We start from the raw sequence: 70,963 nt of genomic DNA, 5'->3' as shown, positions 1-70,963 counted from the left end.
TATCTGTTGGCCATTTGTACGTCTTACTTGGAGAAATGTCTAGTAAAGTCCTTAGCCCCTTATAATTGGGGTTTCTTTTCATTGTTGAGGTGTAGGAGTTCCTTATATAGTTTGGAGATTAATCCAGGACTGTGCCCTCTAAGCTGGGACTTGTTTGTGACTTTGCCAACAAGGCTTAACCCTATAGCTGCGCCCTACACCCGTGTTTTAATGTCAGACCACAAAACATATGTATTTGGGGGTGCCGCAGGATTTGAGCAATCAGGCAATGCGGGCCATGAGACGAAGAGGTCGAAAAATCGCTGCTCTGGACCATCCACACAGCGCTTGGTGGAAATGACGCAGATGGACCGTCGGACGCCGCTGTCGACATGACAGCGTTGAGGAAGGTGCCCATTGGTTCCTTCCAGTTTCCATTTCTTAGACAATGAGAACTCATGATGAAAACACCCCAAGAAGGCCTTCACGAGGGACACTGACCACATTTTTGAAAGTCTCAATGTAATGGTTTAGATGTCACTGGCCCGTCCGTGTCTTCTTCAGATCTCTGCTGCACTGAAATCAGCACTGGGGGGTCCCACAGCCACTCACGGATGGCCGGAGATCGATGAAGCGAAGACCAGCCTGCCCAACATGGCCCTCGCTGCAGCAGCTCAGGAGCAGGGGGCTGCGTTTGGTTGGGTGACAGGAAGTTCAATACCATTGTTGTTGATGATAATTCTTCAGGATGAAGAATCGTCCGAAAGTGTGCCGCTTCACACGGCCAGCAGGAGCTGCTACAGAAGTCTACTCAAAGGCAGAAGGTACAAAAAAAGAGAGGTGATGTTGAACAACAAAGCCAGATGCTAACAGTAACCACCATGCCGTTGTGAAATAGCTGTGCGTGTTGATTTTCGGAGCATCTGTAAATATGACCCATGAAGACAGCACCCCTAGCTCCTGCCTCTGCAGGGCTCGCTGCTCTGACCAGCGGGCAGGCCCTGGGTGTAGCCGTTGTGTGCAGGGAAGACAAGACAACTTTCGGGGAAGGGGATGCTATCTATCGCGGAGAATCAGCCAGGCCGTAGGTTGGCATTGCCAAGTCCTCTCTTTCTCCTTCTTCCCTCCCCGCCTCCATCATGCCCATACATACAACCAACATACGTCCCCTCTCCACATGAACCCTCTGCCCGCCATTTGGTCCCCAAACCCATTCGACCACTTCCACGTCAGCCTCCCCGTCAGCCCTGTGACTTGGTCTTTTTCTTCTGCCAGGAAATCCAATGCCATTTCATTTCCAAACGTTTCCTAGAACTGAATCACAGTGTGCATCAATGCGCTGAGGCTCTGCAGGTCTGCGCACCCCCAAACCACCGCACCCCCACCCCAAAAGGTGGATGTCCCTAACCATTCTTTGGGAAACGCCACCGTATTTACTCACACCCCTCTCAGGCGGTCCTTCCCGGGAGTCTGCCACACGTGTGCCCCCAGAACCTCATTCGGCCCCCGCCCGTCTAGGCGGTTCCACCACAGAACCGGGCCTGCCCTCTGGCCCTGCCCGCCTGCGCTGTCTTCTCCGCGTTTCCCTGGGAGTGCAGGACGGCTGGTACCCCACTGAGCACCCTGTCTAACTAGGCACTCAGCGCGGCCCCTCCTCCGACACTTTCCACTTAGCACATCTGTCAGCTGCTGGAGGAAATCGAGCAACACGACCACATGGTGAGGTGGAAATAGGATATTCTTTTTAGAATTGCTCTTCTTGCCCTGGCCGGTTTGGCTCAGTGGATAGAGCGTCAGCCTGCGGACAGAGGAGTCCCAGGTTCGAGTCCGGTCAAGGGCATGTACCTTGGTTGCCAGAACATCCCCAGTGGGGGGTGTGCGGGAGGCAGCTGATCAATGTTTCTCTCTCATTGATGTTTCTAACTCTCTATCCCTCTTCCTTCCTCTCTGTAAAAAATCAATAAAATATGTTAAAAAAAGAAAAGAATTGCTCTTCTTTTTAAACATTGCTATTTTAGAGCCTGGCCGGTATGGCTCAGTGGTTGAGTGACAACAGATGAACCAGGGGGTCACGGTTTGATTCCGGGTCCCTGGTTGCCGGCTTGATCCCCAGTAGCGGGTGTGTAGGAGGCAGCCCACCAATGGTTCTCTCTCATCATTGATGTTTCTATCTCTCTCTCCTTCTCCCTTCCTCTCTGAAATCAATAAAAAAATATTTTTAAAAAATTGCTATTTTAGAAAATAGGTTTTATAGCAATTACCAGGTATCTTTTGTAAAAAAAAAAAAAAAAGAAAAGAAAGAAAAAGAAAAGTGGGAAACCTGGGAATAAACTAGACGCTGCTGGAGGGAAGGCCTTCTTGTGCCCGAGCGCCTTGGGGAGGTTGTCTGGCTCTATAACGGCTCCGCTCCCTTCCTCGCCTGGGACCATGTACCACGCTCCACAACGCAGACCCACAGCAGGGAGGGGACTCCGTAACCCTCTCTGAGGGGTGGAGCCCCTTTGAGTGCATTGGTAAACCCATTCCCGTACGCCATGGTTTTGCTTCAGCCAGGTGGCTCAGTGGGTTGGAGCATCGTCCCGTACACCAAAACATCACGGGTTTGATTCCCTGTCAGGGCACATCCCTAGGTTGCGGGTTCAATCCCTGGTCAGGGCCTGTGGGAGAGGCAACTGATCTATGTTTCTCTTTCTCTCTTTCACTCTCTCCCTTCCTCTCTCTCTGAAATCAATAAACATATCCTTAGGTGAGGACAAAAAAATTCATGGTTCTTTGATTTCTTGAACAATCAGCAATGTTGGTCTGGTTCCCTGTTTATTTAGTGAGTTAGATAAAATCTTTGAGATTTTAGATGTAATACTGTTATGTCTCTACTAGAGGCCCAGTGCACGAAATTCGTGCATGGTGTGTGTGTGTGTGTGCGTGTGTGTGTGTGTGTGTGTGTGTGTGGGTGTCCCTCAGCCCGGCCTGCTCCCTCTCACAATCTGGGAACCCTCGGGTAGGGTCCCTAGGCCTGGCCAGCGATCAGGGCCTATCAGGGCTCTCCTACCCCCGGCTGCCTGCATCTGGCCCCGCCCCCGCCGCTGCCACTGCTTGCCATCTGTGCAGCACTGCCCCCCCTCCCCGGCCAACGGTCACCTCTCTTTGCAGGTGACAGACCTGGGGTGCGATCACTTGGCTGGCCTAAGCCTCCCTCTGCGGGGCGATCAATGGCCAGCCCCACACACCCACCACAGTGTCGCTGACCAGTGGCCTGGGCCTCCCTCTTTGGGGCAATCACAGAACCCCCCTCCCCTCTGCCCCCATTGACTCCCCACCTGCCAGTGGCATGGTCCCTCCCTCTACAGGGCAATTGTGGGGCGATGGCGGCGCCCCCGATCAATCGCATCACACCCACCCTGGCTGGCCTGGCACCAGTGCGTGTCAGTCATTCGGTCGATTTGCATATTACGCTTTTATTATTATATACGGGAGTCACGATCTCATTATTCTCTTTTAAATGTTCTCTGCGTATGGAAATTTGAAATCTGAGTTTAATATTTTAAAAGACCTTTACTAGCATGGGTGTCTTCCCATCTTAAGCTGCGACAAAATGAAAACACAGCTGCTAATATCTCTTGATGCCGCTGTAATTATTACTGTGATTAAGCACACACACAACTCTGACCTACTGAGAAACAAACAAAAAATGCATGATTATTATCATAGCTTATTGTGCTTTTCTGAGGAATATAGTGGGTGAGGGGATGGCACCCACCCATCTTCGTTGGCATTTTTTGTCAACTCAGAGGCGCCATGTGAAATGGCTGTTAACAGGAGACTGCTGGGGGCCAGCCTCGGGGCGGGGGGCAGGGTGAGGTTTAATTCACACCCCTCACTTCCCCGCACACCTATAGGCCACCTCCTATCCCCCCCGCACACCCGGTCCCATCCCTCCCTTTACGGAAGCCGCCTCCCCACGGCCGGCCTCCCTCTGCCTGGAGAAGCACGAATAAGAGCGAGCGGGGGCTTTCCCGATGCACCGACCAGGTCTGGTTCCTGCCACGTCACCAGTGAGGCGGCCTGGGCAGCTCACGCACATCTCACTCCAGGTGACACAGAGGTAATGCCCTTCAGAGGAGTGAGCTGGTCGGTGCTGCCCCCATGGTGCCCAGCTCAGCCCGTGTGCACCCTCCCCTCACTCCCTTAACGTGACACCTTCAGTTCATCTTGTACGTCCAGTAAGCCTGCTCCTGCATCTGCCAGCCTGTCCGGAGAGTCTGTGAGCACTGACTTCAAAAACCCCCAATGGGCCCTGACCGGTTTGGCTCAGTGGATACAGCGTCAGCCTGTGGACTGAAGGGTCCCGGGTTCGATTCCAGTCAAGGGCATGTACCTTGGTTGCGGGCACATCCCCAGTAAGGGGTGTGCAGGAGGCGGCTGATCGATGTTTCTCTCTCATCGATGTTTCTAACTCTCTATCCCTCTCCCTTCCTCTCTGTATACATATATATCTACACTAATAAAAGAGAAACATGGTAATTGGCGTACGACCGCTACCCTTCCCATTGGCTAATCAGTGAGTATATGCAAAGTAACTGTCAGCCAAGATGGCGGCCGGCAGCCAGGCAGCTGATGAACAGGGAGGCTTGCTTCCTTCAGTGACAGCGGACTCCAACGTTCCCCGCCGGCCTCTGAGCTTCAGTTGGAAACATTGTAACATTTACAGAAGATAAACAAAAGCCCAGAAACCTCCTGTCAGTCAGCCGGGATCTCAGAGCTGGAGTCGCAACATTGTTTCGAATACAGAAAACAAAGGCCAGAAACCTGCTTTCAGCCGAGCCTCAGAGAGAAAGCCGGCTCTCAGCTCCAGTGACAGGCATAGAAGGTAAATGAATGCCAGAATAAAAAAAAAAGAAAAAAAGGAGAGGTTTGGAGCTCCAGTCGCCCGCCAGCCTGAAAACAGCCCTCAGCCCCTCACCCAGACTGGCCAGGCACCCCAGTGGGGACCCCCACCCTGAAGGGGGTGTGACCAGCTGCAAACAGCCATCATCCCCTCATCCAGGCTGGCCAGGCACCCCAGTGGGGACCCCCACCCTGAAGCAACAAGATGGCGGCTAATTTGCGTACTGAAGGCAGGCGGCAGCAGGCAAGGCTGTCTGCGGTCTGGGACCCGGATCTGTGACCCTGCCGGGCAGGATCAGCAGAGCCGAGAGGCCTCCCGGCACCGGGATCAGCGTGACAGGGGGCAGCGCCCAAACGCCTTGATTGCCCTGCGGCTCTGTGTGTGATGGGGGCAGCACCCCAACCCCCCCCCCCCCCCCCACGGGCCCTGCTCTGTGTGTGACAGGGTAGAGCCATAACCTCCCCATCGGCCCTGCCCTGAGTGTGACAGTGGGCGGTGCCCCAACTCCCCTATTGGCCCTGCTCTGTGTGTGACAGGGGGGAGCTTCCCAAAACCCTGATTGACCCTGCTGTGTGTGTGACAGGGTACGGAGCCCCAACCCCCCTGATGGTCCCTGCTCTGTGTGTGACAGGGGGCAGCGCCCCAACCCCCTGATTGGCCCTGCTCTGTGCGTGGCAGGGGGTGGCGCCACAACCTCCCCATCGACCCTGCCTTGAGTGTGACAGGGGGCGGTGCCCCAACCCCCCAATCAGCCCTACCCTGAGCGTGACTAGGGGTGGCATCGCAACCTCCCGATCCGCCCTGCTCTGTGCATGACAGGGGGCGGCGCCCCAACTCCCCAATCGGCCCTGCTCTGAGCCTGACCAGGGGCTACACCTAGGGATTGGGCCTGCCCTCTGCCACCCGGGAGCAGGCCTAAGCCAGCAGGTCATTATCTCCTGAGGGGTCCCAGACTGCGAGAGGGCACAGGCCGGGCTGAGGGACCCCCCCCCCCCCCCCGTGCACAAATTTTTGTGCACCAGGCCTCTAGTATATATATATATATATAACCGCCCCCCCCCCCCCCCCCCCCCGCGCCATGGGTTACAGAAAGGCCCCACAGGAAAGCCTCACGCAGGAGTCCCACGTGTTGAGTCAAACGGGCTGCCTGGCAGGGAGCACATGACGGCGATGGGGCCAGGTGGCCAGGCCGCCCACCCCGGCGGAGGGTTGCACAGCCCCAGGTTTCTCTTGGGGTCAGAGGTTGGACTGGTGGCACCTGACCCCCCAATGCCCGGCCAGTCGCGTGCTTGTCCATGACGTGAAGGAGGAGCAGTTCAGGGTTCCCCCCTGGAGCCCAGCTCCTTGGCGCCTCGGGCGGCTCCCGCTCAGGTGGACCCTCCAGGATGAGGAACACGAGTGCCTGTGACGCCCTGTCCTGCCTCCCAGCCTCTGGGGCGCTGGTCTCCCGTCCCCGCAGGCCCCCCCGGGAATCCCCACTGTTGTAGCTGCAGCAACACGACCACATTTCTAACTCACTGGCTGTTCCATCGCATCTCCTCTTGAGGAGACCCTGCCCGTGGTGTGTGCTCAGCTAGTTCTTCCCGTGAGCGCTCAGCAAGAGCGTGTATTTGAGGCGCAGGCACAGGGTCAGGCTCGCGGGAAGCACTCAGGAAGTATCTGGTGGCAGGAAAACGGCATCTTGCCCCTGTGTTAGGCCCACGCAGCCACCCTCCTTCAAACACCCAGGGTGAAGCCAAGCGCCTCCTGAGCCCTGGGCTCTGCGTCCTCTGTCGAGTCCCCCCGAGAGCTGCCCTCATGCACGTGGTGCTCTCTGCCCCGGGTTTCCTCTCTGTGCTGCCCACCAGCCCCTGCCTGCCAGGCCTTAGGTAGCGGAACAGGAGCTCCCTCAGCATCGGGCTCTGCTGCTGAGCTGAGCTGAGTGGGGAGCAGGAGAGCATCCTCCTCACCCCAGCCTGAAGCCCACACTGGCCAGTTGCTCCCGCCTCTCCCTCTGCCTCCCCCTCCCGCCTCTCCCTCTCTCCCTCCCGCCTCCCCCTCCCGCCTCTCCCTCTCCCCCTCCCGCCTCTCCATCTGTCCCACCTCTGTGCCCAGGAAATAGGGTGGCAGACAGAGCACAGGCAACAGGGAGTCAGGGACGACCAGCCAGGATGGCGCTGCAGGTGAGCCCAGCGGGCTGTGTTCTGTGAGGCGAACACACGGAGAACATCGTTTGAACGACATCTCAGCACTTCTGGCTTTGGGGGCCCATCCCCAACACCCCTCGGATCAGACGGAGAGGAGCAGAAGCACGTAATTGCCGCTGCTGTTTTTAGTATGAAAATAAACTACACGGAGGAACGAAAGGCTGCTTTAAAGGCCTTTGTACTTGGAGTTTTTCATTTTTTGTGTCTTTGAAGAACTGCAGGCCACTTGCTCAGCAACGTGCAGACTAGACTCACTGACGAAAGGACGAAAGGTTCCTTTACTGAAGGGGGCGGGCGGGGGGCGCGAGCCAAGGCTTCCCTTGAGGACGGTGCCTGTGCATCCTTGGACTTGCTGACCTGCTCCCCTGAGTCCTCACCCCGAGACCCCGCGGGGAAAGGCAGAGCTAACGCGGCCACAGCAGCTGGCAGCCTCCCACTGGCGAGAGGGCCGCGTGCACGTCTGATCGCTCTCCAGCGCTCCTGCGGCTTCGGTTCTCTGGAAACACAGTGGGGCCCTGATTGCCAGCCCTTTTAGGAAGGAAAAGCTTTTATCAAAAGAGTTTAACACACAGGTGAGTGCAAAATTAATCCCTCGCTGAGCAACAGCAGCCGAATCCAGGGACCTGCAGGGCCACACCCCAGCGCAGGCTCCGGGCCGCTCGCAACCCCGGGTCACACGTGGGAGCGACATGCAGTGGTGATTTTCACATTTTATCTTCGTTTTGTACATTTTCTTGTCTCAAATTAAAAAAGAATTAATTTCCTGCCTGATTAGTTCCTCTACTTTTTCATGTAAAATGGGGAAGGTTCTCGCATAAGTCATTCAGACTCATGAGTTCCCATCGAGACCTGGGTGTGGCCTTCCCTCCGTTAGGGACCCAGTACAGGGGCAGGGAGCAAAGGTCTGTCCCGGGGGTTGCAGACTTTCTCCCTCCTCCTGGGCCTTCCCCAGGCCTTCCCGGTTCACCCCTGAGCAGGGAGCCATGCGTGGGGTGGGCAGGAGTGGGAGCCACCCAAGAGCTGGGCTTGAGCTGGGTCATGAGCCTCACTTTTCTCAGCTGAAGGGAAGACAACACTTTCTGGCTTGAGATACGGGGGATGGATGAAAAGCCTCCGACATGTTATGGAGAATGAATGTCAGCTGCTGGCATCACGCACGATGCAGACACTCCCCCGTGTCACCCGCCTCCCTGCCCGAGGTCACCAGCTCCCACTGTTTCCCAGCACACTGGACATTAATTTAGCATTTAATGCACCCCTGGGGACCCCTAGAATGCAGCGTAATCTGAGGGATTTTACCCCTGGCTACTCAGTTTCTGATCAATAGATGTCTCTTTGGCATCATCTTTTTCAAGGTCAGAGGCATGAACAGACTCACTATCCTTAACCATCGACTGATGATCTGAATTCAGTAAACGGTAGACTTTGCTGTCCTGGGCCACAAAGGAGGACAACGTACCTTTTAGGAAGCGACGGGGAGAGGGTCTAGGCTGTAGAGCTGGGAGGGATGTTTTAAAAACACACATTCCCCCCAGATGTAGAAATGGAAGCCACGGAGCGAGGTGCCTTCACTCACATCTCTGGCTGCTGGCCGCCTCCTGGCTCTGAGTTGGGCCAGAGCCAGGGCTGACCACATGCATCGCTCCGTCCACTGCAGGAGGCTCCTTCCCCCAGGGAGCTGCTGGAAGAGAGGTCCCAGGTGTGACCGGGAGGTCACGGAGAAGGCGGCTCTAGCCCATCTCTGACCCCATCTTCCTTACATGCTCCCAAGTGCCCCCGCCGCCCCCCGACATCCTCCACTTCCTTGAGAATCGGAGGTTCACGTCTCTAATTTGAGAAAACAAAAAACTCATTGGCCGGCTGTTTGTTTCTACCTCCTTCATCGCTGCCGCCTGGATCATTCTTTCGCCAAATGGCCCTGCAGGTGTGGGGACTCGGGCAGGGAGAAGGCTTGTCCTGTGGCCACGATGGTTTCGCTGCTTTACTTTGACCTTATTCCTGGGCTGCCAGGTCTGAACTGCACTCTTTGTCTCCCACGAACCCCGCGGAGAAAGCAAGGCGGGTTCTCAGGGCAGGTGAGCTGTGCGTGCGTTTCCCCGACTCTGCTCGCATCGGGCTGTCCCGCACCGCAGGTCTGACATTTAGCTCAAGAAACAGAAGTCCCTGTAGTCCACGAAAATACTGATTGAGTGAAAGAAACCGATTATGCTGTTTCTGTCTCTGTGACCTTATTTCTGTGTGACGTCTGGGTTTAATCAGAAAACAAGGCGACCAGATCTGACAAGTTGTTCTCTCGCGTGTTCCGACAGCAGCGACTGGAAATCGGGGTAATTCTGTGGAGCGCGGATCTGTAATCCCATCAAACAAATGGGGCACAATATGCAGTTGGGTTATTTAGTAAATCACCACCATTAAACGTAATTTTGTGCATCCACTCGATTAGTCTGAGGATGAACACTTAACAGTAGATAAAGAAATGATAACTGGCCCTGGTCGGCGTGGCTCAGTGGTTAGAGCATCAGCCGGCACACCAATGGGTCTCTGGCTTGATTCCCAGGCAGGGGGATGTACCTAGGCTGCAGGTTTGATCCCGGGCCCAGGCCAAGATGGGTGCAGGAGGCAACCAATCGATGTCTCTTCCACATCGATGTCTCTCGCCCTCTCTCTCTCTCTCCCTACCTCCCTTTCACTCTCTCTAAAAATAAATGGGGAAAATATACTCGGGTGAGGATTAACAACAACAAAAAAGGAAATGATAACATGACCAAGTTTATAAGAAATGATTGGAAAAAAGTTAAAACTCCAACCATTTCATGCTCTGCCTGAGTAATTTCCTTGCACTGAGGACGTGCACATCCAGCATGAGCTATAAGCCCCTCTGTCCAAGTGTTGATGCCTCATGTTCTGAAGAAGCACCGTTTGGGGACCTCCGGACCGGCTCCGAGCTCCAGTGTCCAGCAGGCTCCGGATCGAATGCCGCGTGGCCTCGTTCTCACTGCTTTTCATTTGCCAACCAGAGAGGTCATGTTAGAACTTTCTGTCAACACCAACTCAAGGCTTCAAGTGGAAGAACCACTCAGAGTGGACATCCCGGTCCACATTCTGCTCAGTGGTACCTCCCAGGGCTGCTCAGTGTCTCCATGGAAACACTCCCTCCTGCAGAGGAGGCGAGAGGGGAGCCCTGGGGTCTGCGTTGTCTGAGGCTCATTACAGGTACATGGTATCTTTGAAATTGGATCCCATCCTGAGGAATTATGTAAAAACTTCTTATAAAAATTTTCAATTATTTATCACCAGAAAAACATCCCCTACAGGTGGAGCTGGGCTCAGCAGGCTGTGCACTTAGCCTAGACCTGTTCATCTGTGGGTGGTGGGGGGAGAGGCATGTGCTCAGATATGTCAGCCTCCTCATCTAGGACTAGACCCCATGACAAATACCACGTCAGGGACAAAGAACACTTTTTAAAAACTTCATTGTAGAGAGTATTACAGATGTTTCCCCTTTCCCCCCAATTGCCCCCCTCTACCCAGTTCCTGCCCCACCCCAGGCCTTTACCATCCTATAGCTTGTGCCTATAGGTAATACGTATCTATATATATAAAGAGCCAGGGTCCATAACATCAAAAACGATCGAAGGCTTGACTGACTGGAAGTCAAAGTCAGTCCTGCACTCAATGCTGGGTTGCTGTGGCGACCCAACACTGACTGCCGCTGCTGCGGGCACGGCAACCCAGCACTGACTGCTGAGGGGGATGCAGATCAGGCCCGGAGAGAGGCCTGGAGAGAGAAGCAGGGTCTGATCCGTAGCCTCTGTGGCAGCTGTTGATCAGCCCTTGCCTCTCTCTTTCTCTCTCCCAGCCTCCTCGGGGGCTGCTAATCAGCCCTGCCTCTCTGATCAGGCCTGGAGATAGGCACAGAGACGCTGACTGGCATAGAAACCAACCAATCAGAACCAAATCTGGGTGAACTGCGAGGAGACAATGGCTGCCTAGGAGGTGGAGCTTTTGACACTGACTGGCATAGAAACCGACCAATCAGAACATAATCTGGGTGAACTGCGAAGGCAGAACCTAAGGTGGGGGCTGAGGAGGGGTTTTAAGGGCAATAGCTGTTTGGTGTAAGGTGTAAGAAAGTGGTTCAATTTTTTTAATGACCAGTTTGGTAGTATAGTTCATATGGCTGGCTATCAGTCCAGATATAGGGATTATGTATTTTTGTCTGCCAAGAGCATCTCCTCCTGCTGAAAAAGGTTTTCTCCCTCCACCCACCCCCATTTAAGCAATCTTATCCTATATAATGTATCTATACTACTAAAAGGGTAATATGCTAATTAGACCGGGTCAACCGGCCATCTTCCGGATGTTCAATGTCCTTCCAGACAAAGCCATGGTGGTGAGGGCCAAGGAAGAGGCAATTAGGGGCGATCAGGCTGGCAGGGGAAGGAAGTTGGGGGCAATCAGGCAGTCAGGCAGAAGCAGTTAGGGGCGATCAGGCAGGCAAGCAGGTGAGCGGTTAAGAGCCAGCGGTACCAGATTTTGAGAGGGATGTCCCACAGGGATTGGGCCTAAACTAGAAGTCAGACATCCCCTAATGGGTCCCTGATTGGAGAGGGTACAGTCTGGGCTGAGGGATGCCCCCTTCCCCTGTGCCCAAATTTCATGCACTGGGCCACTAGTATGCATATAAGATCTTTGGTTACTCTCTTCCTGCCACCTCCTCCCTTCTCTCTGAGATTCGTCAGCCTGTTCCATGTTCCCATGCCTCTGGTTCTATTTTATTCATCAGTTTATTTTATTCCTTAGATTTCTTATTCATTTATTTTAATTTTTAGATTCAATTGTTGATAGATATATATTTATTGCCATTTTATTTTTCATAATTTTCTTCTTTTTTTCTTCTTCTTCTTCTTCTTCTTCTTCTTCTTCTTCTTCTTCTCCTCCTCCTCCTCCTCCTCCTCCTCCTCCTCCTCCTCCTCCTCTTTTCTCCTCCTCCTCTTTCTCCTCCTCCTCCTCCTCCTCCTCCTCCTCCTCCTCCTCCTCCTCCTCTTTCTCCTCCTCCTCCTCCTCCTCTTTCTCCTCCTCCTCCTCCTCCTCCTCCTCCTCCTCCTCCTCCTCCTCCTCCTCCTTCTTCTTCTTCTTCTTCTTCTTCTTCTTCTTCTTCTTCTTCTTCTTCTTCTTCTTCTTCTTCTTCTTCTACTTTCTCTTCCTAAAGAATACCCTTCAACATTTCATGTAATACTGGTTTGGTGGTGATGATCTCCTTTAGCTTTTTCTTGTCTGTGAAGCTATTTATTTGACCTTCAATTCTAAATGAGAGCTTTGTTGAGTAGAGTAATGTTGTTGGCAGGTCCTTGCTATTCACCACTTTGTATATTTCTTGCCACCCCCCTTCTGGCCTGCAAAGTTTCTGTTGAGAAATCAGCTGACAGTCGTATGGGCGCTCCCTTGTAGGTAACTAACTGCTTTTCTCTTGCTGCTTTTAAGATTCTCTCTTTGTCTTTAACTCTTGGCATTTTAATTATGATGTGTATTGGTGTGGGCCTCTTTAGGTTCCTCTCGTTTGGGACTCTCTGCACTTCCTGGACTTGTAAGTCTATTTCTTTCACCAGGTAAGGGAATTTTTCTGTTATTATTTCTTCAAATGGGTTTTCAGTATCTTGCTCTCTTTGTTCTCCTTCTGGCACCTTCATGATGTGAAAGTTGTTACGCTTGAAATTGTCCCAGAGGCTCCTTACACTATCTTCATATTTTTGAATTCTTTTTTCTTTTTGCTTTTCTGATTGGGTGTTTTTGTTTCCTCACATTCCAAATTATTCATTTGATTCTCAGAATCCTCTACTCTACTGTTGAATCCCTGTAAATTATTCTTTATTTCAGTTAGTGTATGCTTCATTTCTGATTGGTCCTTTTCATGTCTTTGAAATTCTCACTAAATCCCTTGAAGCTCTCATTAAGGTCCTTGAGCATCCTTACAACTACTGTTTTAAACTCTGTATCTAGTAGTTTGCTTTCTTTCATTTGTGACATGTTTCTTTGACTCTACATATTGGCTGCTTCCCTGTGTTTGTTTCTATGTATCAGGTAGAGCTGTATGTCTCCTGGAATTGGTAGAGTGGCCTTGTGTAGTAGGTGTCCTGTAGGGCCAAGTGACTCAGCCTCCCCAGTCGTCTGATCTGGGCACTCTAGGTGCACCCCTGTGTAGGCTGTGTGCACAATCTTGTTGTAATTCAGACTTGATGCTTTTGGCATCACTGGGATGAATTTAATTCCAGGCCAATTGGCTGTGAGGACCAGCTGTGACTACAGTGGTAGTGCTGCTGTGCAGGGACACCCCAATGGAGTAGGACTTGCTTCAGTGGGGCTTTGATGCTCACTCAGTCTGCTTCTTGAGTGTGTGGCTTGTGGATGTGTGGAGTTGTAATCTGGTGTGGTCTGAAGCTGTCCACCTGGTGCACTGGCTCTGGGCCTCCCAGGAGGTGCAAAGTTAGCCACCACCTGGGGCCACCCAGCAGGAGCTATAGAGAGATCTTCAGATGGCTGCAGCTTATATTGGGCTTAGAAGTACACAGGCAAGGCCAAGCTGTGAAGCAAAGCAGGCTTGTGCTTGAGCTTCTTATAGATAGGCTTGGGGCATGCTGATGCCAGCTGCTGCTTATTTGAGAGATTTTTAGGAAAGTCTGAAGCCTGAACCAGGACAGGCCATTCATATGGAAAAGCTGCTGCAAACAGCTTGCATGGGGCTGCAAATTGGATGGGGTGGGGGTCTCAGGGAATCACTAGTGGGGAGTGAAAAGTGTGAGCCATGCTGATAGAAATTCAGATATGGCACCTGACAGTCAGCTCTGTGATGGGGGAGGTCCCAACATGGAACAATGATCTCTGTGAGCATCCCCCTTCTGGGAGAAAGCTGCCCCTGAGTTCTTGCTCCTACGCCAGACAATCCAGTTTCTCCTTGTATGTTACTGGATCTTCCCAAAGCCCAGGCCACACTCAGCAGGAATGCTGCCTGTTGCTTCTATTGTAATTCTCTCTAATTTAAATGCTTTCCCCTGGGGGCCATCAAAACCAAAGACGTTCTGGGGACATAATTTTCCCTGGTTCTTAAATGTGAGAGCCTTTGCATGTATATTTTAATATATAAGCATGTTTAAGACAGCACTTAAATATCACATAGGCATAGTGTTTAAAGACAGAGAAGATTGCGACATTTCTATCTCAGCCTGTAACCATGAGGGTGTTACTGTAAGATAAAACAGGATTAATGGCAGATGCCTGGATTTGAAGCTCTCTCTCTCTCTCTCTCTCTCTCGGAAAATAGCCTATAGCCTCATAACTAGGTCACTTGGAGCATAAGTAAGAAAACAAATTCTGTAAATTTTTGAAGGGGAAATAATGAAATAATGGTTCGTGAACAGTGGAGTTGGCTCTGGAGGTGAAAACTCAGTGAAGTCATCCTATATAATAAAGAAGTAATATGCAAATGACCATCACTCCAACACACAAGATGGCCACCCCCATGTGGCCTCAAGATGGCCACCACAAGATGGCCTGCAGGGGAGGGCAATTGTGGGTGATGAGGTCAGCAGGGGAGGGCAGTTGGGGGGGACCAGGCCTGCAGGGGAGGGCAGTTGGGGAGGGGCAGGCCTGCAGGGGAGGGCAGTTGGGAAGGGGATCAAGCCTGCAGGGGAGGGCAGTTTGGGGGGGACCAGACCTGCAGGGGAAGGCAGTTGGGGGGGACCAGGCCTGCAGGGGAGGGCAGTTGGGGGGGACCAGGCCTGCAGGGGAGGGCAGTTGGGGGGGACCAGGCCTGCAGGGGAGGGCAGTTGGGGGGGACCAGGCCTGCAGGGGAGGGCAGTTGGGGGGGGGCCAGGCCTGCAGGGGAGGGCAGTTGGGGGGGACCAGGCCTGCAGGGGAGGGCAGTTGGGGGGGACCAGGCTTGCAGGGGAGGACAGTGGGTGTGATTGGGCTGGCAGGGGAGCAGTTAGGTGTTGATCAGGCTGGCAGGGGAGTAGTTAGGAGGTGATCAGGCTGGCAGGTAGAAGCAATTAGGGGCAATCAGGCAGGCAGGCAGGTGAGTGGTTGGGAGCCAGCAGTCCCGGATTGTGAGAGGGATGTCCAACTGCTGGTTTAGGCCCGATTCCTGTCTAAACCGGCAGTCAGACATCCCCCGAGGGGTTCCAGATTGGAGAGGGTGCAGGCTGGGCTGAGGGACACCCCCCTCCGCAGCGCACAAATTTCATGCACCGGGCCTCTAGTCCTAAATAATAGCAGCGAACACTGTGGAGTATTTATTAAGTATTAGGCACTGCACAAAGACTTTATGCAAAATAATGCAAATCCTATGAGCAGGTACTGGTCATTCCCAATTTGTGATGGGGAGAGAGAGACAGAGAGACACAACAACCTGCTCAGATGTCACAGTAAATAAACAACAGCCGAGATTTGAACCCAGAGGATAGGACATCATACCCTTTATGACTGTGCATGAAAAGGTAGAGGATGCCTGACAGCCTCCTTCCAGAGCAGATATGAAGACAGAAAGAACAGCGCATATGAAAGCAACTCAAACACTGGATTCAAACCATTCAAGTACTGCAGGCGATACAGGGGCAGACATGTGTAGAAGATGAAAAATCTCAGTGAACGCTGAAGATGAGAGCAAAGTTTGATCACTGCGTTACAAAATAAGGCATATTTTTTAATCCTCATCCAAGGATTAAAGATGTTAATTGATAAGAGAGAGAGAGAGACAGAGAGAGAGAGACCAGTGGCATCCCGTCCATGCCCAACCTGAGATCGAACCCACAACCTGGGTATGTGCCCTGACTGGGAATCAAACCCACAACCTTTTGGTGCTCAGGATGATGCTCCAATCAACTCAGCCACCCAGCCAGGGCCAGGTATATTTTAAAATTAAGCTGATGTACATAATTTTAATATAAGTGTGTACATAAGTCCTGGAAGCTGATAAGTCCACCAAGTATACAGTGTACTTTTATATACTTAGGTTCGACAATATTAGCTGGTTCATAAAATGAAAGAAACCATAAAATTCGGATAAAGACACTCTGCTGCCAATGGGAATAGGTCATTTTGGTGAGGATGGTTGGTCTGTTTGGGATTTGGGAGCAGGGCTACGGAATAACACGAACAAGAACATGTCCCCCGTTCCTGCCTTCCAGTCACTATCACCAGGAAGCGGACACTGAGTACTGAGCTAGCGGGGACAGTCTGCCTGTGGAGAGTAGAACCTAACGGGTGGGCGGGGCTATCTAAGTGGCATGCAGCTCCGATGGCTTGGCTGCACACACAGCCCCTCTGGGGTCAACTCGGCGACCATGACCGCCTGGAGCCACCCAGATAGCTTGGTCACAGCTCTGGCCCCGACTGTTCCTTTCTTTCTTTTTTTAAAATATATTTTTATTGATTCAGAGAGGAAGGGAGAGGGAGAGAGATAGAAACATCAATGATGAGAAAGAATCATTGATCGCTGTCTCCTGCAGGCCCCACACTGGGGATGGAGCCACAACCCGGGCGTGTGCCCTGACCAGGAATCGAACCTCGACCTCCTGGTTCATAGGTGGATACTGAACCACTGAGCCACGCCGGCCAGGCTCGAACTGTTTCTTTAACAGGTATATCTGCGGCTGTTTTATCAACACAACCTCCACTTCCCAGGTGACCGTTGGAACACAGACCTGCCCTGCAAGTGGCTGGAAGGACAGGAGCTGAGGGAGCCGGGAGTTCCGTCTGCAGGGCGGCCCCAGGCCAAAAGCTTGGGAAAAGTCCTAGGAATCCTGGGGGCTGTGTTGACTCGGCGTCTGACGACACTGGTGTTGCGCACGTTAAACAGGATGGAAACTTCACGTCCCAGTGGGAGGGCGTCCATCACTTGTGACACCAGCACCACCCGCCCCCCACACCCCCCTCCCAGCTCTGTGGCAGGTGGGGCGGGAGCTGGGGAGTCAGCTGCCCGCGAGGACCCTCGGCCATTTCTAAGACAGGGTGTCCACAGTGTCCTGACCCGCGAGACAGTCACCGACCATCTGAGCCCAGGCCTGTAGCCAGTCACCCAGACCCTGGAGAACGTGGACTTCCCTGTCTGATCCACATCGAAGCACCAGCCCCTGCGACGGTGTGGCCCCAGCAACCGATTTTCCTTGGTGGATCTGGCCAAGACCCATGGCTGAAAAAGCTGCCCGGCCCCAGCACTGCTGACCCCAGAGACTGCGAGGCCTCTGGACCCAGGATCCGCCAACAAACCAGCACAGCCGCCAGCAAACAGCAGGGGGCGCTGAGACGGGGTGAGTCTCACCCGCTCTGCCCTTCTGGAAGCCCAGGAGCCTTGACTCACAGGCTGTCTCCCCATCTGAGATCAGGGGCGCAAGGCATCCTCGGTTCCTAAAGGGTGCCCTGCCCGCCCACCCCCCTCCCCCCCTCGGAGCGGCTCCTGCGACACCCCTCGGCCAGGAAGGAAGATCCAGGAGGCAACCTTCCAGGCGGTTTGCAAATGAGGGTTTTTTGGGAAAAGGTACTTGGATGGTGTCTGTTTTACAGATGAACACAGTGCCCAGTGTCCCCAGCAGGCATGGCAGAGCCAGGGACTCGGACCCGGGCGTGCGGTGTCCGCCGGCCGCGTGGCCCTGGCAGGGACCTGCCAGACCCATGTCAGTGACTGTGGTGGGGCCGACATCTCGTCACCACGTGATGCATGAGGTCGTCCGCAGGTGCAGATGGGTCACCACTTCCTGCTGGACGGGAGGGGCCCGCTGGGGCCAGAGCCACTAAGGAGGTCCTCCCGCCCAGCTGGTGTGGCTCAGTGGTTGCCCGTGGACCTAGGAACCAGGAGGTCACGGTTTGATTCTGGGTTTTGGGCTCCACCCCCAGCAGGGAGCGTGCAGGAAGCAGCTGATCCTTGACTCTCTCACCATGGATGTTTCTCTCTCTCCCTCTCCCTTCCTCAGAAATCAGTAAAAAAGGGGCTCTTCCCTAAGCGGCCTGGCCCCCCATTCCGAGCCCCGATACAAACCGTGGAGACCTTCCCGGCCCCACATTCGGTCGCTAAGCAGCAAGCAGCATGCAATCATTTCTTCAGGAAACGTCGTTTCTCCAATCACCACGTGCAGTTCTGGCTGCCGCCTGGCTCGCCCACCTCGGCCAATGAGCCCCCTGCAGCGCTACCTGCGGGCCGGGCCACCCTGCGCCCTGCTTTCCCCTGAGCTAATGAGCTAATGAGCTAATGAGCTAATGAGCAGCTCGCGCCAACTCCCCTCCGCCAAAGGGAAGGTCCGCTCCTCAACCTGAAAGGGAAGCTGATTCTCTGCATCATAAGCCCAGCATCTCGGCTCGAAGCTGACACCGCCCACGTTCGGGGCCCCAGGCCGCCTCCTCCCACCAGGTTCTGCATCTGCAGTTTGATCGCTGTCATTAGTGGAGAGGTTAGACTCATCTACGATCAAGATGACCTCTATTTAACGAAACAGAAGTCACAAGTAGCGCGGGGGAGTTGTTCTGTGCAGTTGTGATTCTCAAACTCGGTTCGGCTGTGGCATCTCCTAGGGCCTCTCGCACTCCCCGACACCAGCTGCACCCGAATCACCTGCGCCAGGGGCCGGGGCCTGCATCCTAAAGTCCCCAGGAGAGTCCCCTGTGCAGCTGAGTTTGTGGATTCACAGGGAGGCTGTCATGTGGTGACGCTTACTAAGACTCGCCATCACCGGAACAACTGTCTCTCTCTCTCTTCTCCGCACCTACCTTCCCGTCCCAGGCTCCAGCACAAGCTGACCTGATAGAGTGGCTGATTCCGCCCCTGTCATCCCCGTGTCACCCCTATGGGGTGTCATCCAGGCCCCTGATCCGTGCCCTGCAGGGCTGTGAGCGTGTATGCGTGTAAACTCAGTGAGTCCTCACCACCACCCTACGGTACCGTCCTGACCTCGGCGGCACAGTCAAGAGGATAAGGGGCAGAGTCAGGAATTCTGCTCCGTCTGTTTGCCTCTTAACCCTCGTATTATTCGGCCTCTCGCTGTATTTTTCTGTCTTTAAACAGAATGGTTGTGGCAGGGGCAGCTTTCACACACACACACACACACACACACACACACACACACACACACTGACAGGCTGAAAGAACCCGCTGTTCCCCAATCAGCCCCGCTCTGCCCAGTCAGTGGTTGATCTAATTCCGTTTTTACTTCTCCAGCCTCGGAACAAACTCCTCCTGGGTGCTTCAGCACCTGACATTAAACCACAGGCTCTGCACCAGGGACTCCAGCTACCGCCATTGGTTAGCGCTGGCAGTGTGCTGGCTGTGAACTCTTGTTAATAGAACCGTCCTGCCTTTCATTCTCCTAAACAAGCAAGGAGTCCTCCTCCCCAAACAAACAAGCCAGCAAGCCTCGGTGGCTGCCCCTGCCGCCCTCTGTCAGGGAGCCTGGGAGAGCCCCCAGCCCCTCCTCCAGCAGCTGGTCGGGCCCCATGCTGGCTTCCCGACCTTCCCGATTCACCCCCTGTTGGCTTCCTTGAACCCCAGCTCAGCTCAGAACCAGCTGCTCATGGGCCCAGAGGATCCAGAGGGGGAACCTGCCTTCCCTTTTAAGGTGCCACCAGAGGCGGGGCTTCCCCAGCCCCAGACTCCCCCAAACCCAGGCTGCCCCAGCTCCAGGCTCCCCAGCCCCAGGCTCCCCAGCCTGAGGCTCCAGGCCGGGCACCTGGCTGGCTGCTCTTTCTGCTTGGACTCAGTCCATATGCCTGATGATGACCTGCAGGCACTGATGGAGTGACAACAGTCCCACTGTGAAGTCAGAGAGCACGGTCAGGGGTCCCAGTCTGACCTTGAGCCCTGGGCCCAGGTCTGACCTTGAGCCCTAGGTCCCAGTCTGACTTTGAGCCCTGGGCCAGGTCTGACCTTGAGCCCTGGGCCAGGTCTGACCTTGATCCCTGGGCCCCAGTCTGACCTTGGGCCCTGGGTCCCAATCTGATCTTCAGCCCTGGGTTCCAGTCTGACCTTGATCCCTGGGCCCCAGTCTGACCTTGAGCCCTGGGCCCAGGTCTGACCTTGAGCCCTAGGTCCCAGTCTGACTTTGAGCCCTGGGTTCCAGTCTGACCTTGATCCCTGGGCCCCAGTCTGACCTTGAGCCTTAGGCCCCAGTCCAACCTTCAGCGGCCCTCGGTTAGGCTGCGACACACTTCTGTGAGGACATCCTTCTTAAACCTTAGTTTTAAGAACTGTCTCTCTCTCTTCTCCTCACTTACTTTCCTGTCCCAGGCTCCAGCGCAGGCTGACCTGATAGAATGGCTGATTCCAGCCCCCTGTCATCCCCGTGTCACCCCTGTGGGGTGTTGTCCACGCCCCTGAGTCCAGCCCCAGCCTTGCCACCTGCCTCCAGGTCTCTCGAACACGCAGCCGCTCTTGTGGTCCCAGCCTATTCCCGGCCTCCCGGAATCACCAAGCCCACCTCCCGACATTTCCCCCTTAGACCCACTGCTGAGACTTGCCCCGGGGGCTTCCTCTGCCCCTGCGTCTTCTGCTCACCCCATTGTCCCAAGTGCCAGCGGAGCCTGAGACTGGGCAGCCCTCTCCCCACGGGCCCTGGGGTTTGTGATGACTTACGTGTGATGCACCGGGAAGTTTGCTTTCACAAGGGAGGCCTCAGGGGGGCCGGCACAGGTTGCCCCTTCATCAGAGGTGCCAGGTCCTTTTCGGTGAAACAGGGCGCCCTTGTGAGCGGGGGCACAGAGGACCTCACTGGGCACCCCTCCACCCAGCCTCTCCACCACCTCTGTCCAGCCTCCACCCAGGCTCTCCCTTCACCCCTCCCGCCCCTCAGACCCCGTGTCCAGCAGACTCAGCACCCTCTCTGCAGGCCAGGGCTGCCTCTGAGAGTCACCTGAACCACCTGTAATTCAATCAGAACCTGCCTGGGGCCTGGGGAAATTGGGGAAATTTGGTTTCTGTTCTTTTTGTGTGAAGGCCAAAAGCCTCTGCTACCAGCTGTACAGTGTCTCATATTCCTGACATAGCCCTTAGCATGCGGAGCGTCCCAGGAACAACGTGTTTGATGCGTAAGCGGGTGGATGTTCTGATTCACTTTTTCCTACGTGTGCCGTGCCAGCTCAGCCAAGGGTTCGTTCGGTGAGCCTGAGGTGGGGCAGTGAAGGATTAAAGAAAAGACAGACAAAGAGAATATAGCTGGGGCTTGGTAGGTCTCCTGTGCCTGGATGAGGCCACAGAAAAGGATCCAGATGGCAAGCTGAGCCTTTATTTTATAGTCAGAGGAAAACAAGGTAGTGGTCACCATAGTTACAATGTTCTTGTGAGTTTCACTTGTTTGGGCAGCACTTGCTGCACCTCCCACAGCCCGTTAGCTACCCAGGAAGGATCTAGGGAGCGCTATAAGGTCAGGCTTAATTATGCTAGGAGAGCTCTGCCCTCTGAGCTGGGACTTGTTTGTGGCTCTGCCACAGGTCAATCCAAGGCTTCACCCTATAGCTGCTCCCTGCACCTACCACTGGAGGCTGCGATTCCTGTGGGCCAAACCCCTGGGCTAGAACATGTAAACAAGTGCATTCCATGTGTGTTCACACCCACTCATACAAATATTAGATCTTGACATTCCTGGTTGCTCTACCTTTTAAAATTCAGATATATTTTCCTCATTTATATATTTCCCTTGTAGGAGGAAATAGAAAATACTTATAACCAAAACAAAGTAACTAAAAGGATCTGTTCTTCCCTGGCTGGTGTGTCTCAATTTTTATTGATTTCAGAGAGTGAGAATGGTCAAAACATTGGCCTGAGCACCAAAGAGTCATGGGTTTGATTCCAGTCAAGGGCATGTACCTGGGTTGGCAGGTTCAACCCCAGCCTCAGTGGGGTGTGTGTGGGAGGCAACCAATTAATATGTCTCTCTCACATCAATGTTTCTCTGTCTCTCTCTCTCTCTCTCTCTCTCTCTCCCCTCCCTTCCTTTCCTCCCTTCCACTCTCTCTAAAAATTAATGGAAGCCAAGCCAGCATGGCTCAGTGGTTGAGCATTGACCTATGAACCAGGAGGACATGGTTTGATTCCTGGTCAGGGCACATGCCCAGGTTGTGGGCTTGATCCCCAGCATGGGGCATGCAGGAGGCAGCTGATCAATGATTCTTTCTCATCATTGATGTTTCTCTTTCTCTCCCTCTCCCTTCCTCTCTGAAATCAATAAAAGTATTTTAAAAAATCACATACAGGGACAAAAAAATTTTAATGGGAAAAATATCCTTGGATAAGGATTAGCAAAAAAAAAAAAAAAAAGAAAGAATAAAGAATCTGTTCTTATACCACTCAGAAAAACCAGTTAACCCTTTACCATCTCTCCATTAATATAGACTTGCATTCTCTCACATACTAAATCAAATCATACCTTATTAATTTAGTAATATACTGCATGAAAACTTTGTTTTATTAAAACAACTTGTGGACAAGTCAGCTAATATTAGGGAGGTTAAAACTTAACTGTGGCCTGGATGGTGTGGCTCAGTGGTTGAGCATCGACCCATGCACCAAGAGGTCCCAGGTTTGAATCTGATCAGGGCATATGCCCAGGTTGTGGGCTTGATCCCCAGTAGGATGCGTGCAGGAGGCAGCCAATCATGTTTCTCTCTCATGAAGATTTCTCTCTCCCTCTCCTTCTTCTCTCTCTAAAAAAAAGAAAAGCATATTTAAAAATAAACAACAACAAAAAAAACTTAACTGTGAAAGTCCCCTAGAAGGACCCTAAGGCCTCTCTGATACTCAGATACTCTCTCACTCTTGTGTGCAAATCCTTAAATAACACTTGTGTTTGAAAGAATGAACCTCAGGAGACTGCAAAATAGGGAGTTACTCTCCAGTGACTACATATAGTGACAAAAAAAAAAGTTTAGTGGAAATGAACACATTTCCTGAAGGGTTTTGGGTTAAACTCACCATTCTTTTAAACCCATGCTTGCTGTTTTTACAGGAGAAAATCATATTTGCTCATGTTTATCACCCATTTCTTGTTAGGTGAGGTGCTAAACAGTTCACATTGTTAACGTAAAAAAAAACATTGAAACCTGTAAAGAATTTTTTGTGAGTTTATTTGAGCCAAACTATCGACATAGGCCGGGATGCAGAACCTCAACAAATTGAGATAGTGCTCCAGAGAATGGCGGGTTATATTTGTATTTATACATTTGCAATCAAAGGAGGGACATAGGTGGGTTACATGAAATCCATTGGTGATAGATTAAGGAGGAGGGATAAAGCAAAGCAGGGAAACCCCTGGGATTGGATAAAGAGTAAAATGATGAACATATACTTAGGTGGGTGAAGGAACAATTAACATGATAATGAAGGAATCTGTGGCATCTGTCCTGGCGCCCAGCACACCTGCTTGTGCCCCAGGGGCTCCAGAAAAAGGGAAGTTACAAGTTACCCAGACATTTCAAGGGTATGTTATCTTAGAGGCAAAAAGGCAAATGGGCTCAGTAAGGATCAAAGTTGATCTTGTCAGTGAAGATACTCGCCTAGGACGTAACTGCCCCCCATCACTGCTTTCAGTTAAAGTTTAATTTCAGACCATCCTTTGTGGTGACTTTAGGTCTCTGAGTTTGCAAGACCGCCATGCAGGCCTCCCCTGAGCTTGTCAGGTCAGCATGTGGCCCCTTTCGTCCACAACATGATTTTTTAAAAGCTGCTCACAGTAGAACCATTAACCTTCCATAGTTCTTGCCATCCCAAGACTATAGGTCAGCTGGGATCCTAGCAACCCCTGTGTAACGCAGTCTTCGCCACAACCATTCTCCCAGAAACCTGTGCTGAGGACCCCTGCTCCTTATCAAGGCCCTCTGCAATCTCACTGGCCGTGTGTGTGTGTGTGTGTGTGTGTGTGTATGTGTAAAATATATATTTTTATTGATTTCAGAGCGGAAGGGAGAGGGAGAGACAGAAACATCAATGATGAGAATCATTGATTGGCTGCCTCCTGCATGTCCCCTACAGGGGAGTGAGCCCACAACCCAGGCATGTGCCCTTGGCTGGAATCGAACCCGGGACCCTTTAGTCCACAGACTGACGCTCTTCCCAGTGAGCCAAACCAGCCAGGGCACATGTGTAGTTTAAAACTCCCATCTGCCTTCTGGGGGGAAGGTGACCATTCACCCATGTCCAGCTGACACGGGTTTTCTTGGCCTCCTGATTTCCTGAAGGTTTTCAGTGGCGGCTCTACAGCCACGTCGGTCACGCGGATTCCCAGGCTGCACGTTACACAAGCGGGTGCTGAGCTGGCCCGAATGGGCAGGGTCCACCTGAATAGCAGACAATGCAGCTGAGCCCCTTAATGTGCTGAAACGAACTGGGGGACACGTTGTGTGCGGAACAGGCGACCTCTTTCCGATCCGCCACGGAGATAACCTGTGTCTCACTGTGGCTCCCCACCCTCTGCGCGCCCTGTCCACCGCCTGGCAGTGAGTCAGGGCTGGTCTCTGTGAGACAAATCGTGATAACCTTCCCGAAGCTCTCTCTCCCACTGGGCCCAATCAGCAGGCAGCGGCACGCCTCGGTGTTATTCTCCTGGTCTTTGTACAAACCGCTTTCAGAGCCATGACTGCCATTAGGCTTGCATTGTGAACGGCCACCTGCAGACCGCTCGCTGCTATTGGGCAGGTGGTACATTGTGTCCTTAGAGATTTCTTATGCAAAAACCAAGGAGCTAAATTCCTCTGAGTCCAGAGCGAGGGAAATGTCTGCTTCCTTCCTTTTTTAGGTCACGAGGACTGCGATGGTCCGCGATGCTTCTCCTGGGGCCCCGGAATCCTTGCTGTCAGGGAGCTGGTGGCTGGGTAACCCACCCGGCGGTAGCGTCCCTGGAACCCAGGTTTGCTGGTGCGAAGCCTGCCCACGGCCTCATTATCAGCCTCGTGCCCCCGTGCCGCCTCCTCCTCCCGGTCTTGTCCGGCTAGTTTACAGCCCCTTGCTTTGTAATAAAGACAGCACGGGCTTAAGAGTCTGACTGCCCGGAATTTTGAGAAGCAAACTGACAGTTTGTAACGGTGTGATCTTGAGGGAGTTTCGTAATAGTCTCTCTGCCTCCCCTTTTCATTTGCATAGAAAGGACGGTGAACAGTCATTGTGAAAATGAAATAAAATAATGCCTATAAAGCGCGGTTCATTATTGCAGTCTTTTCCTTTTGGAAGAAATTGTGGTGAAATATATGTAACATTTGCCATCTTAACCACGTTTGAGCGTACAGCTCAGCGGTAAGTACGTTCCCATGCCGGTCAGAAGTCTTCTCATCTTGCCAATCTGGAACTCCGCACCTGGAAATAACAAGGTCCCGTGCCCTGCTCCCTGCCCCCCAGCCACCTGCTCTCTGCCTCTGTGACCCTGATGCCTCCAGACGCCGCAGGTAAGCGGAGCCTCGCTGTGCTGTCCTTTTGTGGCCGGTGGATGTCACTGACACACTGTTCCTTAGGCTCATCTATGTTGTAGCCTGTGTGAGCATGTGCTTCCTCGTGAAGGCTGAGCAAAATGGTATGTGCAGGGCACATTTGCTCACCCACTCATGATGGACATGTGAGTTACTTCCAACTTCTGGCCTCACAGAGGAAGACACAGAAGCAACTTTGGGGTCACCGGACTCTGTGAAGAATTCAATGGGACGTCAAAAGTCTAATCAATAAAAGGAGAAATTGATCAATGGAAAACTGTGACCTGTGAGGCTCTGTTAAGAGGATACATAACAAGGTAACAGACCGAAGGAAATATGTGCAAACCAGTGATTTGGCAAAGGACTGGTGTCTCGCCTATGAAAGGAGCCTGTAAAACTCAACAGCTAATAAGCCAAACAGCTCAGTTAGAATACGGGCAAGGCACACGCTAGACACCCGGAATGGCAAATAAGTGCCTGGAAGATGTTCCATAGCATTGCTGTCAGGCAAATGAAGATTCAGTGAGGTATCGTCACACACTCAGAACCGCCAAAAAAAAAAAAAAAAAAAAAAAAAAAAAAAGACAGGGTCAGATGCTGGCAAGGATGTGGAGAGACCGAATTTCATACAGTGCTGGTGGCAAGGTAGCATGGTACACGCCACTCTGGAAAGCGATCTGGCAATTTCTCCAAAACCTAAACATGCAAACCATAAACTCAACCAGCACACTTCTTGGCATTTCCCGGGGAAATGAACACGTTACGTCTACACAAAACATCTGGACACGACCCTTCACAGCAGCTTTCCTTGTAATAGCCCCACCTGGGAAACACCCGCAGGCCCACAGCAGTGACTGGTGCCAGGAGCTGTGATTCATCCCCAGCCACAAACAGGAGCCCGGACATACCCGACGGCGGCACGGATCTGAAGGGTGCTGTGCTGAGTGGGAAAGCCGGCATCCACAGGCTGTGCCCTGTCCCGCCCGTGTACACAACCTCCGTCAGAAGTAGCACTGAGGTGGAGGACAGATTGATGACCGGAGGGGTGGGAGGTGGTGGGAAAGCTGGGGGCAGGAAGGAGGTCGCCCTGGCCAGATTCTGGTGAGGTTCCAGGGGTCTTCACTTGGGATAAAATGACACAGGCTCCCCTCCTCCCCAACTCTCTCTCTCTCTCTCTCTCTCTCTCTCTCTCTCTCGGATTGAAGTAAGATGGAATCAGAGGGAGAAACCAGGTGAGGGACGCACAGGACCTCTGTGTTATTATAATGAATTTTTTTAAAAACAACAGAAACGACGTGGCCACATTATTTCATAAGCGGAGAAAGCAAACGAGGGACCTCAGCTCTGCCCATCCATGTCCTGGGGAGGAGGAGGGTGCCGCGGAGTGGAGAGCGGCCTCCCTCCCTGGGTGGGAGGCGACAGCGCGCAGCCACGCGCAGCCCCACCTCCCCGCCAGAAGCGCTGATTGGAGCGCGGAGCGGGAGCTGCGGTGCGCTCAGGAGGACTGGGCGCACTTGCACTTGAGAACCGCCGGTCGGTGCGCGCTTCTTGCCAAGCTGCCCTCTCCGCACCTGCCTGCCGGCGCCCGGGGGGAGCCAGGCTGTCGGGGACCCCGGGGCGGGGGAGCCAGGCTGTCGGGGCACCGGGCTGGGCCGGCGCGATGCAGTCGCTCAACATCACCCCCGAGCAGTTCTCCCGGCTGCTGCGGGACCACAACCTGACCCGCCGGCAGTTCATCGCGCGGTACGGGCTGCGGCCGCTGGTCTCGGTGCCCGAGCTGCCGGCGCGCGCCCAGCTGGCCCTCGTGCTGGCCGGCGCGCTCATCTTCGCGCTGGCGCTCTTCGGCAACACGCTGGTGGTCTACGTGGTGGCCCGCAGCAAGGCCATGCGCACCGTCACCAACATCTTCATCTGCTCCCTGGCGCTCAGCGACCTGCTCATCGCCTTCTTCTGCATCCCGGTCACGACGCTCCAGAACGTCTGGGACACCTGGCTGGGGGGTGAGTCCGCTGCCTGTCCGTCCCCGGCCTTCCAGGGGACCCCCCCTCACCCCCCCCACCCCACACAGTCCGCTCCTCTGACCTCCTGACTGTCTCTCTAGCAGAGGGTCCGGCCTTAGAACTTCCTTGCTTGTGCTCACTTGCAGAAAAGTTTTTGCCTCTTGGGATCTGTCCTGAGTTTTTCTTTCCTTGTTGCTCAGCGACAGGGTCAGGGACCGGCTTGGGAAAAAGATCCTGGGCAGGGAGCTGGGGCGCTTCCCACTCTGCAGCCAGTTCAGCTTACGATAATTACCAAGATTTTTTCCTAATCCTACATAATAAAAGCCTAATATGCTGTGTCCACCCTTCCACCATTGGAACAGTCCCTATGATGCGCACTGACCACCTGGGGGCAGACGCTCTGTCCAGTAAGTTAGCTTGCTGCTGGGATCCCGTGGATTGGGACTGAGCGAGATGGGCCAGACCCGCCCTGGAGCCCTCCCGCAGTCCCTCCCTGGCCCCGATCGTGCACTGGTGGGGTCCCTCGGCCTGGCCTGCACCCTCTCACAATCTGGGACCCCTCAGGGGATGTCAGAGAGCCAGTTTCGGCCCCATCCCACAGACCAGGCTGAGGGACCCCACCGGTGCATGAATGTGTGCACCAGGCCTCTAGTTTTTAATAAAAGATAATTACCAAGGTTTTTTCCCCTCTAATATTTAACAAAAGATAATTACAAAGGTTTTGTTTTTTTCTAATTTTTTAATAAAAGATAAAAATGTTTCAAATACTAAAAGCCCCAACATCCCCACATCCCCAACCCCGGCTACTCCCCAAGGTGCCAGTGTGGCTTCCAGACCTGTGGACTTAAACCTTTACAAAGACTAATATAATCCATTTGCAGAGAAGGGTGCCTTGGACCCGTCATTTATAAAAGGATTATCAGGGCCAGGCAGGGGGAGGAACACAGAACCTCTGCCCTCCCGAGAGAGGAGACAGTTCCTCTCCCTCCTTAGTGGGGAGTGGAAACCACAGAGGGTCCCTGAGTCCAGGGCAGTGTGTGGAGGTTGGAAGAGTAGACACTGCACTTCCAGAACAATCCAGTCCTTCCAGAGACAGCTGGAGAGTGTGTCCTCGTCACCCACAAGCACCCGCAGGTCCCTGGGTGCGCCTGGGAAGGAGGCATTTCCCTGGGTGGGTGCACTCAGACCCTCAATCCAGAATCCTCCCAAAGTGGTGGAGACAGGGGGAGGCTGTCAGAGAAGTTGACCTTCTGCCCTCAGGCTCTGCCATTTCCTGCCCCTTGCTAATTCCTTTTAATCTCCTGCAGGGTATTCCTTGCATCCCACAATCACCAAGTTGAGATCTTCAGTTTCTTTCCCAGCAATTGCTTCCCCCCCGCCCGCTACCCCCCCGACTCATTCCTGTCTCCTCTAGAATGTAAATATTTCCCCACATGCAGACAACACTCCAGTCCGGAGCAGCGACTGGGAAGTGGATTGCAGTGCAGAGGGTGGGAAGTGGATTTACGGGTTAGAGACTTCCTCAGTCACTCAGAATTACTCGGTGGAGTACGTTAAAGTTGCCCAGTGCAACTACCTCCATAAAGTGTATGTGGAATCTTTTGATCATCTACACTAATAAAAGAGAAACATGGTAATTAGTGTATGGCCACTACCCTTTTCATTGGCTAATCAGTGAGTATATGCAAATTAACTGTCAGCCAAGATGGCGGCCGGCAGCCAGGCAGCTGGAAGCGAACATGAGGCCAACTGATGTTTCTCTCTCACATAGATGTCTCTCTCTCTCTGCCCACCTCCTCTCCTTCTCCCTCCCTCTGTCTCCAAAATCAATAAAAACATCCTCTGAGGACTGAAAACCCAGCCGGTGTGGCTCCAGGCCCGTCGCTAGTACAGACGCGGTCCCTCTGCACCAGGAGCCAGCCCGCCCTGAGCCCACCCTGAGCCTGCCCTGAGCCTGCCCTGAGCCCGCCCACGCGGTTCTGCCCAGGTCCTCACGGAAAGCCCTCGTGCTGCTGCTGCAGGTCACGGCGGGAGATTTCCACGGTGGGAATCGATGCCAAGAGGGAGGCCTTTAAAACAACCCCACACGGTTGGTGTCCGGCACACCACGGAGCAGAGACATGGACTCCCCTTGGTGCACGACAGCACCGTGGGAGACAAGGGGATCCCAAACACTGTGTTTCATGGAGTGACACTCACCGGAAGGTGGTCAGGGATACTCTGCCTCCAGGCTGCCCAGAGGGGGCAAGCTGCCTGCCAATCCCCTTATGCACCTGCATTAGCATCAGCCACTGAGGAGGGTGTGCTGTGGGAGGTGGGTGCTGAGGAGGGTGTGTGTTGTGCCCAGATTACAAGATTCCCAAGAAACCACATCAGGGAGCCAATTCGATGTAAAAGCATAAGAATCTGTATTCAAGTTAACTTGAGCTCTCCATCCACCAGACTCACCGACACATCGGCTAGCCAAGTGGCCAAGAGAGAGAGAACCCCTCCCCGAGACCGGTTATATAGGGGGGGGGGGGGGTTGGAGTAAGGGAGGAGAAAGGACTGTGCTTTGCCGATTGGCCAGGCACAAGTCGATGTCCCGTTCTTGGGTGTGGCTAGCAGAGGACGTAGCCCTTACCCTGGGGGAAGGTGGAGGGTGTAGCCTTCGCCCTTTCATTCCCCCCTTTGTCTTGGAACTTCCGGCTCAATCATGAGACGGACTGCTTTTCCATTCCACCGTTGCTAGAGGCTCATATTGGATATACCTTAACAAATGGTCTGGTGGAGGGGAAAGAAACTATTTTAGCTTTAGCAACTTCTATTGAAATAGGATTTTTCTTCTTAAAATTTCTCCATGGCTATCAAAAAGCCAAATTAAGATTAATTTATCTACTGTCCTGATGTTTGCATAAACACAACAAGAATGGTAACTGACTACCTTTGTTGGAATCTCATGGTTGAATCTTAATGTGCCCCGTAGGGCCAGGAAGCCATGCCACCCAGCTGCCATCAGGCCCGCCTGCAGTATCTGCTGAGTTAGGTGAATTCTTCACCTGTAGCAATTCCACCTGAGCCCATGCTCCAGGTTTTAAGGCCCATCTCAGTAGCCCTCCTACCCGTTGCAGTCCAGAGTGTGTGGGGGTTCCGCAGGAACGTAGAGGCATCCCTACTGCTCCCCTTCTACTCTTACCAACCGCCAGTGATGGTAGGGCATGGGCCTGACGCTCCAGCGCCAGCCATCTTCAGGGCTTCCAAGCAGGATACCAGGCTTTCTTCGTGGCATTTTTACTGGCTTCAAGTCTTTAGAGCTCAGACAGGGCTTTTTAAAACATGATACTCCAGTCAAAGTTTTCCGTTAATAAAACCATTATTAGGAACCGGTCTTATTGAATCTATGCAAAGAAACGTATTGCCATGTTAGCATCGCCAAATTTCGGAGGAATTACATAAGAAGAAAGACATACTGCTCTACTCTAAGATTTTCTGACTTTCTTTGCTAATTCCTTTTAATTGTTGGTATTAAACTTTCTTTCTATGTATGACCATGCCTCAGACCTTCTACTCTAAACAGGCTTTTTTCAGACTACCCCTGACATGGGCATGGTCATAAAGGCCTGCAAGCAGTACACAGGCTGCCAACTGTTAGCTGTCTCTCAACAGAGACCAAAACCTGATGGGCACCGTTCCCTGCCCAGGTGGGCACCTGTCCTCTTGGCAGCTAGGCACCCTTTACTTTTTGGGGTTCACCCCATATAGTTTCCTTCCAGGACAGCCAACATACATTCAAACCTGCAAGAGAACTAAAGGTCAATATAACACATCAATACAATGAAACATAATATTGGCATCATGGCCGCTTCAGGCAGCCACATTTTCTGCTACTAAACATGTGATCCTATAAATTGTCCTTGTCTCTTTGGAGCCATGTCCATGAAGATGCAGGTATTATCTAAGTCTATTGTGGGGGCTCCTGGCGACAGGAGTGATCGCGAGTTATGTCACCAGCATCAGGCAGGTGGAGCACGCCGTAGCTTGAGCTTCAGTGGGTTGCGTTGATCTCTTTCGACGCTTCATTTGGTGATGAAGTCTTTTTGGACCGTGGATGGGTCCGCTGACCTGACGTGAGTGTGATGGATCCAGGTCGCAACGCCGTCTAGCAGTGGGGGTCGTTAGCACCACAGTGTAGGGATCCTTCCAACGTGGCTCAAGAGTTTCTTGATGAGGCCTTTTGACGTAGACCCAATCTCCTGGTCTGTGTCGATGAGGAGTTGGAATTGGGCTGGTCTCATAGATGGCACGAAGGCGTGGCCAGATGTCCTCGTGTGCCCTCTGGAGCCCTCTTAAGGCCTGCCAAACATGATTTCATAGGGAGTAAAGCCCAGGGTATAAGGGGAGTTCCTTACCCGGTAAAGGGCATACGGTAGGAGAGCCACCCAGTCCCCGCCAGTCTCCATGGTTAATTTGGTAAGGGTCTTTTTTAGAGTTCTATTCATTCTTTCTACCTGACCTGAACTCTGGGGTCTATAAGCACAATGTAGCAAATGTATAACGGCTGTCTGTGTAAACGTTAAGCCGCTTTCCAGCTCCCAGTGTCAGTGCCTTGGTGAGTGCAATGAGTTCTGCTCGCTGAGCTGATGTCCCAGGGGGCAGAGCCTCCGCCCACACAGTGTTTGTGTTGGCAACCACCGCCGCACCTGCGTACCTGCACCCGTTCCGCACGAAGCTGCTTCTATACCTGCTCCAGGATTCCCGCACAGTCATGTAGTGGGGCATCTAGGTCAGGGTCAGGTAGCAGGGTAGCAGGGTTGAGGGCCGCACTGGGAAGGAACCGCACTCTAGGGGGGTTGAGCAGCAAGCTTTGATAGTGGGTCATGCGAGCATTGCTCATCCATCTATCAGGAGGCTGTTTTAGGATCCCTTTAATGGCATGCGGGGTTGTGATCCAGATCTCCTGCCCCAGGGTCAGTTTGTCAGCATCCTTGACTAAGAGCGCGGTTGCTGCAATGATTCTTAGGCACGGTGGCCAGCCAGCGGCTACAGGATCCAGCTTTTTAGACAAATATGCTACTGGGCGACTCCAGGGGTCTAAAGCCTGGGTTAAAACCCCTTTTGCCACTCCTTTGCGCTCATCTACAAAGAGGCGAAAGGGTTTTGTAATGTCTGGTAGGCCCAGGGCTGGAGTAGCTAAAAGAGCTTTCTTTATCTGATTAATTCCAAAATCCCAACCCAGCACAGAATATCACATAGAAAATCAAAGTTCTCAGTAAACAACAGAGATGTTTATAAACATCAAATAAACATTTACACTTATACCTTTTCAGTGAACAAGTATTTTTACAGCCTTGGGCTCTTGAGCAGATAACAGGAACATCATCCAAGTCCCCTGATGGGGGCCTGACAGGAACAGATGTGGGGGCCTTTCCCACATCCCAGGACAGGATTCTTGACCTATGTCTTATTTAGATAGAAACGGTTTTTATCACAAACAAACAAACAAATTCAAAACCAAGAAAATCAAGGCCAGAAGTACCCTCTGATGTTTTAGGGGTACCAAGGAAGGAGAAGTTAGGCAGTGTCCAGCCCTTCTCACAATCCACCACCAGCGACCAGTTCCAGCTTACTGGTCTATTATTCATTTAACATTCCTTTTCTTCCATTACACCAAAGCCATGCTTTCCAGTTAAAACTTTTAGCCTTAATTTTTAGGTGATATGTAAATAATTAACATTTCTCAGATTAACAATACATTCAAATTTAACAACAAGGATACATATTTAAGCAATAAGGATAGATTAATTTACAGAAACCAGTTTTTACCTGAAATAATCGTACTTTAGAAATTAGATTACTGCTATCAGTCCCTTTTAAAGACTTTGACATAACCTTTGATTGTCCTTAGTTTAAGGAAAGCAGGGTTTTTTAGATTTAAGAGATTAGTTTAAAAATAAATCCTCGAAGCAAGCACGCTTGCAGCCCCATAAAACTCCGCCTTAAAGCTCCACCCCTGAGTAAATCAGAGGGCGGGGCCTTTGCTGTTTCAAGATGGCGGCCCCCAGGGGAGCAGCAAACCATGCGGCCACGGCTGCCAAGGCTTGGAGCCCAAAATGGTGGCTGTACCAATAAGCAAAGGCATTTAGTTACCACAATAACACAATTTTTCCCAATTCAATCCGAACATTTCTTTGTCAGGTTCATCTCTGCCATTTTTAAGGCCAAAACAGTCTCGGGTTTTTATTCTGTACTTTCCCTTTACACGTGCACAGAAATCCCACATGCATTTTAAAACTTTTACATTTCTAGCTGGGGCGATCTCCATGGGAAGAGGCCAGCTCGCATCCAGAGCTGCCGCCGCCCCCGGCCTCCCGGGTGTCCGGCCCTCAGGCTCCGCGGGGGACCTTCCCCCGACCCGATGCCGACTGGGGCCTCGCTGCTCCCGCCTCCCGTGAGCGACGCGCCGGCCCCGCCCCCCCGCGCTCCACCTGGCTCCACTCATTCGCCATAAGCCCGGGGCCAACGCCGGCCAATGCAGGCCGCCGCCGCCGCCTCTCCCGTCTCATCCCCGGGGCGCGACCCCGCGCACGACTCGGCCTCGGCGCGAGCCACAACCCCGGCAGGACCGGGGCGGGGAAGGGGACCCCATCGCTGCGACGGGCCCCGCGACCCCAACCCTTTCGACCGTTGGCCGCGTGCAGGGCGAGGAAGCTCCCAAATGGGAAAAACCGTGGCCTCGGGGTCTCTCCCAGCACCCGCCACCGACCGGGCCGGAGGCCGAGCCCCCAGGGCCGCTGCCGCAGCCTAGCCGCCTGGGCTCGCGGCGCGGCCGGGCTCCGGGGCAGCCGCGCGCCGGCTTCAGCCTCCGCATCCAGGCGCACCTTTCCTTTCCTGCGGCCCGAGGCACAATGATTCCCTGCCTTTAAACTCACATGCTTTCACCAGACATTCATTCAGAGTTTAAATAATCCATCCAATTCCTAACAACTTCCCAATTTCTGAGGGAGCTCTAAAGCCTCCCGCAATCTCCTTGAACTGATCAATCACAATACCCAAAGGAGCAGTCTGAGTCCGTCCCATCCCATAACATCCGTCCACTAAGTCCACAGTAAACAAAAACACAGACAGACAAACAGGGCCCCAAAGAACAGCCTTCCACTTCCATGGAAGAGACAGACGATGGGAGGCGGGTGCTGAGGAGGGTGACCTGTGAGAGGCGGGTGCTGAGGAGGGTGACCTGTGGGAGGCGGGTGCTGAGGAGGGTGACCTGTGGGAGGCGGGTGCTGAGGAGGGTGACCTGTGGGAGGCGGGTGCTGAGGAGGGTGACCTGTGGGAGGCGGGTGCTGAGGAGGGTGACCTGTGGGAGGCGGGTGCTGAGGAGGGTGACCTGTGGGAGGTGGGTGCTGAGGAGGGTGACCTGTGGATGAGCCAGGCCTCACTTAGATTAGGAGGGGAGGCAGGTTCTAAGAAAGGATGGGGGAAGCGTGAGCATCTGCTGACATCAGGCCTCTGGATGCTCAGTGGGGAGAGCGTAGTGGGGAGAGCACAGTGGATGCGCAGTGGGGACACGCAGTGGGGAGAGCGCAGTGGGGATGCACAGTGGGGACGCACAGTGGGGATGCACAGTGTGGACATGCAGTGGGGACGTGCAGTGGGGGCAGCACAGTGAGGAGAGTGCAGTGGGGACAGCACAGTGGGGATGTGCAATGGGGAGAGCACAGTGGGGAGAGTGCAGTGGGGGGAGCACAGTGGGGATGCACAGTGGGGATGTGCAATGGGGAGAGCACAGTGGGGAGAGTGCAGTGGGGACAGCACAGTGGGGATGTGCAATGGGGAGAGGGCAGCGGGGACAGCGTAGTGGGGAGAGCGCAGTGGGGACAACGCAGTGGGGAGAGTGCAGTGTGGAGAGCGCAGTGGGGAGAGCACAGTGGGGAGAGTGCAGTGGGGATGCACAGTGGGGAGAGCACAGTGGGGAGAGTGCAGTGGGGAGAGCGCAGTGGGGAGAGCACAGTGGGGAGAGTGTAGTGGGGACAGTGCAGTGTGGAGAGCGCAGTGGGGAGAGCACAGTGGGGAGAGCACAGTGGGGAGAGCACAGTGGGGAGAGTGCAGTGGGGATGCACAGTGGGGAGAGTGTAGTGGGGACAGTGCAGTGTGGAGAGCGCAGTGGGGAGAGCACAGTGGGGAGAGTGCAGTGGGGATGCACAGTGGGGAGAGCACAGTGGGGAGAGCACAGTGGGGAGAGTGCAGTGGGGAGAGCGCAGTGGGGAGAGCGCAGTGGGGAGAGTGCAGTGGGGAGAGTGCAGTGGGGATGCACAGTGGGGAGAGCACAGTGTGGAGAGCGCAGTGGGGAGAGCGCAGTGTGGAGAGTGCAGTGGGGAGAGCGCAGTGGGGAGAGCACAGTGGGGAGAGCGCAGTGGGGAGAGCGCAGTGGGGAGAGTGCAGTGGGGAGAGTGCAGTGGGGATGCACAGTGGGGAGAGCACAGTGTGGAGAGCGCAGTGGGGAGAGCGCAGTGTGGAGAGTGCAGTGGGGAGAGCGCAGTGGGGAGAGTGCAGTGGGAACAGTGCAGTGTGGAGAGCGCAGTGGGGACAGTGCAGTGGGGACAGCGCAGTGGGGATGCACAGTGGGGAGAGGGCAGTGGGGAGAGCGCAGTGGGGAGAGCACAGTGGGGAGAGCGCAGTGTGGAGAGCGCAGTGGGGACAGCGCAGTGGGGACAGCGCAGTGGGGATGCACAGTGGGGAGAGCGCAGTGGGGACAGCGCAGTGTGGGGAGAGCGCAGTGGGAGTGTTGGGAAGTGCGGGCCTTGGGTCAGGGTAGGGGATGTTCAGGTCCTGGTTGTCCAGAGCCTAGGGAGGGGCAGGAGACGGGGACTTGTGGTGACTGAGGTTTGGGAGCTTAAGGCGCGGAGGGCTCCTTCTGAAGAGCTCCCAGGAGCTGGGAAGTCAGCTCTAACCCGTCTCCTCCTGGCTCTCAGCATCAGGAAGGTGAGGCGGGGAGTGCCTAGGGCCAGGGAGAGGGTCCACCCAGCCTTCATCCTGTGGTGGGTGCAGCCCCAGTGAGCCAGGACGGTCCCAGCACACAGCGCTGTGGCTCCCTCTTTGGGCCTGCAGTCAGTGAGAAGGACTGTCTAATGGTGGCTGGGAAATTGACTGAAAGCAATTCCAGGAAAGAGGAAAGGCCTTCAAACACCCCAGGTAGCGGCAGCGCCCTGGGAACCGCACACCCAGTGCATTTGTTGCAGGTGCAGATGGCTGCTTGGGGGAGAGAGAGAGAGTCAGACTCAGCGCTCTGAGCAGCTGGTGGGGACTTCCTCCTAGAGCAGCGGGTCTCAGCCTCGGCAATGCTGGGCACCGCCTGGGAGCTCACAAACAGCACCTGTTTCTGCCCTGAGATTCCCATTAACCGGCTGAGTGTGACACCCGCCACCGGATTTCCAGAAGTTCCCAACAGAACTTCAGTGGCTGGGCCTTGACCTGTGAACCAGGAGGTCATGGCTCCATTCCCAGTCAGGGCACATGCCCAGGTTGCAGGCTGGATCCCCAGTGTGGGGAGAGCAGGAGGCAGCCGATCGATGATTCTCTCTCATCATGGATGTTTCAGTCTCTCTCTCCCTCTCCCTTTCTCTCTGAATTCAATAAAAATTAAAAAAACAAAAACAAAAATAAAGAAAAGAGTCTAACTTGTAGCCAAGGTTGAGAACCACTGATGCTCTGTAAATGCTGACAGGCCTGGGCTGTGAGGAAGGCTGACAGGAAAAGTGGATGCAAAGCGCTCAGAGAGCGCAGTGCCCACCGCACAGACAGTGGTGTCCAGCTGTTACCACTTTTAAAAGGGGCAGTTGGAGACCGATGCCGGGACCTGCAGAGGCAGGCTGCCCGCAGGGGGTCCCACGTGGACCTCGGAGCGGCCACTCTGCCGGAGCAGCTACATTTTACCAAAGCCCCCGACCTTGCCGGGCTCCTGCAAGAGGGATGTGCAGAGAAGTTAAAACTGATGGAAATGTGGAGAAAGGAGACACATGGAGAAAGATGAGAAGAACGGTTCTTTGTTTTAAATATATTTTTATTGATTTCAGAGAGGAAGGGAGAGGGAGAGAGATAGAAACATCAATGATGAGAGAGAATCACGGATCGGCTGCCTCCTGCACACCCCACACTGGGGATGGAGCCGTCAAACCCGGGCAGGTGCCCTGACCAGGAATCGAACCGTGACCTCCTGGTTCATAGGTCAACACTGAACCACTGAGCCACACCAGCCGGGCGAGAAGAACGGTTCTAAGTTAGCACAGTCCACAGCAAGGTTTCCCCAGCGCCAGGAGCCCAGGAGGTGGGGCAGGAGCAGGCGAAGCCCCAGCTCCACCCCAGGCTCCCTTCTCCCTTCGACTGGATGGGCTCGAGCATGGCGTGCTGGCTTTGTGTACACTGGGCTCTCAGTCCCCACAGCAGCTTTCCTCCGCGGCCACCGCAGCAGCTGCCTTGTGTTTGGGGGCGATGCTACATAAACATGAGGCACCTCTGCCCTAAACAAATATCCCTGGATTATCGGAAGTGAAACGTGTCCCTGAAAACACTGCGCTTAGGGAGAGGCACGGAGCAGCTGCCTCTCGCTCCGCACTGTGCAATGCGCTAGCAGACGCTGCTCCTTCAGTGCACGTGGTGTTACATTCACGTTCCGGTTCTGCCCTTTCTGAGTGCTTAGCCTGGGCCCGTCTACGTTCTTTCTTCTCTTACCTGGCATCCCCCGAGCTAGCACTTCAGTCTGGCCATTGGGTATCTTCACTGCCACATCTCTGGCTGATCTGAAATGCAGGGCGTTACCCACAGTGGCTTCTGAGTCTGGGTAAACCACTGTTTTACTAGTAGAGGTTGTATCAGGAGCCTTTCCGTTAAAAAACTGTAAATGTCTGTTCATGTTTTTTTAATTTATTGGGGTGACATTGGTTAATAGGATCATAACGTTCCAAGTGCACATTTCTAGGATACGTGATCTGTATACGTCATTGTGTGCCCACCACCCAAAGACAAACCATCTTCCGTCACCATATGTCTCAGTCCCTATACTATCCCCTCCACCCCCTTCCTTCTGGTAACCACCCTACTGTTGTCTGTGTCTATGAGTTTCCGTGTTATATCCCCCATATGAGTGAAGTCATATGGTTCTTAGCTTTTGCTGACTGACTTATTTCACTTAGCATACTATTCTTTTTTTAAAAAATATATATTTTATTGATTTTTTACAGAGAGGAAGGGAGAAGGATAGAGAGTTAGAAACATCGATGAGAGAAACATCCATCAGCTGCCTCCTGCACACCCCCAACTGGGAATGTGCCCGCAACCAAGGTAACATGCCCTTGACCAGAATCGAACCTGGGACCTTTCAGTCCACAGGCCGACGCTCTATCCACTGAGCCAAACTGGTTAGGGCTAGCATACTATTCTTAAGGTCCATCCATGTGGTTACAAACGGCAGTATTTCATCTTTTCTTATGGCCGAGTAACATATATGTACCACATCTTCTTTATCCAGTCCTCTATCAAAGGACACTTGGGTTATCTCCATGTCTTGGCCACCATTAATAATGCTGAAATGGCCCTAACTGGGTTGCTCAGTGGGTAGAGCATTGGCCTGTGGACTGAAGGGTCCCGGGTTCAATTCCAGTCAAGGGCACATGCCCAGTGTGGGCTCGATCCCAAGCGGGGGGGGGGGGGGCGTGCAGGAGGCAGCCAATCAGTGATTCTCTCTCATCATTGAGGTTTCTATCTCTCTCTCCCTCTCCCTTCCTCTCTGAAATCAATAAAAATATATTTTTTAAAAATATGCTGCAGTGAACATCGGGGTACATATATCTTTGTGAATAAATGTTTTTGAATTTTTGACCCAGAAGAGAGATTGCTGGGTCATATGGTAACTCTATTCTTAATTTTATGAGGAACCATCATACTGTTTTCCATGGTGGTTGTACCAGTTGACATTCCCACCAGCAGTGAATGAGGTTCCTTTTCCTCCACACACACTCCAACACTTGTTAGTGCTTGTCTTGTTGATGATGGCCGCTCTAACAGGTGTGAGGCGGTAGCTCACTGTAGTTTCGATTTGCATTTCCCTAATTGCCAGTGAAGTTGAACATCTTTTCCTGTATCTGTTGGTTGTTTGTATGTCTCCTTGGGAGGGGTGTTTGTTCAGGTTCTTTTCCCATTTTTTTAAAAATATATTTTATTGATTTTTCACAGAGAGGAAGGGAGAGAGATAGAGAGTTAGAAACATCGATGAGAGAGAAACATCGATCAGCTGCCTCCTGCACATCTCCCACTGGGGATGTGCCCACAACCCAGGTACATGCCCTTGACCGGAATCGAACCTGTGACTTTTCAGTCCGCTCTATCCACTGAGCCAAACCGGTTCTGGCCTTTTCCCGTTTTTTAATTGGATTGTGTGTTTGTTTGGTATTGAGTTGGGTGAGTTCTTTATACATTTTGGATATTAACCCCTTGTCAGAGCTGCTGTCTGCAAACACCCTCTCCCATTCAGGTTGGTTGCCTTTTTGTTTTGGTGTCGGTTTCTGTTGCTGTGCAGAAGCTTTTTAGTTTGAGTCACTTATTTTTGCCTTTACTTCCCTTGCCTTTGGGGTCGAATTTATAAAATGTTCTCTATGACCAAGGTCCATAAGTTTAATACCTATGTTTCCTTCTATGTAATTTACAGTTTTGGGTGTTATATTTAGGTCTTTGATCCATTTTGAATTAATTTTTGTACACGGGGACAAACTGTAATCTAGTTTCATTCTTTCGCATGTGGCTTTCCAATTTCCCCAGCACCATTTATTGAAAAGGCTTTCTTTTCTCCATTATGTGTTTCTGGCTCCTTTGTCAAGAAAGATTTGCCCATATACACGTGGTTTTATTTCTGAGCTCATTTCTGTTCCATTAATCTGTGTGTCTGTTTCTCTGGCAATACCATGCTGTTTTGGTTATCGTAGCTGTGTAGTATAATTTGAAGCCAGGTAGTATGATACCTCTGGCTTAATTTCTTATCTCAGGATTGCTTAGGCTATTCAGGGTTGTTTTTTTTTGTGGTTCCATAAAAATCTGATGACTTTTATTCTATTATTTCAAAGAATGACATTGGGATTTTGATGGGGATTGCATTAAATCTGTATATTGCTTTGGGTAATATGGTCATTTTAACAATGTTGATTCTTCTAACCCATGAACATGGACTATCTATTTTGCTGTGTCTTTTTCAATCTCTTTAAATAAAGCATTTTAATAATGCTTTGTAGTTTTCAGAATATGGGTCCTTCACTCCTTTGTTAAGTTTATTCCTAAGTATTTTATTATTTTTGTTGCTATTGCAAAAGAAATTGTTTTTTTTTCTCATTTCTTTTTTTCTGAAGCTTTATTGTTAGTATAAAGGAAGGCAGTGGATTTTTGTACATTGATTTTGTATCTTGCAACTTTACTGCATTTGTTTATTGTTTCTAATAGTTTTTTGGTGGAATCTTTAGGGTTTTCTATTTACAGGATCATGTCATCTGCAGAGTGACACTTTTGCTTCTTCCTTCCGATCTTGCTGCCTTTTATTTCTTTCCCTTGCCTAATTGCTCTGGCTAAGACTTCCAGAACTATGTTGGATAAAAGTGATGAGAGTGGACGGCCTTATTTTGCTCCTGAAAAGCTGTCAGTTTTTCACCATTGAGTATGATATTGACTGAGGGTGTGTCATATGTAGCCTTTATTATGTTGATGTACTTTCCTTCTATACCCATTTTATGGAGTGTTTTAATCACAAATGGATGTTGTATCTTATCGAATGCCTTTTCTCCATCTATTGATAAGATCATATGCTCATTACCCTTTGTTTTATTAATGTGTATTACATTGATTTGCATAGGTTGAACCATCTTTGTGCCCCTAGAATGAACCCCAGTTGGTCATAGTGTATTATTTTTTTAATGTATTGTTGTATTCGATTGGCTAGTACTTTGTTTAGGATTTTTGCATTCATATTCATCAGAGATATTGGTCTGCAGTTTTCTAGTGCTATGGTGCCAGGGCTAGACTGGCCTCATTAAATGTCTTAGGAAGTATTGCCTCTTCTGCAATATTTTGGAAGAGTTTGAGAAGGGTAGGTATCAAATCTTCTTTGAATGTTTGGTAGAATTCACTGGTGAAGCCATCTGGTCCTGGACTTTTATTTTGGGGGGAGGATTTTGATGTTTGTTTCCATTTCCTCAGTGTTTATCCGTCTAATGAGATTTTCCATTTCTTCATGATTACGTCTAGGAAGGTTATATATTTCTAGGAACTTACCCATTTCTTCCAGGTATTAAATTTGGTGGCAGGCAGTGTTTCATAATACTCTAGTACAGTGGTCGGCAAACTCATTAGTCAGCAGAGCCAAATATCAACAGGACAACGATTGAAATTTCTTTTGAGAGCCAAATTTTTTAAACTTAAACTATATAGGTAGGTACATTGTTATTAACTTAATTAGGGTACTCCTAAGGCTTAGGAAGAGCCACACTCAAGGGGCCAAAGAGCCGCATGTGGCTCATGAGCCGCAGTTTGCCGACCACTGCTCTAGTATGATCCTTTGTATATCTGTGATGTCTTGGTGACTTCTCTTTCATTTCTGATTTTGTTCATCCAGGTCTTTTCTCTTTTTATCTTAGTGAGTCTAACCAGGGGTTTGTCAATTTTATTAATCTTTTCAAAGAACCAGATCTTTGTTGTATTAATTTTTATATAGTATTTTTGTTCTCTATTTCATTCTATTCTGCTCTAATTTTTATTATTTCCTCAAATCCCAGGAACCTAATATTACATCTTAAAGAGCTAGAAACGAAGAACAAAATCAACTCGCATTGTTTTCTTTTACCAACCTTGGAACAAATTCTTCAGCGTGGATATCATCATTAGATGCTTTCATTAAGTTATAGCTCATTGTACCATTTTCTAAATTAACCTAAGAATGATTTTCTTCTTTCCTGCATGTGAGTACTCTGTTCGTTTCACTCTGTCCTTTTCACTTGAATCCTTTTGAGAGCCACTGTTACACTGGCGTGAAAACAAATACTGGCTCAATTGTTTTCTATTTCCAAGCCTCATTTTTAGAAATAATGAGCTCTTATTCCTATTTAAATTATTGAGGCCTGCACTGTGTGTGATGGGAGGTGAAGGCGGGTGTGAGTATAGGTCAGTGGACACCATTCGTGCCCAGAAAAGCGTTTACCTTCTGGAAATAAAACTGCATAAGCAAGTTAAGGCGGGAGAGCGATAAATATTAAACCAAAGCATTTGCTTCTAATCCGATCCAGTAGGCAAAGGGGAACCATTGCGGTTTTCAAGTAGAAATGGAAGCAGCGATGGAGGCAAACTGAAACCGTCAGAACTGGACTGTGCTGTCAGAAGGAGCATTGGCCAGCCTATTCTGCACTTTAGGCAACGTACCTGCTAGAGAAAAAGTAACAAACAAAAAGGATGTCAAGTAAGTTCACTTCGTTCTGAGAACCGCTGAGAAGGGAATGTACTAGAAGGATGTTGGAGGCACACAGGATCGGTGTGAAGCTGGAGGAGGGAGCCAAGGGTGCTCAGAGGTCGGCAGCAGCGTCTAAGCTGTGGTCCGTGGTCGCTCGTGACCTGGCGGGCACCGGACCGCATACCTTCAACCCTCTTCATCTTCACTGGCTCTTGCAACCCTGGGAGGACCTATGTCTGCCTGTCTCCCCAGGAGGGGCTCCTACCTCACCTGCCCACAGGGAGCAGAGTTCATGCACCAGAGGAAATTGTGTTGAGATTGAGAAATGCAGGTAGATGGACAATGAAAATATAAGAACTAGCCTTTCCAGGCAGGCTCCGAGAAGCACACTGATTTAAAACTTGACGGCCCCAGATGGAAAAAAGGGAAGGGCATCCCAAGAAACAGTGCCCTACACCAGGAATTGTAGGATTATCCCAGTTTATTTTTATTATTATTATTTTTATTATTATTATTTTTTTATTTTTTATTTTTCGCTTAAAGTATTACAAAGGGTATTACATAAGTGTCCTTTTTTCCCCCCCGCCCTTGACAAACCCCTACCCTCCCTTACCCCCCAGTGTCTTATGTCCATTAGTTATGCTTATATGCATGCATACAAGTCCTTCGGTTGATCTCTTACTCCCCTCCCTCCTGCCCCCCAACTCTCTCTGGCCTTCCCACTGCAGTTTGACAATCAGTTTGAGGCAGCTCTGCCTCTGTATCTATTATTGTTCAAAAGTTTGTAATGGTCTTTATTATCCATGAATGAGTGAGATCATGTGGTATTTTTCCTTCATTGACTGGCTTGTTTCACTTAGCATAATGCTCTCCAGTTCCATCCATGATGTTGCAAATGGTAGGAGTTCCTTCTTTTTAACAGCAGCATAGTATTCCATCGTGTAGATGTACCACAGTTTTCTAATCCATTCATCTACTGATGGGCTTTATTATTATTTTTTAATCCTCACCTGAGGATATGTTGTTATTGATTTTTAGAGAGAGAGAGAGGAAGGAGGAGGGAGAGAGAGAGAGAGAAAGGGAGAGAGAGAGAGAGAGAGAGAGAGAGAGAGAGAGAGAGAGAGAGAGAAAGAAACATCAATGGGTTGCCTCCCATACGTTCCCTGATCCCTGACCTGGGATGGAACCCAAAATCTGGGCATGTGCCCTGATCGGGAATTGAACCCCCAAGCTCTCGGTGTACAGGGCTACACTCAACCAGTGGAGCCACTTGGCCAGCGCTTCCCATAGGTTGCCATTTATGGGAAGAAATGTCACAAAGAACACATTCTTGAAAAACAGCTTAGACCTGCACGAGTCCATTGGGAAGGCTAACGCGTAGAAGGAGCACACTGAAGAGCCACCAGAAACAGGAGCTAAAAGTGAAGGGAGGGCCGGCGGTTGACATTTCGTAAAGGGCAGAGACAAAACCGAAGTCCTCAGGGCCTCCCTCGCTCCAGGCCGCCAGACCTTGAAAAATGATCCCCGCGTTAAAAAGGGCAAAGCGGAGCAGGTTCGAATAGGAACAAAGATCAAGATAAATGAGGAGGGAGCCGGAGAGCACCCCCCTGCTTTTTAGAAGAACTCGGACCTTCAGCCGAGATAAGCTCCATGCAGGACACGGACGGAACTCGGGGATGTGACCAAGTTTGGGTGTGACCAGTGTTGGCGACTTCTGAGCAAGTTGCTTGGAGAAAACATCAGAAGTAGTGCGTTGGGCGAATGCTGTCTGGATCCATAACAAGGGCAAGATGACAGCGAGTAGAACAAGGGCTTGGTGCAGACCTGTCCCGCGGACTATGGAACGGGTGGCGTGTGAGCAAATGGGCGAGAGCTGCACTGAGACAGGGCGTCGTGACCTGGGCCCGGCTCCATGCGGTCACACACGGCTGTGTGCCCTCAGGAAGGCACCTCTCCTCGGCGCTGTGGCATCGTCACTGGGAAATAAGCCTGTAGAACGAGACGTCCTGCGCGGGGCAGGTGAGCCACAGGCAACCTGCCAGCCTCCACTGTGCCACACTGAGCTCAACGCTTTAGCCTGGCTGCCTGATGATGACGAAAAGCTGCCATTTATTCAAACACATGTCCGGTCCCGGGTGCTCGTCGCACTGTGTGAAATACTCACATGTACTCACGGGACGGGTGGGTCTTATCCGTCCCTTTTCACAGAGGGTGACATTGGGCTTCAGAGCACCTACCACCGAGATCGGATGAATCAGATGACACCAGGCAGTCAGGGGGCCGATGTCCCACGCGGTTACGATGGACAAGATGGATAGCGCTACAAGGAGACGCCACTGCGACAGTCATTCTCATTTGTTGGGATAGTTACGCCTGAACTGTGTGACGATGGTTCCGTGTCCACTGCATGGAATGTTTCTTCTGATGCTCACTTAACCTTGGACTGTCCACCTTAAGAAAATAACAACACAACTTGGTTGAAAGAATAGAAGAAATTCTCATCAGAATTTCTAAGAGAGGATAAATGTGCAGATAAGGAATGTCTTCACATGTTCATTTACACAAGTATCACATACAAATCAGGATTTGAAGTAAAGCTCCTTCATTCACAGTAGGAGCAGTGTTCAAACCACAAAGTATATTAGTATTAAAAGGGAATTCCTGCACTTAGCATCAAAACCAGTGGTTCTCAACCTGTGGGTCGCCAACCTGTGGGTCACGACCCCTTTGGGGGTCGAACAACCCTTTCACAGGGGTTGCCTAAGACCATCGGAAAACACATATGGTTCTCAACCTTCCTAATGCCTCGACCCTTTAATACAGTTCCTCATGTTGTGGTGACCCCCAACCATAACATTATTTTCGTTGCTACTTCATAACTGTAATGTTGCTACTGTTATGAATCGTCATGTAAATATCTGATATGCAGGATGTATTTTCATTGTTACAAATTGAACATAATTAAAGCACAGTGATTAATCACAAAAACAATATGTAATTATATCTGTGTTTTCCGATGGTCTTAGGCGACCCCTGTGAAAGGGTCGTTCGACCCCCACAGGCTGGCGACCCACAGGTTGAGAACCGCTGATCTAAACGATGGTGCCGGGCAAGAGAGGCCTTGCCTCTGGGCAGGGTTAGGATTTGGGGACCTGGACCAGGGTTGGAGCTTCGGAGAAGGGCATGAAGGGCAGTATCGGGAGCAACACCTAGTTCCATTTCCCCCGAGTCACAGGAATCTCAGAGCCACAGAAACTGTCTATTACGTGGCCCCCGTCCGTTTCAAGTTTGATTCCAAGTTCAATGTAAAGCAACCATGTGGAAACTCCAGCACAAAAGGTGTGAACATTTCAGGCGCAGTCACTGAAGGAGGTGTTCAGACCCATGAAGACAGGGCAGTCGTATGGTTTCTGCATTAGCCAGGCCCCCCTGTGCACGGGGGTCCCCCTAGACCATTGAGGAACAGCTGGGGCCCCTGGGAAGACTCGTACGGGGAAACGGTGGCTGGTGTGTCTGAAACTCCGGGAGACCTGCAGGAGAAGGGGCGGGATCAGGGAAGGCGGCCTTTGCCAGGGGGCCTCTCCCAGGAGGAAAGGAGGCCCCTGTGTGGCTAAGAGCCCCCTGTGGCTCGCTCAGGGCGAGCTCGCTGAGAGCCGCCGTGGGTACCGCATGGCCTGGGCGCATGAAGGGGCAGAAGCCTGGCTCTCGGTGTGTTTACCTTCTCAGAGGTCCGGGGACTGTCAGCAAACAATAAAACCAACCGTCAGTGCAGGAGACAGGAGGCCCGCAGGTGACAGAGCGAGGGGGGAGAGTGGAATAAGAGAGACGGGGACTGAGAGGAGGGAGGGGACAGTGGGCCGGCCTGGCTGAGAAGGTGACATCTGAGCAAAGACTCCAGTGCAGGACGTGAGGGTGGGACTGGGGAGGTCATTCCCTTGAAGGAAGGGAGGGAGGGACGGGTGAGCCCGCAGGAGCCCGCCCCGCAGAGCGTGGCAGCGCCTTTGAGGAAAGGAGAGGGGGATGGGCTTCAGCGTGGGGACAGTGTGGCCCACAGGCCTTCTCAGCGGTCTCTGTCCCCGAGCTGATGCCCAGGTGACCGTGCAGAGCAATGCGTGTGGTGGCAACGAGCAAGACGCATCTGCCACGGAGACGGCAGGCCGGGCTCCCAAACACAGACGCGAAGACGTCAGACACACAAGGCTGCAGTGGGTGCACAGATCCAAAACGATATCGTCGCAGCCACGTCTGCAGCCAGGGTTTGCCCGGGGCCACAGGCTTAAGAAAGAGAAACTGGGTGACCAGGCAGGAGGAGGTCGGAGGAGCAGAGCAGAGGAATAGGGGTGTGGGCGTCTTGGGGAGAGTTGGTCCTGTGTGTGACTGGCAGGCCCCCGAGGGAAGGACCAAAGGTTGTGGGGCCCAGAAGGCTGCCCCCACACCCCCCTTCTCTCCTGCAGGGTGGGCCAGGCCGCCTGCTGCTGCCCGTCTCAAAGGCCCTGTCAGCTCTGTTCCTGGGTCACACAGCCTGGGAGCTCGGAAGCCCCTCAGGGAGCCCACCTGCCCGCGGGTACCCTCTGGGCCACGGCGCTCTGTGGTGTCGCTGCAGACAGAGCCTTCGACGGAGGCTCAGCGTGAACGGATCCCCACGCAGACCCAGCGTTCCCCCCTCTGAGGTGTCCCTTGTCTCCCTCCCCAGCGTTCCCCCCTCTGAGGTGTCCCTTGTCTCCCGGCCGCAGGTGCCTTCGTCTGCAAGATGGTGCCCTTCGCCCAGTGCACGGCCGTGGTGACGGAGATCCTCACCCTGACCTGCATCGCCGTGGAGCGGCACCACGGCCTGGTGCACCCGCTCCGCGCCAAGTGCCGCTACACCAACCGCAGGGCCTTCACCACGCTGGGTGAGGGGGGTGAGGGGGTGAGGGCGCGGGCGCAAAGGGAAGGTGATCCGGTTTCAGTCCTCTCTGTCACCCCACCCTCCCCCTCTCTCCTCACCCTCCCCCCTCCTCTTCTCCCTTCCCCCTCCCGCTCTCTTCTGGCCCAACCCCCTCCCCCCTCCCCTTGGGCCCACCCCACCCTGCCCCCTGTCCTCTGGGCCCACTCACCCTCACCTCTCCCCTCCAGGCCCACCCCAGCACCATGCCTCTCATTCCAGATGTGCCCCTTCGGTTTAGGGCTCGTGACCTAAGCCAGCCCATGGTGGCAGGGCTGCGGGAACAGTCCTTACGACTTCCCGACCCCAGAGGTGGCTACGATGCCCAGTACACACAGGGGCAGGAAAAGTGTGTTTAGAAAAGCGGAGAACAGGGGTGCTGCCCAGAAGGCTCGGCCGCGGGAACACTGGTGCCGGGTGCTGCTGACCCTGACAGACAGCCACTGGGCAGTTGGCTCCCTGCATCCGTCCACGAGGCTGCTGAGCGGGCCCTGGAGGGAAACATCCCGTCCCGGAGCCGCAGTCACAGGGGGGACTCTGCCCCATCACTGCATCCAGCCGTTTACAGCCCAGGCCCCTGGCAGCGTGGAGTGCATTAGGCGAAACAAGCTCCTCTCCCAGAGCAGCTACTAGCAAAGTGACCACCCAGAGAGCGGGAGAGTGGGGCCAGCCTTTCTCGCGCTCTCCGGGGGGCCCAGGGCTTCCGAAAGCCACTCATTTCAAGGAGACCAACCAGGCGGGACAAAATTGCTTGTTTGAGTTCATCAAAATGTATGTCGCATCCTTCCCACAAAGAATTCAAAGGCCTCTTGGCTCTTAGTAATTGGCAGCCGTTCACCATCAGCACATCTAGAGGCAGCGGGTGGTGTGGACGGAGGGCCCCGAGCGCAGCTCTTGACGGAGTTATTAAAAAGGAAAGAGGCGCCGAGCGGGCTCGCCATCTGAAAGCAACGTTGGTAACAGGCAGTCCAGGCGGGTCCTGCTCAGAGCCCCAGGACCCTCTCCCACCTCCGGCCATGACTGTGCACCTGCCCCAGCGGCTGATGCCAGACTTCCCTGCTCAGAGCTCACAGACCCCTCCGCAGTGTTCCCCCAGCCTTAGGTGTCTGCCCCTGAGCCCGCCCTGCACCCGGGATTGGCACTGAGCTAAGTGAATTAGACTCAACTCCGTCCAAACACCACTGATGGCTGGAGAAATGACTGGACACACGGTAACAAACGTAATACAGTGAGGAGTGGGGTGGAATAGACGTACCTGGCCATGTGCAGAGATAGATAGATAGATGATAGATAGATAGATAGATAGATAGATAGATAGATAGATAGATGATAGATAGATGATAAATGATAGATAGATAGATGATAGACAGATAGATAGATAGATAGATAGATAGATGATAGATAGATAGATGATAAATGATAGATAGATAGATGATAGACAGATAGATGATAAATGATAGATAGATAGATGATAGACAGATAGATGATAGATAGATAGATGATAAATGATAGATAGATGATAGGTAGATAGACAGATAGATGATAGAGAAGTGAGGGATGAAAGAGAGGCAGGGGGAAGGTGGGGGGAAGAGAGAGAGAGAGAGAGAGAGAGAGAGAGACAGGCACAGGACTGTCTTGAATCATACAGAGTCTCTGGGCAGTGTGCCCGGTGGTGTGTGTCCTTATAAAAAGCCTTTTGTGGCTTAAGTGAGTCTCAGTTCCTTGGTTCCTTGAACCCAAGACAACCCACTGTGTCCCTACTGGTCCTGCTCATATGGGAAGAGCAGAGGCGTGGGAGCGGGAAGTTTTCCTTGCGGTAGATGTCGGGCTCTTGGTTCCGGCCCCGTCCCAGGCTCTGAAGATTCTCTTGCTCCTTGCGAAGGACCCATCCTTAAAGCAAGTCTCCCAACAGCCTCCCGGTTTCTGCTGTTGTGTTTGTTACGTAAATAAGAAAATAGTGCCCATCTTAGGGCAGTGAAGGTAAACGGACTTTCCTCTTCGAGAAGACATTGTAGAGGGTGATCCATGTCATGCTTCAGTTTTTCATTCATGCAGCGAGCACCTACTTGGCTGGGAGAATCCAGGTGGCCCGTTCTAGCTGGACAGGGCAGTGGCCCGGGAAGCTCTGTTAGAGGAGGTAGCTCTGAGTCAAGTCCTGGAGCAGGAGTGCACAGAGAGTGTGCGAGCAGGTGCCAATCCGGGAGGCCAGCATGGAGGAGCGGAGCAGCACGGTGCCTTCCGGTGCAGGGACGGAAGCCAGCTCTGTAGCCCCAGGAGGGGACTCGGTGGGAAGAACATGGACTGACATGTAGGAGGGAAGCAGGAGGTGGGTGAGATGACAAAGACCCTTGGGGACCATGTCAGGGGGTCGGGTCTTACTTGGAGGCAACGGGACACTGTTACAGACGTTCAAACATTGGAAATGTGTTTTAGGGAGACTCTTCCAGCAGCACTTTTGAGGGGCTGAGAGGGTGGAGGTGAGAACATGCAAGGAGACCATTCCCGGCTCCTGGGGAGGTGACGGGGTGCACGGGGCCTTGGAGTCTGTATGCTTAGAGGACTGAGCACGCGTGTTTTGCTCGACTGAGTCGTATTCTGATGACTGTGCCCTGTTGCAGGTGTGGTCTGGCTGGTGGCGGTCATCGTCGGAGCCCCCATGTGGCACGTGCAGCGGCTCGAGGTGGGTTCGGGGCTGGGGCTGATATTGATACTATGAGAATGTCCCGCCCTCTTGATTGAAATCCTTTTCCTTCCTGCAAGAGATTTCAGCGAATCTGCGTGAACACAATGATTTCACTGGCAGTTTTCCAACCGGACTCAAATAACACGTGTTCAGATTTCCCCGCTGTTTTACCTCGTTCTTCCTTGACCTTCCGTGGGTCAGGCTGGCCAGGGTCAGTGTCTGCATCTTCCTGCAGCTGGACGTGGCTCGCCGAGGGTCCTGCGTGGCCAGTCAGGTCGTGAGTGTCCGGGGGTCGCTCCAAATATTTTTATTTTAAAGTCACATAAAAAAATTGTGATCGATTATCTTCTTATTAGTTGATTCTCTGTCCTAAGTCCTTTCTCACCTGTCTTCTATTCAGTGACAAATTGCAGTTTGAATTGGAAACGTGGGGGGATTGTCTTATCCAGCCTCTTGGTCAGCTGGGCCCCGCTTTGCCTGGGGAGTCACAGAGCAGGCGGGGCCCTGCTGGTTTCCAGTGTCCCCGCCCACTGGGGGCGTGTCCAGCACAGACAGTGGTCTTCAAACCCAGGTGGGGGTCGGACCCAGGACTCCCTAAGACAACGTTCAAACTGTGCGTCCTTCTGTGCTTTTGAAATCAACACAGCATGCGAGGTCCACCAGCAAGGGTGTCAGATGTGCCTCAGACAAGGGTCCACTTAAAACCTGGCGTTATTTATTTATTTTTATTTTGAAAATTTTAATCAAGTTGATATGCAATCTTATAGTGGGTATGTTAGTCTCAGGTGTACAACATAGGGATTTTTAGACCCTAGAATGTGATCACCCCCTGACTCTAGGGTCATCTTCATCCTGTGCACTCATCACAATATTGTTGACTCTGTTCCCCTTCCCCTGCTCACCCCACTCTCCCCTCCCTTCTGGTAACCACCCTGTGGTCTCTGTTTCTATGAGTCTGGTTATGTTTTGTTTTGTTTTTAGATCTCACATATTCGCGAAATCACATGGTATTTGTCTTTGCCTAGTATTATTTCCCTTAGCATAATATCCTCTATATCCATCCATGTTGTCACAGATGGCAAGATTTCATTCTTTTTTATGGCTGAGTAGTACTCCATTGCACACATATACCTCATCTTCTTTTAAAAAATATATCTTTATTGATTTCACAGAGGAAGGGAGAGGGAGAGAGATAGAAACCTCAATGATGAGAGAGAATAATTGATCGGCTGCCTACTGCATGCTCCCTACTGGAGATGGATCCCGCAACCCGGGCATGTGCCTTGACTGGGAATCGAACTGTGGCCTCCTGGCTCATAGGTTGATGCTCAACCACCTAGCCACGCTGGCCAGGCTACCTCAACTTTTTTATCTACTCATCTATCGATGGACACCTATGCTGCTTCCCTACCTTGGCTATTGTAGAGAATGCCGCAGTGAATGTAGGGCTGCAGATAAATCAGCATTCTCATTGGTGTGTGTGTGTGTGTGTGTGTGTGTGTTTGAGTAAATATCAAAAATGCAATTGCTCGGTCATAGGGTAATTCTATTTTAGTAGCTTGAGGAATCGCCATCCTGCTTCCCACGGTGGCTGCACCCGTCGGCACTCCCCCCAGCAGTGCACGAGGGCTCCCTTCGCTCCACATCCTCCCCAGCACGTGTGTCTGTGGACTTCCTGAGGGTAGCCACTCTGCCAGGTGTGAGGTGGCATCTCACTGTGGGTTTGACTTGCCTTTCCCTGCTGATTAGTGCCTAGGTCTGCTGGCACCTGTATGTCCTCTTTGGAGAAATGCCTTTTCACGTCCTCTGCCCATTTCTCGACCGGATTGTTATTTTTTTTGTGATTGAGTTGTGTGAGTTTACTCTGTTCTGTAGACCAACCCCTTATTGGGCACACCATTCGCGAACAAGCCCTCCCAGTCCGTCGGCGGCCTTTTCACTTCGTTGGCGGTGTCCTTCGCTGAGCAAAAGCTTTTCAGTCTGATGCAGTTCCATTTGATGGTTTCTATTCTGTTCTCTTGCTTGAGGGGATGTGTCCAAAAAGATATCACTCAGACGGACGTCAGATAGTTACTTGCTTTCTTCTCGGAGGTTTATGCTTTCAGCCCTTAGGCCTTGCACGGAACCTGTAGCCTGTTGGGAGTTTATTTAGTAGATGATGTGAGAGAATGGCTCCGTTTTGCTTTCCTGAACGTCTCTGTCCGGGAGCATGCGGCTTGATTCTCGACCTAAGTGGATGCTGAGTGAGTGAGGCTCCAACACATGGGCAGGAGGCCGGCTCCTTCCATTCCCTGCTACCTGGTGGGACGCAGGACGAAGCCTGGCCTGGGCCTGGCGCTCCTCCGGTCATTCAGACAAGACCGTTCCTCCGGTCACCTCACCGCCAGGACAGTGCTAGTTTGTCGCTAACATGTTCAGCTTGGTGTCACGACCCCATCAGCCCGAATCCTCGTGGGTCGGCAACGTCTCCCTCCCCAGTGGGAGCTGCTGTGGGTCTAGCATCCAGCCCGCTGGAGGGGGTGTGCCCATCCCCTTCTTCTCCGCCTCCTCGCTTGTCCCTCTCTCCTGGGGCTGCTGAGCAGAGTGGGGACAGAAGGGCAGGTGCCCCTGAGTGTGACTGTGGCCTGTGACTGAGCCTTTACTTCACGGATGTCTCCAAGAGAAGACTGCCCATGTTCCGGCTGCTGCTCCTGCTCCGGTGGCTGCTCCGGGAGCATGGGCTCTGGCACTCTGTGACCCGCACCCTCTCCGAGGCCTGTTCTCCGGCAAGAAACCCGCAGGAGGGGCCCCATTCAGAAACGGCCCAACCCATTCCCACCTTCCCACCGTGGGGTCCATTTCCTGCCCACAGAACTCTAAGAGATTTGTCTGCTTTTAGAATACAATTATTTTAGCCCTAGCCAGTTCATCTCAGTGGATAGAGCATCGGCCTGCAGACCGATTCTGGGGGGATCTGGGGTCCCGGGTTCGATTCTGGTCAAGGGCATGTACTTGGTTGCAGGCTCCTGGTCGGGGTGCGTGCAGGAGACTAACAATGTGTTTCTCTCACATGGATGTTTCTCTCTGTCTTCCCTTCCCTCTTCCACTCTCCCTAAAAATCAATGGGAAGATGTCCTTGGGTGAGGATTAACAAAAATAAATATAATTATTGTAGCACATGCTCCAAATAGATTTTAAATCTACGGAACTGATTTAGTTTATAGAAAATACACATAATTCAAGTGACAAAGCCAGTGCTTGCTGCCGGGTAGAGCAGCCAAATCAGATTTGCTTTCTGTCAGGAGAAAGTATGAGTTCATTCTTCAAAGCAAATAAACATATTTATATGCATCCCACGGCCTCCTTCTCGCGCCTACATTCTATCAGAGCCAGTGTGTGCGAGCCTGACTGAGGCTGGCACGGCCACCTGGTGCCGTAAAGCACCACTGACGCCTTTGCTTTCTTCTTGCAGGCTCCCTCCCAGGGCTGACATATAGGACAACGAGAGGCCCGGTGCATGAAATCTGTGCACTCGGGTTGGGGGGTCCTTCAGCCCAACCTGCACCCTCTCGCAGTCCAGGAGCCCTCGGGGGATGTCCGACTGCCGGCTTAGGTGGGGAGTGGGCCTAAGCCGTCAGTCAGACATCCTCAGTGCTGCCCTGGAGGTGCACTCACCAGCTGTGAGCCCGGCTTCTGGCTGAGCGGTGCTCCCCCTGTGGGAGTGCACGGACCACCAGGGGGCAGCTCCTGTGTTGAATGTCTGTCGGCTGGTGGTCAGTGCTCATCATAGCAACTAGTCATTCCGCCAGCGCACACCTGTTCCTGTGGGCTGGTCACCTGTGCTGCTGGCGCCATCTGCATGGAGTCAGGTGGATTTCATTTTGATGTCCTGTTCCCGGGGAGTCTGGATCTTTAACTTACTCTTCACTGAGCGTTTTCATTCCCAGTTAGTTGTGTCTGTAAATAACGCTTAGATCAGACTGTGAAGTTTATCTTTGGTGAGTATACAACCCTTCCCCCCGCCGCTTTCAAATGGCATTGAAGAGTGGAGATAAAATTTGCTGGGGATGGAGGCAGAAGGAAGTCTAAGACATAAGTATCTTTCATCTGGAAAGTGCCAGAGTGGGTAAAATGGCAGTCGCTTTGATAAATTCCTAACGTTTATTCCTATTGTCCAGAGAAATGACTTTTGAATACATGCTAAATGTTTACTTTGTCTCTTATTAGCATTGCTCTTTTTCTTAATGTTGTTACTAGAAATACATCTGAACCGATGAGATGAGTCTGTCAGAAATGGTATTAATAAACAGACATTGACTTTCTATAAAATACACCCCTCAAAGGCTTATCACTGAGTCTGAATATTTTTAGATCAGCAACAGTTTGGATCCCACTTTCTCATTCACCTCAGAATCTCTTGTTTTATTGAATTTATTGGGGTGACATTGTAACTGGTATTTTCATTCATATGTCGGTCATTGAAGTGTTCTTGTACCCCATTGAAAACTTATGACCAGAGTGTAAAGAGTGGAGAGATAAAAAAATTAAAATTAAAATTAAAAAAGAGTGGAGAGAGATAGAAAGCGAACAGGCTTTGGACCTCAATTCCACTTAAAATAGAAAAGAAAGTATTAAAACGCCGAAGAATTTAAGCAGCGACGTGGGGGAAAAAAAACCCCACAGTTCAGAATGAAAGGACAATCAAATTGTATGTCGTGCGAGGCATGTCCCCATGGTAACCACATCAGGGTCTGCATCCCCGTGAGCCCTGGCTGCTGGCTCTCCTCACCCAGCCATTCTCATCCCAAAGGTTAAGTACGACTTCCTCTATGAAAAGCAGCACGTTTGCTGCTTGGAAGAGTGGACCAGCCCCGTGCACCAGAAGGTCTACACCACCTTCATCCTCGTCATCCTCTTCCTCCTGCCGCTGCTGGTGATGCTCAGCCTGTACAGTAAGATCGGCTACGAACTCTGGGTCCACAAGAGAGTGGGGGACAGCTCGGTGCTTCGAACCATCCATGGAAACGAGATGTCAAAAATCGTCAGGTCGGTTTAGTTCTCCTCAGGTTCAAATATATATATTTAAAGATATATATATATGTGTGTGTGTGTGTGTGTGTGTGTGTATATATATATGTTATTTGTTGGCTGCCTCCTGCATGGCCTGAACTGGGAATCGAGCCCGCAACCCGGGCATGTGGCCTGACCGGGAATCGAACCGTGACCTCCTGGTTCATAGGTGGACGTTCAACCACTGAGCCACGTCAGCTGGGCTCAAATGTTTTTAATTAGTTGTGCTGGACGGGGCGGTTACTGGGGACCTCAGAATTCTGGGGTGTGTTTGTTAGTGCCATTTGTCCCTTGCGTGTAGGGATGAGCTCTCTGTACACGTTTGAGAGTCCATGTGTGGCAGGAAGGAAGAGCAAGCTCACCAGCCCCCACATCCACCCTCTCAGATGGAAGCTTCCTCGGGGTTTAGACAGTGTCTGTTCCGTCGGTATGTCAGCAGGACGAGGTGGGAGAGCTGTGGACTCCCCTGCCTGCCACTCACAGCCCGGAAGTCTCCTTCCTCCCGCCCCGCCTTCCTCACGGGTCCCAGGGAGCACGGAGTCCGTCCCCCGGCCCTCCTGCCCAGGCACGACGCTAAAATATGTGAGATGATACTTAGGAACATCCTTGAGAAGCCAGAACGTGCTATTTTCTTTCATTTTTATTGATATCTTTTATCTTTACCAAAGGGCATTGCTTTTTGATTGCATTCATTAGCGGGAAAATTTAAAATGCAACTTATGGTTCATTTTACAATCGACACGGAATGGCCATTAAAAACAAAAATAAACAAAGCCTGGCGAGAAGTCCAGTGGTTTGAGGAGACTTTTGCATTTCTTCACGTGCGCAGCGCCCCCTGGTGCCCAGTTTGCAGGAAGCCATCCTCCCTCAGTGCAGGAGATGATCAGCAGCTTGGAACTTCCAGGGACTCAGCGCCCCTCCCTCCTGGGAAGAAAGGGCTGCCACGTTGAAATGAGAAACAATGACTACGAACTTGTATAGATTTAAGGCACCAGGAGAATGAGCCGATTGCTTGCACCTGCTTGTCGCCTTTACAGGAGTCATGGAGAAAACTAGTTTGAAATCCTGGTTAATGATGTCACTTAGAGATATAATAAAGGTTTGCATTTTAATTATATCCTTAGGGCTGCCCATATTTCGTAAATATTGATATTTTCCTATCACAGGGGCGAGTGGCCTTCAATGTAAAAGGATAAGAGCTTAGGCACGGAAGTCAGGCTGCCTAAACTTAAACCCAAGGAGCCCTTCTTCCTTTAAATCCCTTACTGGCCAGTCTGACCTTGCAGATTACTTGACCTTCGCGGGGCCCCGTTTCTGCGCCCGTCAAAGGCTTGCTGGGAAGACTGATGACATCACCCGTGCCCAGCAGCCCGCGGGAGGCCAGCCCCCTCTGCGCACACGTCCGAGGGTGTTTATAATGTGAGAGATGTGGGGGTGAGGGTGATGGCGACGGGAAGGTGACGAACAGCCCATATTAAACTGATCGTTAACTCTGTTAACGTCGGTGGAATGATGGTTAGCGGTCTGGGCTCAGAGCTCTGCTATCGATCCGACACGCTTCCCAGGGAGAGGTTAACAGACACTGTGTCCCCGTGGGCCCAGGAAGAAGAAGCGGGCTGTGGCCATGATGGTGACCGTGGTGGCCCTCTTCGTGGCGTGCTGGGCTCCTTTCCACGTCGTGCACATGCTGGTGGAATACAGTGAGTGTGGTCCTCCCCTGAGGGGCCCTGCTGCGTCTCCCGCCGGAATGCACAACGCACCTGGGAAATGTGTCGCTATGCGCGGGGCCAATCAAGTACCGAATGTTGAATAGGTTTCTTTCGTGTTTGCAAGGCGACTAGACCCGTGGTCGGCAAACCGCAGCTCGCGAGCCACATGAGGCTCTTGGCCCTTTGAGTGTGGCTCTTCCGCAAAATACCATGTGCGGGCGCGCATGTACAGTGCGATTGAAACTTCGTGGCCCATGCGCAGAAGTCGGTTTTCGGCCTGCGCAAGTCTATTTTGAAGAAGTGGCGTTAGAAGAAGTGGGGGTACGTTTGCTGACCCCTCAGATTGAGGACGTTTTTAGCAAAGGCCAGCTTAGGAGTACCCTAATTAAGTTAATAACAATGTAGCTACCTATATAGTTTAACTTTAAAAAATTTGGCTCTCAAAAGAAATTTCAATCATTGTACTATTGATATTTGGCTCTGTTGACTAATGAGTTTGCCGATCACTGGACTAGACCATTCCATGGCAGAGAATTCTGTCTGAGCGCAACCACGTCTTTAATAATTACAGACGGGCCAGGAACGCTCTGACACCCTCCCTCCATGCTGTGCCTTCTGCGCCCCCGAGTCACACAGGTGTCGGGAAAGGAGGCAGCCTCTGTCCCCAGCGAGAGCCCTGCCCCGAGCCCCATGAACTCAGTAACCCGTGCATTCCCGCCCTCCGGAAGTCTCCCCATGACCTCCGACGTGGCGCGGTTCTCCGATGACCGCGTTTCTGTAACAGGGAACGTTTGCGGAGCAACCACGGCTCCCAGGGTAACTGCAGCTTGCAGTCCGGTTGGATGCGTGAGCCCCACGTCTGCTGGGCCCGGCGTGGTGGTCAGCCTGGCTGCTCTGGGAATGAAGCCCCTCACGGGGCTGCGTTCTGCAGACACCCCTGCTCCCCCCAGAGCGACCTGGAGCAGTTTCCACACCTTCAACCACTCGCCCAAGTGTGAACCGAGGTTCCTTGCTGTCTTAAGTCATTTCCCCATAAAAATCTGACCTTAAACATGAACACAAAGACTTTCGGGTCATTAAGACAAATGTGCGTTCTCAATGTGCCTCTGTTCCAGGCAGCTTCGAGGAGGAGCATGATGAGGTCACCATCAAGATGACTTTTGCCGTCGTGCAATTCCTGGGATTCGCCAACACCATCTGCAACCCCATCATTTACGCCTTTATGAACGAGAACTTCAAAAAGAACTTCCTGGATACCATGTGCTGCTGTGTGGTGAGGGAAACCCTGTCCCCCGCATGGCGGCGGCGTGGACCCTCAGGGACGGCCATGACGCAGAGGCGAGCCGCGCTGGGCCGGAGGGAGGACGCCGTGGAGGAGACCAAGGGCGAGGCGTTCAGCCACGGCCACATCGAGGTCAAGCTGTGCGACCTCCCTGAGAAGACACGGCGGCCCCGGTGACCGCCCCCTCGCGTCCTGGGCCGGGGCAGCTGCGTCAGGGTCAGGCCGTGGTGCACATGGCAACAGCGCCCTCATCGTTAATGTCACGTCTCCATCATCGGAAGGGAAGTGACTGTGAGCAGAGGCCAGAGACTTCTCTCACTGGTAGACTGATGAAAAGGAGTCACCTTAAGTCATTTCCCCATAAAAATCGGACCTTAAACATGAACGCACAGTTTTGAGACATGAGTGACTCGTCCTGGAATCATACGTGTGGATTTAGAGTCTCGTACACGCGTGGCTGGTGGTCTCCCCTCCAGGCAACGTGACGTGGCTTTTCTGTGTTGTTGAAACTGGATAAGAAAATAAAAATGGCATCTTCCTTCTTGAGTAAGAGTCGAGTATGTAATTCCAGGGCCCCTTGAACTTGAAGCTGGGGGGCGCTGCTGGCGGCCAGGTCTGCCCAATGATGATAATGCCGAGGAAGACGGAGAGCAGCAGGCAGCAGGTGAGTGATTTAGAGGCAGACACCTGGGCTTGAGTTGCTGCTGCTGCTTTTTTTTAATCCTCACCCAAGGATGTTTTCCCATTGATTTTAGAGAAAGTGGAAGAGAGAGGGAAAGACAGCAAGGAACATCGATGTGAGAGAAACACATCGATGAGTTGCCTCCTGCACACTCCCTGACCAGGGCCCGGGTGGGGAGGAGCCTGCAACCAAGGTACGTGCCTGGACGGGAATCGAACCTGGGACCCTGCAGTTCGAAGGACCATGCTCTATCTGCTGAGCCAGTCTGGCCTGGGCTGGGCTTGAGCTTCTGGTGGTCCCACCAGTCACCACCGCTGTGCAAATGAGTGCACCCCGTAACCCCCACGCTCACTCCTTCCTGTGGGAACAGCGGCTGCGAGCAGATGGCCGTGTTCTGAGCTCTGTCCCAGCCCCTGGCCCTCAGGCCTCCCTCTGCCCCCCTCCCTTTCTGAGGCTGGTCCCGGCCCTGCCTGACTGCCCACTCATGCTCACATTGTAACGGGTTCTCCACTGGCAAGGAGAAGGAGTCTCTTCTGAGGGTGACAAGCGTAGGCCAGGCTACCCTGAATGTTTGCATTGTGAGCCCTTCGCTCTTTACCAGCAGGATGAAAGGCTTCTGCCTCCAGGAGGGGCTGTTGGCGCAGGTAGCAGACGAGAGAGAATCAACCCCGAGCCCATGGCATTCACTGCGCCCATGACGGCCCCGCGAAAGGGGCAGGCAGGCACCCCACTCTGGGCCTCACCTACCTCTCCCTTCACCTCAACTCCCACTTCTCGGCTCCTCCTCTGCCTCCCTCCTCACTGAGCCCCAGCCCGCACAGCTGCAGGTTCCCGCGTGGGTTCCCCCGGGGAGGTCTGGGAACCAGAGAACACGGGCCGCTGGCGTCTTTCTCCATTGACATTTCATTGTCTGTGGCGACGTGAGCATGAATGACAGGAAGCAAAGGGGGAAGAGTGTGGTTTCAGGAAGGCGTCCGCAGGACACGGGGCAACCAAGTGGCCCCGCTGGCGCAGTGCGGTGCACGGAGGCCGGGAGGGTGGGTGGCTGGTGAGTGCTGAAAGGCCTCGTCCTGGCCTCATGCTGGGCGCCCTGCGACGCCTGGGCACCTGCAGCCACGATTATCTCCAACGCACGAAGCCGTCAGGGAGAGAGTGATGTTGGTTATTTTCACTCAATCAGCAAATTCCTGCGCCTTTTCCTAAGCGCGAGGCACACGCTCCCCCTGGGACTCAGGGAAGAGCACGTGAGCCGGCGAGGTTAGAGGCCCGTCCTTCCAGGGTGGGCACTTCCACCTGCAGCCGGGCCTGAGCCCTGAGCGATCAGGGAAGGATCTGAGAGTTTCCCGCCAGACTCCTGGCAGCCAGGAGAACTCTTCCTTCCTCACTCACATTGTGTTAATGCCGCTTCAGAGACTAAAGCAGCAGCAGCCGTTCCTTCCCATCGGACATGGCTCTTTGCTCTTTGCTGTGAAAGTTGGGAAGAGGAGGTCCAGTCCATCGCTGAGGAACGCCTACTCTCAGCGGGAGAAGCGAGTCCTGAGGGGGGAGCGCGGCTGTGAGGCCACGGGGAGTCCCCACCTTCGCAAAGGGGCCCTGGGACAGCCTCCTCTCTCCCTCCCCTGAGTCTCTCCAGCCCCTTGGTCTCCCACCCTGGGATCTGCTCTTTCCCCCTTTTCTCTCTCTTCATTCCATCCGGTTTCCCCTCATCGGGTGCGTGGAGTGAGAACGGAAAAGGCTTGTGGATCCGGGAGGGGGGCTTGAGCGGGGGAGGGGGGGCAACACCGAGCCTTCATCTTGCCAGCCTTTGGGCAAAAAGACGAAGCCCTGAAAGGACGTGTGTCGCACACCTGCAAGCCCTTTGCTTCACGATGGATCACGGGGCCACACGTGCTCTGTGTCTGCAGAACGCCCCTCCCTTCCCGCCTGTGGGTCAGGACACCAGTCTCAGGCACGCCAGGCCGCCTCCGGCTATTCTAAGTCCCAAACAAATTTAAAAAGAAGGGCCATGTCGCAGGGCTATGTGCCTTATTTAAAGACTTATTATAAATGACAAGGATCAAGAGAGCGTGTTATTGGCCTGTAAATGCGCAAGGATAGAGACAGCAGAAGTAGAAACACACGTATATGGCCAAGGTGGCAACACGATTCAGTGGGAAAGGCAACTCTTTCAACCAAATGGCTCTGGGACAACGGGATGTCCCAGTACCAAAACAAGGCTCTTTATCCCTCTACTGCTTTTTAAAAAATATATTTTTATTGATTCCAGAGAGGAAGGGAGAGGAAGAGGGAGAGAAACATCAATGATGAGAGAGGATCATCAATTGACTGCCTCCTGCTTACCCCCAACCGGGGATCAAGCCTGCAACCCAGGCATGTGCCCTGATGGGGAAGTGAACCATGACCTCCTGGTTCATAGGTGGACGCTCAACCACTGAGCCACGCCAGCTGGGCTATCCTTCTATTGCTTGTAGAAATCACTCCCCCTGGGTTTCTGGAGCGAGCCCATGCCACCTGCAGCAAGGAACTACTAGCCGCCAAAATGTAGCCCCTGTAGCTACTGGGCGCCAGGGGAGACCACGTGCCACACCAACCAGTGATAATGTGGCCAAACTGCCTGGCCTGAGCTGGGCACTGTCCCATCTCCTGCGTCACAGGCTGAGGGGTCCCAGTTCATAATCAAATGGACCAGCTAGCGCAGGTGACGGACAGGTGTCACCTTCCCCCCGTCACTCGTCACCCTCGCAGGCTCTCCTTTCTGGCTCGTGCCCACGTCTCACGTGGGTGGGTCATCCGTTGCTGGGAGAGGTGCGCTCCGTCTCCTGCTGTGCTCCACGTGTGTCCTCTTCCTCCACGAGCCCGGGCTTCCTCCACCTGCCAGCCAGCCTGCTGATGGGCTGCGGCTACGTTACAGGTGCCGCACACAGGACGCGTGTCTTTCTTGGTGAGCGGCCAGTTTACAATTACGAAATGTTCCTTTCTATCTCTAGTAGCTACAGGAAGGTTTTCAAGGAAAAAAGCATTATCAATAGACCTTCTTTAAATATATTTAATAAAGCTAAAAATGATGCGCACCCCTGTTCATCAATAGAAACAATAACTCAAAAATAAAAAAACAAACAAACCCGAGTGCCCAGCCACAGGAATGGCCAAATCATTTACGTTACGTCCATATGGTCTTTATTTTCAAAGGGTGTTTGTTGCCATGCGTGGCAGGCAAAGTGATGCTGACAAAAATCCACTTAAAGGAACTAGAAAAGAACAAAGCCCCAAATTAGTAGAAGGAAGGAAATAATAAAGATCAAAACACAAGTAAATGAAACAGACAAAAAGACAATAGAAAAGATTGCTGAAGCTCAGAGCTGGCACTTTGAAAAGATAAACAAAATTGTTGAAACTTTAGCTAGACTCAATAAGAAAAAAAGAGAGAGGACCAAATAAATAAAATCAGAAATGAAAGAGAAGTTACAACTTATCCCAAAGAAATACAAAGGATTATGTGAAACACGTCTGAACAATTAAATGGCAACAAATCGAAAAATCTGGAAGAAATGAATAAATTCCTAGAAACACACAATTTCCCATGACTGAATCGTGATAAAATAGAAAATCTAAAGAGACTGATCACCAGTAAGGAGATTGGAACAGTCATCAAAAACCTCTCAACAGACTCAAGTCTAGGACTAGAGGAATTCACAGGTGAATTCTACCAAACTTCCACAGAAGATTTAACACCCATCCTTTTCAAATTTTCCCCAAAATGGAAAAAGAGGAAAGACTCCCAGACATATTTTATGAGGCCAGCATTACCCTGATACAAAAACCAGACAAGGACACTGAAATAGGAATTATAGGCCAACATCCCTGATGACCATGGATGCCAAAATCCCCAACAAAACATTAGCAAACTGAATTCCACATGCATTGCAAGGATCACACACCATGATCGAGAGGGACTTACTCCTGGAATGCAAGGCTGGTTTAACATCCACAGGTCAGTCAACCTGATACAGCACGTTAACAAAAATCATAGAATCATCTCAACACATAAAGAAAAAGCATCTGACAAAATTCAACATCCATTTACAATAAAAACTCTTAACAAAGTGTGTATAGAGGGAATATACCTCAACGTAATAACAGCCATATGTGACAAACCCTCAGCTAACATCATACTCAGCAGTGAAAAGCTGCAAACATTCCCCTTAAGATAAGCAAGACAAGGATGCCCGCTCTTACCACTTTCATTCAGTATAATATTGAAAATCCTAACCAGAGCAATTAGACAGGAAAAAGAAACAAAGGCATCCAAATTAAAACGTAAAAAGTAAAATTGTCACCATTTGCAGACATAATTTTATATGTAGAAAACCCTAAAGATACCATCAAAAACTGTTAGAACTAATGAAAGAATTCAGCAAAGTTGCAGGGTATAAAATTATTATACAAAAATATGTTGGATTTTTATATGCTGACAATAAACTAGAAAAAAAAGAGAATTTAAGAAAAAAAAATCCCATTTATAATTGTATCGAAAAGAATAATACCAACGAACAAATTTAACCATGGAGGTGAAAGACTTGTACTCTGATGAAAGAATTTGAAGAAGACACAAATAAATGGAAAGATAGTCCATGCCCACTAATTGGAAGAATTAATATTGTTAAAATGCCCATATTTCCTAAAGCAATAGACAGATTCAATGGAACCCCTATCAAAATTCCAATGGCACATTTTTTTTTTTTTACAGAATTAGAACACACATTCCTAAAAATTGTATGGAACAAAAAGGATCCCAAATAGCCAAAGCAACCTTGAGAAAGAACAAAGGTGGCCACAGCATGCTTCCTGACTTCAAACTGTATTATTACCAGACAACAGTAATCAAAACAGCCACCTACCCCCTGGGCAACCCTGGCCATCTTACTGTGCAATCAGCTGAATTCCTTTTACAATGGGGCCATGCACATTTTTTAAAAAAAGTTAATTAACTATAATTTTTAAATCCTCACCCAAGGATATGTTTTTATTGATTTTAGAGAGAGAGAGAGAAAAGAAAACATGGATGTGTGAGAGAGAAACATTGATCGAACTTTCTGATGTATGAGACGACATTCCGGTCAATGAGCCACCCAGGGAGGGAGCCATGCACATTTTAATCCCATCTACCTACCCATCCATCCAGTATAAATTTGTTGAATGACGTTTATATGCTAAATTTTCACCTGCCAAAGTGTTAGCTCTAGACATTGTCAAGTCCAGTCCAGAGTATAGGATGTAGCTTTGAACAAAGCTAACGGATGATGTTGGAAGCAAGTGCATACTCATAACTTTGGTAATCGTCATTTCTAAAGCCTCAAGACCATGATAAAGCTAGAATGTATAAAATGTGCAAAAACTAAAATATCAATGCCTGTAAAATAATTTATACTTTAAAATGCAGCCTCGCCCTGACCGGTTTGGCTCAGTGGATAGAGCGTCGGCCTGCGGACTGAAAGGTCCCAGGTTCGATTCCGGTCATGGGCATGTACCTTGGTTGCTGGCACATCCCCAGTAGGGGGTGTGCAGGAGGCAGCTGATCGATGTTTCTCTCTCATCGATGTTTCTAACTATTCCTCTCCCTTCCTCTCTGTAAAAAATCAATAAAATATATTTAAAGAAATAAAATAAAATGCAGCCTTATTATGTTCAGATGCTGAGACATTGCAATAAGAATTATCTTGTGACCTGCCGTGGTTATGGTCCATTGCTGGCGCACAAAAGCGTCTCCCCGATGGAGGTCTGCGTTGGTCTTGCTTTTCTGCATCTGGGTGTTTGTAATAAAAGTAGGGATGGTAGAGGAACAGTGTTGTGAGAGACCCCTTTGGTGTCTCCCCTTGACGTTTCAACAAGTTGAACACGTGACTCCACAAAGAATTCCCCGCTCAAGGCACAATATGCCTGAAAGATCCACGCGCTGAGACACCTTAAGGAAAATGCCAAGTTGATGGGGTAAACTGCAGGATACTATTTTGAAGGTTCTGTGAGAGAGCAGGAAAGTTATGAGATGTACTTCATTGGAGGGTGGCTTTTGTGAGAATATCTAACACGGCTGCACTGGAGAGAACCAAGATAGCGGCGTAGGTGAACACTGGTGCTCGCCGCCTCCCACAAACACATCAAAATTACAACAAAGCCGGAACGGTTTGGCTCAGTGGATGGAGCGTCGGCCTGTGGACTCAAGGGTCCCGGGTTCGATTCCGGTCAAGGGCATGTACCTTGGTTGCAGGCACATCCCCAGTAGGGAGTGTGCAGGAGGCAGCTGATCGATCTCTCTCATCGATATTTCTAACTCTCTGTCCCTCTTCCTTCTTCTCTGTCAAAAATCAATAAAATATATTAAAAAAAAATTACAACAAAAACGCAGAACAGCCATCGTTCAGAACCACCTGAAAGCTGGCTGAATGGAAGTCCTCCAACTAGAGAGGTGAAGAAGAAAGCGCATTGAGACTGGGAGGAGGGGCAGAGGCGTGGAAAGAGCTGGTCTGACACCCACATGTGCCTTTCTTTTTTTAAAAAAATCAGGAGGGATATCTCAGCTGTGGAGGCCTCCTGTGAGGAGCAAGGGGTCCCAGCCCCACACCGGCCCCCCAGCCCAGAATTCCAGAGCTGGGAAGAGAAGTCCCCATAACTTCAGTCTGTAAAAACCAGTGGGGATTGTGACTGAGTGACACAGAGGCTGCTGGAGACCCACGTGTTCCTCATAAAGGGCCAGCACATGAACTTACATGGCTTCACTCCCTCTGAGCTACAAAACTGGGACGACAGCTCAGGGGGAGCCAGGGACATGCCTGGAGGAGCTGGATGGTCTGGCATTAGAGCAAGAACTCAGGGGCAGCTTTCTCCCAGGCTGGGGTGCTCACATGGGTCATTGTTCCTGTGTTGAGTTGACAGGCAGGTGCAATATCTGAATATCTATCAGCTTGATTCACACTGTTCACGCCCCCCCTGGTGATTCCCTGAGATCCTGCCCCATCCAGTTTTGGCCCCACCCAAGCTGTTTGCAAGCAGCTTTTTCATATGAATGGCTATAGGGAGCGGCTCTAGAGTTAAGCCTGGATTGACCTGTGGCAGAGCCACAAACGAGTCCCAGCTTAGAGGGCAGAGTCCTCTTAGCATAATTAGGCTTGACCTTACGACTCTCCCTAGATCTTATCTGGGTAGCTAATGGGCTGTGGGAGGTGCAGCAAGTGCTGCCAAAACAAGGGAAACTCACAAGAACACTGTAACTATGTTGACCACTACCTTGTTTTCCTCTGACTATAAAATAAAGCCTCAGCTTGCCGGCTGGATCCTTCTCTGTGGCCTCATCCAGGCACAGGAGATCCAGTGAGCCCCAACTATATTCTCTTTGTGTCTTTTCTTTAATTCTCCACTGCTCCTCCTCAGGCTCACCAAACAAACCCTTGGCTGAGCTGGCACAGCACAAATGGCCTGTCCTTTCTCAGTCTCAGACTTGTCTAAAATCTCTCAAACAAGTAGCAGTTGGCATCAGCGTGCCCCAAACCTATCAGTAAAAAGCCCAAGACCCAACATTAGTACCACCCTGCCTTGCTTCACAGCTGGGCCTCCCCGGGGCACGCCCTACCCCAACACAAGTAGCAGCCATCTGCAGATCTCTCTGTAGCTCCTGCCACGTGGCCTCAGGCAGTGGCTGACTTTGCACCTCCTGGGAGGCCCCAGAGCCAGTGCATCTGGTGGGCAGCTTCAGACCATATCAGATTACAACTCTTCCCATCCACAAGCGACACACTCAAGGGGGCAGGCTCAGTGAGCACCAAAGCCCCATTGAAACAAGCCCTGCCCCATAAGGGTGTCTCTTGCATAGCAGCTCCCCACTGTAGTCGCAGCTGGTCCTCACAGCCAATTGGCCTGGAGATGAATTTGTCCCAGTGACACCAACAGTAATCAAGGCTCAACTACAAGACGGCGCACACAGCCCACACAGGTCCACCAAGAGTGCCCAGCTCAGGTGACTGGGGAGGCTGAGCCACTGGGCCCTTCAGGACACCTACTACACAAGGCCACTCTACCAAATTCCAGGAGACATAGCAGCTCTACCTAATACATAGAAACAAACACAGGGAAACAGCCAAAATGCAGAGACAAAGAAACATGTCACAAATGAAAGAACAAGAGAAATCTCCGGAAAAGACCTAAGTGAAATGGAATCAAACAAACTACTAGACACAGACTTCAAAACAATGGTTATAAGGATGTTCAGGGATCTTAATGAGAGCTTCAAGAGACTTAGTGAGAATTTCAAATACATGAACAAGGGTTGTCAGAAGTGAAACATACACTAACTGAAATACAGAATAATTTACAGGGATTCAACAGTAGAGTAGAGGATTCCAAGAATCAAATCACCTTTCCCTCCTGGGTCCCTGCACACCTCCTCTCCCTCTCACCTCCTGACCCTCTGCACATCTCCTCTCCCTCATCACCCCTGACCCTCTGCACACCTCCTCTCCCTCATCACCCCCTGACCCTCTGCACACCTCCTCTCCCTCTCACCCCCTGACCCTCTGCACATCACCTCTCCCTCTCACCCCCTGACCCTCTGCACACCTCCTCTCCCTCTCACCCCCTGACCCTCTGCACACCTCCTCTCCCTCTCACCCCCTGACCCTCTGCACACCTCCTCTCCCTCTCACCCCCTGACCCTCTGCACACCTCCTCTCCCTCTCACCCCCTGACCCTCTGCACATCACCTCTCCCTCTCACCCCCTGACCCTCTGCACACCTCCTCTCCCTTATCACCCCTGACCCTCTGCACACCTCCTCTCCCTCTCACCCCCTGACCCTCTGCACACCTCCTCTCCCTCTCACCCCCTGACCCTCTGCACACCTCCTCTCCCTCTCACCCCCTGACCCTCTGCACACCTCCTCTCCCTCTCACCCCCTGACCCTCTGCACACCTCCTCTCCCTCTCACCCCCTGACCCTCTGCACATCACCTCTCCCTCTCAGCCCCTTGACCCTCTGCACACCTCTTCTCCCTCTCACCCCCTGACCCTCTGCACATCACCTCTCCCTCTCACCCCCTGACCCTCTGCACACCTCCTCTCCCTCTCATCCCCTGACCCTCTGCACACCTCCTCTCCCTTATCACCCCTGACCCTCTGCACACCTCCTCTCCCTCTCACCCCCTGACCCTCTGCACACCTCCTCTCCCTCTCACCCCCTGACCCTCTGCACACCTCCTCTCCCTCTCATCCCCTGACCCTCTGCACACCTCCTCTCCCTTATCACCCCTGACCCTCTGCACACCTCCTCTCCCTCATCACCCCTGACCCTCTGCACACCTCCTCTCCCTCTCATCCCCTGGGTGAAGGAGGGAGGGTGCTACTCTCCTATGGGGTCTGGCCTTATAGTAGCAAGGATTCTCCTCTGAGAATGGAATTTCATTGAGGCTTTCAAAATTCGGTAGGAGAAATGCTAGCTCCTAAGATTGTCCAGAAACTGATTAAAGCTTTGTGTTTCCATGGTTACATGGAACAACCTTCCCCTTGGCGGGTCCTCCATCAGTACATGCCCACATCACAAAGAGTCAGGCTAACAAATGGGACTGAATCACTTCCAAGATGTTCCTATTTGCTGGGGGGAGAAAAGCAAGTAAAAGCACACATTTGAACGATTCTCTGATGTGAAGGGCAAAATACGATTGTCTGCCGTTGTCCCTGAAGAGCTTGGCCGCCACTGGTCGCTCCCGGGACTTCGGGCACTTGTGGCCGGTAGCACGTCCCTGACACTGAGTCCCGCCCTATGCTCTGTTGTCTTAGCCCCTGTTGCTTTCATGCTTTTGTGGACCTCGCATACACATGCACATTTCTGCAAAAGTGAGGAGTGGTGGGCTTTGCCCACCCTGGGTCCCAGCATCTGAATACCCATAACTAGATGCATATGTGGGGCGTCTTTTTCAAGCGGTCATCAAATTTGCGGTCAGTCCCCAGTAACGCCATCCGTGGTGGGTAAAGAAGCGCATGCTCCTGCATCATGTGGCTCTGGCCTCCCGTCTCGCCCAATGAGGCTTCCTGGCTTGTTCTGAGGCCCATCCATGTAGGTTTGGGGTTTTGTTTTATTTGTTCTAATATTTTCTGTACGTGAGCGCCTGCCCCGCTCTCACCAGGGCAGGGCCGTGGTGGGTGCTATAGTTCTCTGGCTCCAATCGGAGCACCCTATGCCTACACGCTGCTCTGTAGACATCAGTGTTCACCTGCCCTGGTGACAGCAGTAACCAGAAGGTGTCTGTGGTTGGCTGTCTTATTTAATTCCCCGACTGAGAACATTCATCCTTTTCGTGGCAAAGTATTCCTCTGGGAACACACTCCTTCTCTGAGGTAGACGAGGTCGTCTGATGGGGATTGTCTGGACTTCCAGCTCCAGGGATGTTCTGTGATTAGTGTAAGCTGCAGCGACTGCCTTAGGCATAGGCACGTGACCCAGTTCTGGCCAATGAGGGCCAGGCCCAGGGCATCTTTGCCAACTTGGGAAGAGAAGAGCTTTGACTTTCTTGCTGGGCTCAGGAGGAGTGCCGAGGCGGTTGCCTGCACATCAAGCGCCACCGTGACTTAAGAATGAGCCTCCTCTGAAGAGTGGAGGCTCCGAGCCGAGGAGAAACCAGCCCTGGGTGGAGCTTTGCTGGGAGGCTGCACGGAGGAAAATGGTCTGGGATGCTCAAACAGGCATGGCTCTCAGTTCAATCTTGCTCAAGCCACCACATGTCCTCTCTTTCTATTCCTTTCAACTGAAAAAATATAAGCCATTGAACAAATCAAGCTGCTTTAGACATGTGTGTGCAGGTTTTGACGTGAACATAAGTTTGCAAAAACCATGGAATGACTGTGTTACTGACTGCTTGGCGTTCAGAGTGAAAGTGAATCCTACTAGAGCCTGCCTCTCCCTGGGTCTGCCCATTCATGCACTCACTCCATGTGCCCAGGGCCTGTTCCGTACCAGCGGTCCTGCTAGCGTCTGAGGACAGTGGCCAGAATTAAAGGGGTCCCTGGTGGGTGGAGCTTAATGTCTACTGGGGAAGCCAGACATTCGTAAAGAGAGACACACGTCCAAATCAGGATGGGAGGAATGAGAGAGACTGCAGAGGTGTGAGCGGTTAGGATGTTCACGTGGAGGTTTGCTGCTCCGTGGCCTGGGAGAGGGTGACTCGGGGGGACCCCAGGTCCCTCGGTAACACAAAGGTAGATGCAGGTGTCAGTACCGGGACCAAAGACGCTGGAGGAGAGTATGGGATTCTTCTCTTAGACACGTTGAATTGTCTTGTTTTTGAAACTTTGGAGAGCTCTCAAGTATGCAGTTGGATATATTGGTTACAGTAGTCATTATTTTCTTCGCTGAACAGCTTAGGACATTGCTACTGAGTGATTTCATGCTCCATGTTGTGTGAGTGGCATTCATATCTTTTCTTGCCAACAAATCTGTAGGCTCCTTCAAGGGAGGTATCTCTATCCCCACACACTGATGGTGCGTCAAGTGCCGTGCCTTGCATTCGAAGTGGTAAAGTATTTATTGCGGATCAATTCACGTTTCCTTATTTAATCCCCATTATTCTCCCTTTGTATTCAGAGACAACTGAGCCACACGGCCCAGCAGAAGCCCAGCAGTTCCAGAACATGTGCAACACTCATTGGAGATGAGACTGCGTGGAA

General features: G+C 51.8%; 1 protein-coding gene across 1 annotated transcript; it reads left to right on the top strand.

Moving 5' to 3' along the window:
• The first annotated feature begins 27,139 nt into the window (after positions 1-27,139).
• Positions 27,140-59,103, top strand: QRFPR (pyroglutamylated RFamide peptide receptor). Its single transcript, XM_070414168.1, has 6 exons — positions 27,140-27,479; positions 47,664-47,822; positions 50,473-50,534; positions 55,327-55,562; positions 57,189-57,286; positions 58,411-59,103. Exons 1-6 carry the CDS (start codon positions 27,140-27,142, stop codon positions 58,752-58,754), a joined length of 1,239 nt encoding a protein of 412 aa, XP_070270269.1. The 3' UTR covers positions 58,755-59,103.
• The last annotated feature ends 11,860 nt before the right edge of the window (positions 59,104-70,963 follow it).

This window comes from Myotis yumanensis, unplaced genomic scaffold (assembly GCF_028538775.1).
Source record: "Myotis yumanensis isolate MYYU_CA2020_CCGP unplaced genomic scaffold, mMyoYum1.0.hap1 SCAF_5, whole genome shotgun sequence".
Taxonomy (NCBI): Eukaryota; Metazoa; Chordata; class Mammalia; order Chiroptera; family Vespertilionidae; genus Myotis; species Myotis yumanensis.
The sequence above is the reverse complement of the archived record's forward strand: the minus strand, read 5'-3'. Positions and strand labels throughout refer to the sequence as shown.

Bases quoted from the DNA above. Each gene is read 5' to 3' on its own strand.
- QRFPR (XM_070414168.1), top strand. From the start codon at position 27,140: ATGCAGTCGCTCAACATCACCCCCGAGCAGTTCTCCCGGCTGCTGCGG. The intron at 27,480-47,663 runs GTGAGTCCGCTG...TCCCGGCCGCAG, and splicing joins CTGGGACACCTGGCTGGGGG to GTGCCTTCGTCTGCAAGATG. The intron at 50,535-55,326 runs GTGGGTTCGGGG...CTCATCCCAAAG, and splicing joins GGCACGTGCAGCGGCTCGAG to GTTAAGTACGACTTCCTCTA.